At 36.9% G+C, this 72,089-nt stretch overlaps 1 long non-coding RNA gene across 1 annotated transcript; it reads left to right on the forward strand.

The window, feature by feature from the left end:
* Positions 1 to 826: 826 nt before the first annotated feature.
* LOC131920917 (uncharacterized) lies at positions 827 to 41,049 on the forward strand. The gene is made up of 2 exons (XR_009381798.1): positions 827 to 1,037; positions 40,717 to 41,049. It is a non-coding gene; the product is annotated as an uncharacterized LOC131920917 (long non-coding RNA).
* The last annotated feature ends 31,040 nt before the right edge of the window (positions 41,050 to 72,089 follow it).

Raw genomic sequence — 72,089 nt, forward strand, 5'->3', positions numbered from 1 at the left:
AACTTTCCAGTTACGGTTAAGGATTTGTAGTGATTCATTCATATTCTTTTTCCAGTTCTCTGGAATAAATTTCAGCACACCTGTGAGATGCCAAGCCATGTTATACTTATCCAATCTGAACACTTCCTTATACAATCTTTTTGTCATTCTTATTCTTATTACCATGAGCCTTGTTATAGTCTAACCCTTGAGCTGCTTCCTTTTTAATGCTTGTTGTACTAACTTTGAGCTCTCTGGAGAGGAGAATGTTCAGGGTCCTGGTTCATAGTTTTAGGTAGCAGATGGCTTTTTTATGATACCTGCCAAAGAAGTTTTAATTATGTGAACTTCTCATTATAGAATTCCATTGGGGGAGGGAGTATATTCTTTAAGGAACATTGGAACTCTTCATTTTAAAAATCCATTTTCTTAAAATTGGTATGAAGTGACATTTTTCTACCCCAAAGTATAACTTGTGTGAATATTCTCTAAAAGTATGTAAAAATATCATAACATATATAAAGGCATAGGTTCTACTTCATGGTTTTGATAAGTTTACAAGATATAGCTAAGTTCTAGAAACCTGGGCTCTGATATTTGCTTTTGCTTCATAGTAGCTGACTGGACATAACCAGGTTATTTTATTATCCTAAGCACTAGGTTGAATCATGATATTTTCATGATTGAAAATATTGGTATAGCTTTTATACTCATCAGATCCAATATAATTTTAGAAAATTAGTTGCATTTCCATCTATCTGTTGCTACAACCAAAGTTCTAGTTTTCATCTTTTACCACAACTTTTGGCTTTCTCTTTCTTCATCTCTAGGTTTGTGCTTATGCTGCTTTCAAAACACATTATCTTTTAAGTACCCAGCCAGTTTCCATCCATATGAATTTGTGTGGGGTGGGAATATGGAAAAAGAAATTTCCAGTTAATAGTAGAGAATTAAGATCTCTTCAATCAGTCTTTTCTTCAAGAGAATAGAACTAATTGTTATCAATGCCAAATACAAAATCAGTGTATTGAAATCAACCATGAGGAATTTCATGACAGGTATGTAAACTTTGAAAATTAATTTAAAATAAAAATACATTTCTAATAAATTACTAGCAATAATAATAAAGAGAGTCAGGGCAGAGCCTGACAAAGAAGTTTAGTGACTTGCTGACAACTGTAGAGTTAGAGACAGGGCAAGACAAGCAGAATCTTTTTACAATCCAGTTGTAGACATTAACATTCTGTCTCGGGAAACATAAGCACATCCAGAAACTGACTTCTAAATCCTGGAGCCACGGACATTCTTCCTAGATGTCTAGAATATTAAAGAATAGGGATGATGGCCAGCATATGCCCATCAGTGTTCTCAGCCCTGAATGCAGATGCATCTGACAGGCCTGCTATCCACTCATTCAACTGTGGCTAAAGGGGCTCATTTCTGACCTGCAGTCTGTTCCACACTGATTGAAAGTACAGTTTGTCTTCTCAGGGCCAGCAGGGCCACCCATGGAGCCTGTCACTCAGAAATCTGCAGAGGACAGCTACTTTGTCTTCAACTTGCATCATGTCTTTAATCAAATTTATCTTTTCACACTTGTGGGGAACTCAGAGTTGTCCCGTTTTCTTTAATGTCAGGATGGGATATCTGCCTTCTTTCTCTTTGGCCTTGAAACACCAGTTGCAGCTTTAAGTTCAAGAATGCTGGCACCTGGGCAAACATCCTCTCCATTGGCTGCATACTGACTGCTGAGTCACCTCTTTGTGCCATATTCAAAGGCTGTCGTTGCTTGACATACCATAGTAGTGTGTCCCTCACAGGCATATTTCATTCTAATTTTTCATATGTGCAGTTGGCAATGGTTGACTATGTATGACTTGCACATCGTTGATCCTTATATGATGAAGTTCATAAATGAACAACTAGTAAGGCACATAATTATCATCAGGCATGCTGTCCTTTTGTATTGATTTTATTCAAAGTGTTCATTTCTTATAAAATAGGCACTTTATCATTTTAAGAATCACTTTTATATATTTGACCACTCCAATTATTTTTTCCCAAGATTACCTTATGAGTTCAACAAAATGATTGTAAGAAGGGTATAACATGGTGCCTGGATGGAGTTGCTCTTGGTTCTTAATGAACTTGACTCAAGGGAGCAAGGGCCTCAGAAAACTCAAAGGCCACCAGAGGTACCCTTTTGCTGTGGTTTTAAGGTACTTGCCTTACAAATTTGAAGAATGAAATTCACGGGAGAATTTTATGACAGATTTTCTATTTGGGAGAAAGGTAGGTGGTGGTGGTGTGGGGCAGAGGTCCTGTTTAGCAGAAATGGTCCTGGGAAATTGGGTGCCTTAGAGGTGCTAATCTGCAGGCTTTTTTATGGGTAAGGCATGAGAATGTAGATGAGTTGCCTAGTCAAATTGGCCCAGCCAGGAGGTGTCCAGCAGCTTTCACTTACCTTCAGTTTATAGCTTCTAGGGAGAAGATAATATGGAAAAAGGAAGTAGAACTCTCTTTTGCCATTCATGGCCCCGAACAAAGACACTCTCTGAACAGGACTTTGAGTCCCCTGCCCTACTTGACTAGTTTATATATTTCTGAAGTAATTGAAACTTGAGAGTAGGACTAAGCTTTGAAGTGAATATATTGTTAATCTCTTATAAGGCTGCAATATGGAAGTGTGATAGATAAAGTTATATTCCAAGTTTAAACTACTGTGCCTAAGAGATCTATAAAACAAAAATGCCTTTAGCCTGTAAGCCCTACTTGCCCAAGGACAGATAACTTACTGGAATGCTGGGGGCTGCTCTTTATATAATATATCAACCCATGTGTTTTTGATTAGGTAAACAAGCTTGGTTGCCCCAACTACACAGGATGTGCCTGATCACACATATTCAGTAGGTACATAGGAAGCACATGAGGATATATGCTTGTCTCTGATTGACAAGGCAGGAAGTATGTAGCCTTGTGAGTTTTGCCTTTATAAACCCCTGACTAATGTAATTTGGCATCATACTCTGGGTATCCTGGGTATGGACTGTGGTGGTATTGTGTTCCCCAAAATATTGTGCACCCTAATAAACTTATCTGGGGTCAGAGACAGAACAGCCACAATATTAAACATGAGGATAGGCAGTGGTAGCACACACCTTTAATCCTAGCATTCCAGAGGCAGAAATCCATCTGTTCAAGGATACAGCCAAGCATGGTGGCTCACGCCTTTAATCCCAGGGAGTGGTGATAGAAAGCAGAAAGGTATATAAGGCATGAGGACCAGAAACTAGAAGCATTTGGCTGGTTAAGCATTTGGCTGGTTAAGCTTTCACGCTTTCGAGCAGCAGTTCAGCTGAGATTCATTCTGGATGAGGACTCAGAGGCATCCAGTCGGAGGAAACAGGACCAGCTGAGGAACTGGCGAGGCGAGGTGGCTGTGGCTTGTTCTATCTCTCTGACCTTCCAGTGTTCACCCCAATACTTGGCCTCAGGTTTGATTTTATTAATAAGAACTTTTAAGATTCTTGCTACAATGGACCTGGCCAGTGTCTGTGGTTTTGGCCAGTATTTAATAAAATTTGCTTTAGATTTGGCTAAAAACTTGTGGAATTATTATTCTTGCCCAGTGAGATTAACAGAAAAAGCAGAATTAATGTCTAGTATGCTGTTAGCTTTAAAAGACTGCACTAAGTCATTGGATGTCCTTTAACTCTAACCTCATTTGGCTTTCTATTTACATAGAAGTTGTGAATGGGCAACATTGTGATTTTCCAATTTAAATCATCTTCTTCTCAGCCACACACACACTACTACAGATACTCAATAAATGGGAGCTGTTGGTGGTCTTAAGGACTTTTTAGGAAGGCATGAATCCTGTGATAAAATACTGTCCCTTCTCTTTGGAGTGCTTCTTTAAAGGAATTTCTGAAGTCTTTTGACCCTCCACCCCAAAGTGATCTCTACTGCTCCAGGAGGCAGGCAATTGATTAAGTACTTCCCATAGAGTGGAAGGCATGATTTGGAAGATGTTTTTCTCTGTTAAATAAGTGAAAGCTTTTCTAGATACCTGACTTGGAACTAAGAGAGAAGAAAGGTTTTAACAATCAAAGTGCTAAATTAAGAAGCTTGACTCCTAGCAATAGTGGAGAGGGTGACTGAACTGGTCTTCTCCTGTAACCCTGTCGGTGACTACCCTAATTGTCATCAGAGAACCTTCATCCAGTGACTGATGGAAGCAGAAGCAGAGATCCACAGCCAAGCACTGACTGAGCTCCAGGAGTCCAGGAGTGATTGTATGAGCAAGGTGAGGCAGGGTCAAGATCATGACAGGGGAAACCACAGACAACTGACCTGAACTAGTGAGAGCTCACAGACTCTGGACTGATAGCTAGGGGGCCTGCATGGAACTGACCTAGGTCCTCTGTGGGTGACAGTTAAGTAGCTTGGTCTGTTTGTGGGTCCCCTAGCACTGGGATCAGGACCTGTCCCTCGTGCATGAGCTGGCTTTTGGGAACCTATTCCCCATGCTGGGATACTTCTCCCAGCCTTGATACATGGGGAAGAGCTTGGTACCTCAACTTGATATGCCATGCTTGTTGACTCCCATGAAAGGCGGATGGGGCTGGGAGTGAGGGAAGAGAACGGGAAGAGAGGAGGGAGGGGAAACTGTGGTTGGTATGAAAATAAACAAATGAAATAAATTAATTAAAAAAGAGAAAATAAAGATCAAGTGCACTGGGGTGAAAAAAAAAGAAGTTTGGCTTTGGCAGTTTGCTGTCGGAGTTCTTTGTGAGAGGGTTTTGGCTAATAATTTCTCTGTATCCTTAGGAGTGGAAAATGATAAGGTAACTTCAAGAGGTGGAAAGGACTGTCTCATCCCACCAGTTCCCTTCAGAATGCTCATGAGCAGTGCTGAGTCGGGTCCGTTTTTTCTCCAGCTGGTGCTCAGAGGTCTACCATAGTCTTCTGTGGTCTTAACTGCATTTTCTGTGGAGGGATGGAGATTATGCTTCTGTTTCCTGTAGACTTTCCTGGGTACCATTACACATCCAGTAGTTAAAAGAAAACTCTTTTTCAAGTAGAAGAAGGAAGATTAACCACAGGGACATTAGGCAGCTTAGTCTTCATCTGTCTGTCTAAGCGTCCTTGGGAATTTGGGAACTTCCTATGGAGTAAATAGGAATGAGATCTTTGTGTATTCTTCATAATGGCCAGTACTACAGAAGTCATTTATTCTCTGACTAAATGTTAAATATATTCTAAGAGTATTTAAAAGTATTCATGTACTGAAGTCCTAAAATTCAGTTTGGGCATTGGGCCTAGTAATTTTACTTTTGGAAATCCATATAAAAAAATAATGAGATATTTGCAAAAGGATTTTTTTTTCTTTTAGAAAGTTTGCTTCAGCATTATTTGCAGTGATATAAATTCAGGGAAAAAATCAACTTTATAATAAAAGGATATTGGGTATATAAATTATAGTTTATAAATTCTTATTACTGAGAAAATATTTAATGGCATAGATCATATTCAAGGTGAATTTCAAAGTATAAAGTCAGATTAGAAACATAATACAATAACTCACTTTTATAAAGATAAATATGTGTGGGCTGAAGAGATGGTTCAGTGGCAAAGAGAGGTGGCTGTTCTATCATGAAGTCTAGAGTTTAGATCTCAGCACCCATGTCTGCAAACTCACAGATTCCTATAATTCCAACTGCAAGAGATCCAACAGAAAGTATCAGGTTGTTGGCAGACACCAATATACAAGAGCACACACACTCACACAGACACACAGTTACACACATAAATAATTTAAAGAAAAATTAAAATAGTTGTGCAAGTGTTGGATGGAAAGAAATCTAGAAACTTCAATTAGAAATTTTCAAGTGCTCATTTATGCTTTAGTAATTTGTAATTTTTATCTATTATTATCCATAATTTTAAGTGTTTTTGTAATGAAGATTGCATTTGTAATCAGAAATAAACATGATTAATCTTGTTTCAATACCACATAAATTAAAAATGAGAATGTTCACAGTCTCATCTGCTCTTATCCTCCCAGTTTCCAATAGCTCAGAAGTTTCAAGAAGGCTCTTTAAGTCTTACCACAAGTAAGAGGCTTCCTTGATGATTTAAAAAAAAAAAATGAAACAACTTCTACTTAGCTTTTGCATTGACTATAGATGTTAAATTTGCTGATTAATAGTTTTTATTTCATTTTATGAAGAGTCAGGAAGGACAGTGGTATTATTATTTAACAATAGTGGAAACATGAGACCACAAGCTCTTTAGTTGCTCATATTCACTGTAACTCACAAGGGTGAAGGAGTTTCAAATATTACTAATTTATGCTTTTCTCTCTTCTTCTCCAGCATGAAGTACCTTGAATTGCAATTCTATACACCTGGCTCACAATAATCTATCTATCTATCTATCTATCTATCTATCTATCTATCTATCTATCTACCTATGATCTGTCTGCCTGACAATCTATCATCTACCTATATCTATCTATATATTGCAAAGATCTCCAAATCAACTATATTACTAAATATAAGAATGTGTGTGGTGTGTGTGGGGGGGGTGGGTATGGGTGTGGGGATGTAGGGTGTTCTTAGGTGACATAAGACATTACAATCCTTAAAACACTCTTTATTTACACAAAAGTCATGTATGCAGGCCTCAATAATTTTCTAAACACAAATTGTACAACTAACATAATTTGCTTTCATAAATATTGGTGAATAAAAAAATTGCCTTTGCTGGGCAGTGGTGACACACGCCTTTAATCCCAGTACTTGGGAGGCAGAGACAGGTGGATCTCTGTGAGTTTGAGGCCAGCCTGGTCTACACAGCGAGTTCCAGGAAAGGCACAAAACTACACAAAGAAACCCTGTCTTGAAAAACTAAAAAAAAAAAATCCCTTATATATTTTTGTACAATTGTAACTACAGGTTATATAATGGGATCTGAAGAATATTTTATTAGATCTATAACACTCTAACTAAAAGCATAGCTTCATGCCACAGAATTTTGGCAATCATATGCCCACACCACCACCCCTCAGAATATGGAGTGTTCCCTGGTCATATGACCTTTCAGCTCAATGACTCTGTCTTGACCATTTGTGCTGGTATTTGTGCCCAGGACACAAGTCACATGGGACACAGTGGGGAGCTGACATCCAGAAAGCTCAAAGAATTACATAGCTGCTTTGGCACTCTGGCAAGGGTCTCTCAGCAAGGAGCTCATGATTGCTGACCATCACTATGAACATCCTGGTGATGGCTTGTTTGGTATTACTGTTATTATGATGTCTGTCAGCAGAAAGCATTTTTGTGGGGTTGTAACCTCCATGGGAATCTGTGCTAGGTAAACTCTGAGTATTATCTTTGTTTTCACTAATTCATGAATTTATAGGAAGATAATGTAGGGTAGCCATCATCTTTCATGGTCAGTGTTTGCTTATTAGAAATTAAAGTTCAATATACTGAGATTTTTATGCACTTAAACATTAGAAGAATATGTAATTTAAAATGATTTCATAGAGTTAATAAAGTTCAGTATTTGTGAGGACTTTGGGAAGTACAGAAACTGATGTCATGAGTTGTCCAAGGATATGAATGTATCAGAATTCATATATTAGTGTAGTCTGTAGAAGCATGTGTACTGTGATTAGACACTATCAAGGCTAACATTTAACATGCAAAAAAAAGAAGAAGCTAAGGCTCAGGGAGACAAAAGACCATCCTTAAGGCTACAACAGCAGAACGAGGTCCAGGGCTCATTAAAAAACAACAAAAACAAGAACAACAAATTCATGTATTTTCTTTTAAGATGACTCTAATGGCTGATACTCCTAGAGAATTTTTGATGCAGCTCTTGGAGATTTGGGGAAATACAAAAAATATGAATCATGTAAGATTAAAGATTTAAGTAGTTCAAAGTTGAGGTGATTATAGACCTGGTTTGAAAGTTTCTTTGTGGTGCCTTCAGCTATTGTTATTGGTACCCTAAAGTCATGCTTTCCTTCTAATTCTGCTCCAGACTGAAGAGTTTGCCCTTTCCCAAACTCCTGACCAGGAAGTATGTTTTTCTCATCTCCAAAGCAGAATGGAAGTGGTGTTAAAAACTTCCTCAGGCCTTTTTATTAATGCAGAGACTCCTCCACCATGGGTAAAGGCAGGTAGGCCAGACTCTGACAGTAGAATAGCTTATTGGAAATGCCTTTGGATGTGGAGGGATTGGCAGGGAACAAAGAATTAATGTAGCCTACTGTCCATAGTTCTGAAATGTCATTTAAAAACTCTGGTTTAAAAAGCTGCTTTGGTGCAATTTCTCTCAAGAAATCTGAATAAGATGATGAAATAATTTTACATATGAGAAAATATAAGCATAGAAAAGAGTGACTGAGAGAGGATATTACCTAGGTGTGATATCTCACTGCTTATAGTAGGGTAACCACAAGTTCTACTCTTTTGATGCAGATACCAAAGTTTTGCATCTGTAAAAATGGATTGTTTTTCTGCCAAGAAACTGGTCACATGTGATATCCTTATGCCTAAGTTCCAGGATCTCCCTTTCCTTGATGGTGAGACAGTCAACTTAAGTCTTACCCAGATAAATTGCCAGATCAACCATAAAGAAAAGACCCATAAATAAATTACCTGTGAGGATCATAAAGCAATCTAAGCCATTATCAGATGTTTGAGATTTGTGTGTAGTAGAATATTATTTTAAGGTCTGTTGCTTTTGTTTATTTTGCATTTGTTTAACTCTGTGAAACTGTGTTACTGTGCCTGTGTAAAACACCTGATGATCTAATAAAGAACTGAACAGTCAATAGCATGGCAGGAGAAAAGATAGTTGGGGCTGGCAGGCAGAACATACATATAGAAGAAGAAAATTGAGAAGAGAGAGCTAGCAGCTAGAGAAGGAGGAAGACTCCAGGGGCCAGCCACCCAGCTATACAGCAAGCCATGGAGTAAGAGTAAGATTTACAGAAGAGAATGGAAAAAGCCCAGACACAAAAGGTAGATGGGATAATTTAAGTTCTGGAAAGCTGGCAAGTAACAAACCAAGCTAAGGCCAGGCATTCATAATTAAGAATAAGCCTCCATGTGTGATTTATTTGGGAGCTGAGTGGTGGGTCCCCCAAAAGACCAAAAAGAGCAAAAACAAACAACAACATTTGTTTTGCACCATAGATGGAAATGACACAGGTAATTAAATGCTTTAGACTTGTGACAGGTTCCATGGAAGTTTCTGGAAACACAGATTTGAAAAAAATTGTTTTCTTGTACATTAGCTCATTTCCTTGACTTGTATGCATGGAGGTCAATTATTTCCAGGCAGGGGTTCATTTGATTCTCAGAATAACCCTGTGGTAATTGGTTAAATTGTTAATATTTGTTTCATTTTCTTTGTTGTTGTTGTTGTTTTGTTTTGAGTAACAAAAATGAAGAAAATAGAATTTCATAATGGTTATAAGACACATGACATTTGCCAGAGCTCAATCTAACATTTTCTAGACCTGATAATTCAGGTCTCTAGCAATTCAACACTGTAGGGTCATATGTGTGACAATGGAAGAATGAAAAACATTTGACCAGATTTCATGAAATAAAACTTTTCAACCTCTGGAGTAAGAACAAGATATATGTGGTGATAAATTGAGATAGAAGAGAAAGAGGTCTCAACAATTCTTGCTCATATAAACCCTCCTCTTTCTCGCCAATTGGACTCCCAGAGCTCCACCCGGGGCCTAGCCGTGGATCTCTGCATCCAGTTCCCTCAGTCATTGGATGGGGTTTCTAGAACAACAATTAGGGTGTTTGGCCATCCTATCACCAGAGTAGGTCAGTTTGGGCTGTCTCTCAACCATTGCCAGCAGTCTATTGTGGGGGCATCTTTGCTAATTTCTGTGGGCCTCTCTAACACTTTGCTTCTTCCTATTCTCATGTGGTCTTCATTTACCATGGTCTCCTATTCCTTGTTCTCCCACTCTGTTCTTGATCCAGCTGGGATCTCCTGCTCCCCCAAGCTCTCTTTCCCTCGACCCTCACCCTTCATTACCCCCACTCATGTCCAGGCTGTTCATGTAGATCTCATCCATTTCTCCGTCATTGGGCTATCCCTGTGTCTTTCTTGGGGTCCTAATAGCCAAACAAATGGAAACACATGAACTATGAACCAATGGCTGAGGGGCCCCCAACTGGATCAGGCCCTCTGAATAGGTGAGACTGTTGATTGGCTTGATCTGTTTGGGAGGCATCCAGGCAGTGGGACCTGGTCCTGTGCTCAGCGCATGAGTTGGCTGTTTGAAACCTGGGGCTTATGCAGGGACACTTGGCACAGCCTGGGAGGAGGGGACTGGACCTGTGTCTACCAGGTTGATCTCAATCCTCGGGGGAGTCTTTGCCCTGGAGGAGATGGGAATTGTGGATGGGCTGGGGGGAAGGTGAGGGGGGCGGGAGGGGGGAGAACAAGGGAATCCGTGGTTGATATATAGAATTAAATTATATTATAAAATAAAATAGAAAAAAGAAGAGAAAGAGGAACAGGTAGTAAAACCAAAGCTGAGCTTTGAAAGACAAGGTCAACAGGTGTAGCACGGAGTTCTAGGGAGACATGGTATAGCTATAACCTAGGGAGTGACCAGCTGTCACTGTGGTTTCATTATAGTATACATAGTGAGAATATGGAAAATGGGAGGTGAAGAGTTTTTTTAAAAAGTAGTTGAATAGCAGGCATTTGTTGTCATGAAAGATCCTTTTATTAAAGTGTTTAAATTGTATGACAAGGACTTTTGTAAAAAACCCATTATAATATGTCATATGGGCTGATGACATCAGTGTTGTGAAATTATCTTGATGGCCGTGTGTTTCCAATAAATTTTTTCCCTTAGTGATTAATACAGCCTTATGTTTCTTAGTTCTCCTCTGTTTGGTATGATAATATATTCTTCTACAAGTCACTTAAGGGAGAAAGGGTTCGTTCTGGCTGAAAATCCAAGGGCAAATTCCATCAGGACAAGGAAGTCAATACAGCAAGAGCTTTGAAGCAGCTGGTCATATCATATCCACAATCAGAAAGCAGAAACAGATAGATGTAAGCCAGCTTTCCCCATCATATATAGTTAGGATTTCCTGCCAAGGGAATAGTTTTGCCCAAAGTTAAAACTGATTTTCATACTTCAAACAATGAAATCAAGATCATTTGCCACAGGCCTGCTCAGAGTCCCATCTCCCAGGTGATTCTAGAGCCTATTAAGTTGATTGTCCTGAAATCTGCATGGGATGCTTTTGTGAAATGCATAAAAAAGAACCTGGGCACTTCATGTCATTCATTTTTCTACCAATGTGTCTTTGGACAAGTCACTATATTTTGAAGAAGCTATACTTCTTCTGTGGGAATTTCATAGCACTAATTCTTTAAAGTCCTTTTCATACAATATCTGTGAATAATTTAATTATCCTTTTCTCCATCAATGATAATAATATTTATACAGTCCATAAAGTCATTCTGCATGGTGTTGTCCCATTTATGGAATGATTTGATTCTCTACCATTTTTACTAAATCTCTTCCATTACAGCCAGATGACTAACATATTGCTTGTTTGTTTGGCAACTAGAGAGAAAAATATGTGATAGACCAGCCAGCATTGTATTTTCAAACAACCAAACTTAATCTATCCAGTAACTTACAGGAACTGCTAAATGCTCAAATCTGTGTGTGGGCTAACTGGTCTCCTGTGGAAATGTTAGATTTGAGGAGATTTAAAGGAGCTATAGTCTCATATGATATGCATTCTCTGTTTGTAAAGCAGATGGTAAACTTGAAGATGAAAGTTTTGCTGTGTCCTGCCTGGCCTGTGGTCAGGACAAATCTCTCACCCACCAATCACACAGCTGCTCAGTCCCAAACAAACTCACACAGGCTATTATTATTTTTAAACTATAGCCAGGGCAGGCTTCTTGCTATCTAGTTATTCTATCTTAAACTAACCCCTTCTATAAATCTATACTTTGCCATGTGGCTTATGACTTACCAGTATCTTTACATCTTGCTTCTCCTGTTGGTGGCTAGCAGTATCTCCCTGCTCTTTCTTCCCCTTTCTCTAGTTAGAATGTCCTGCCTAACCTTATTCTGCCTTACCATTGGCCAAACAGATTTATCAACCAATCAGAGCTACACATTTTCACAACATGCAGAACTACATCACCATCATAAATTTGTGGTCAACTTGTAATAGAATTATCCCCCAGGACTGGAAATATTTAGTTACAGCAGTCCTAGAAGCTGGGCCACAGTTGCAGTGGAGAACCTGGTGGAAAGAGGAAGCTAAGACTATAGAACAATGATGTAAGGTTAGAAGTATGGAAATTTCCAAAGATCAACTTTTTGGAGAAGGCAATTTTGCTGGTAAAAAAAGACAATCTTTATATGATGACCACATCCTAATTCTATATCAAATGGCAGCCCTCAGTGCTTGGGACAGAATTAAAGAAGTATGAAAGAAAATTGAATCATTTACAAAAATTATACAGGGCCCAAAAGAAACTTTCATGGATTTCTTACAAAGGCTGTTTTCAGCAGTAAATAGAATGATACTAAAATCAGACTCTAGACAGATAATAATTGAATCTCTGGATTTTGAAAATATCAATGCAGCATGCAAAAGGGTAATTAGGCCATTAAAGGCATGATCAGCACCCTTAGAGGAATGGATCAAAGATGCAATTAGTATTGAATCTCATGACCATTTTGGTACTTGGATAGGAGAAGTGATTTCCAATGTCTGAAGAAAAATAATAGTTTCAGATGTTTTAATTGTGGTAAACAAGGTTACCAAAAAGGGACTGTACACAGGATGTTCCTAGAAACAATGTTTCTTTAAGGAACAAAGGCAACAGAATACCCCTCCCTTTTGGCTAATGCAGAAGGTATGGTAAAGGCAAACATTGACCTAACCAATATAGATCAACAAGGGACAGACAAGGTAATTCTTTGCCTTTGCTGTTGGCAAGCTCCTTGAGGGACCTCTCACAGTCCCCCCATGGCAAATTCAGTTCAGTCCTTTCCTGCCATCATAGAAGAAACCTCTTCTCAGATCAAATAAATAACCAAATGCTAATTGTAATAAACCGTGCTGCTTGGGTTGATAGAACAGCTATAGCAGAGAGAACAGAAAATTCAGGAGAAAATATAAAGTGAATTGTTTGGCAAACTTCTATAAATGAACAAAGACCAAAATTAAAAATACAAATAAATGACATTCTCATGGAGGATCTTGTAGACACAGATGCAGATGTAACAATAATTGCACCAGAATCTTGGCATCCAAATTGGACTTTTCAGGAGGTAAATGTTCAGCTGTTAGGGATTGGAACATTATCTCAGGTGAAATAGAGCACAAGAAGGCTTAAATGTATAGAGTCAGAAGGACAGAGAGGAAACTTAAAGCCATACATGGCCATTATAGCTATGAATTTATGGGGCCATGATCTAGTGCCCATATTAATATTCCTCCAACCTCAGAAACAAACCATAAACTAACACATGTTTCTGAGAGAAATATTAGAAGATATTATAAAGAACAGCCATCTAGATTGTACAAGAACAGGGTACAACAGTTGTTGATCTTTCAAAGACACCAACAGCTCTACCTTTAAAATGGTTAAAAGACAAGCCAGTATGGGTTCAGCAGTGTCCTTTAACAACAGAGAAACTGCAGGCATTGCAAGAGCTGGTACAAGAGCAGTTAATTGCTCAGCATATTGAAGAATCAACCAGCCCTTGGAATTCTCCTATATTTGTTATTAAAAAAAAAATCTGGTAAGTGGAGAATAGTAAGAGCAATTAACTAAGAGCAACTAACAAGGTAATTCAGCCCATGGGATCTTTACAATCTGGAATTCCTTTGCCTACTCTGTTACCTAAAGGATGGCCTCTTATAGCCATCAATTTAAAAGACTGTTTCTTCTCAATACCCTTAAAAGAAAAGGAGAGAGAAAGATTTGCCTTTACGGTGCCTACTTTTAATCATTCCCAGCCAGTTAAGAGATATCAGTAGAGGATCCTCTCACAGGGAATATTAAGTAGCCCAACCCTGTGCCAATATTTTGTACAACAGCTATTGGAAGTAATATGTAAACAAATTCCTAAATCTATAATTTATCATTATATGGATGATATTTTACTAGCTGATTCAAATAAGAATGTTTGAAGATTTTACCTTATTGGGGATTATATATTGCTACTGAAAAGATACAAAGAGGAGATTCTATTAATTATTTAGATATAAAATAGGTCCATAAAAAATAGACCCCAAAAGGTGCAAATTAGGAGAGAATGATTATGGACTCTAAATGACTTACAAAAACTATTCAGACACATTTTCTATCTATAGAGTGTTGGGGTAAAAATGATAAACTGAGTAATTTGTTCAAAACCTTAGAGGCTGACAAGGACTTATTAGTCCAAGAGAATTGTCAGCTGAAGCTGAGAGAGAATTGGCTTTGATGAAAATACTGTATGCATATGTGAATCGTGTGGATCTGAAGCTTGATTTCATCTTGAATCTTAGCGAATACTCTCTAAGCATTCTCCCACAGGAATTTTAATGCAGAGGGAAGATATTATATTATAATGGATATTTCTAACAAATAAACAGAGTAAAAAATTAAAAACTTATGTGGAAAATATTTCTGAGTTTACTTTAAAAGGAAAATTGAGACTTCATCAATTAGCAGCAATAGACCCAGCAGAACTTGTAGTACCTTTAACTAATGATGACTTTGACAAATTATTGGCAGAAAGTGAACCTTGGTAAAGAGATTGTAATAATTTTTTGGAAGAGATTAACAAAAAATATCCCAAAAGTGATAGAATTCAACTTATAAGAGAGCTAACTGGATCCTGCCTCATATTGTATGGGAAACATTTATAACTGAAACTCCTACGTTTTCTACAGATGCAAACAAACAAGGAAAGGCATGCTATAAATCAAAAAATTTAAGTAAACTTGTTCAAAGTCTTTATAATTCAGTTCAAAGATTGGAATTATATGCTATTCATGAAGGAATCATGACCATACCTAACAGCATATTTGAAGTCTCCAAAAAGATGATAGGGTCCCACAACGACTATTCCATCAGGATGATGATAATACTACTAAGTTGACAAACACCACACGAAGATCAACTTTGGACTACAAACTAGTCAGGATAATTTCGAGATGGCTAGTTGAGGTGATCCAGCCTCAAAGATTACTTGAGTTAGAACTTGAGACAAGCCCAGTATCTTTGCATTATGCAGAGACTGGACAACAAATGTTATAGCTGCCTCTGCTAGGACTTGACAATTAACCCCAAATTTTTCTTTCCAGGATCCCCTAAAGTTGCCTTTGCCCCCAGACAGCAGGAAGTAATTTTAAGAACATGATGCCCACATTCTCAAGAGGTGGGGTGGGTAGTTTTGGTCTTTCTATGGGTTATGGATAATTGTCATTGTTTAGGATGGTTGGTTACAAGCTGTTAATTGTCAAAGATCAGAAAAAAAATTAAGCAAAGGAAATTATATTCAGGGTTCTTGTTTGAAAAAAAAAAGAGTATATAGATAAGAGGGAGACTATTAAATCTACTCTGAAAAGAAAAAAGAGAGAATATGGATATATGATGAGATTAAAAAGATAAAGTATTGAATCTATTTTTAAATATTTTACATTGGATTGGATTTTTTATATTATATACAAATTATGTATATTGATACAAATTTGAGATTGATTTTGGTAGAAAATACTGAACACATATTTCTAATGTTGTTCAAGGTATTGTACGTATACAGTCGTTTAACAATGTAATGCAATTTTCTAGTCTTTGAAAGTTATTATTATCAACAATATATATATTTAGGATATAAAGAAATGTAAGTTAGTAGTTAGTAATTACAATCTAACATGTATTCATATTAGGTATGTTTTTAACATCAAGTAGAGATATATTTTAGATATACAGGTCATCTTCAAACACTTCAGAGATCTACAGAATGTGACATTTAAGAAGTTTTAATAACATAGATTATTTTCTTATTTTTATGACTATGAGACATGTCTGCTCCTGGAAGCACCAATCTACTTCAGAGAAGATGAATGGCATTGAATAAACTCCATATGGAGTTTACTTTCTCTGTGGCAAAAGTTAGCCACTGGGCAGAAAAATGCCCTTGCATTAATTGCTGACAGTATGCTGTCCGAAATTAATAAGCAGGCCACAAAACAGAGGACTGCTGATGCTTTCCAAGACAAGGTAGGAAAGCTCTATAGAAAATTCTGCTTCACAAATAAGTTTTTCAGATATGCTAAGCCTGTAGGCTGAAGAATGGATGCCCCAGTGTTGCAGAGAAACTTTGGTTGACTCTCTAGGCAGCTGGCTGTTTCTGTCATAACTCACAGTTTTTGGAAGTCATTTGTTTGTACTTCCTGTTTAACTAGGTAATATTATTTCCTTCTCTGGTCTCTGAGGGAATTGAAGATTAGATAGTTATAGTTTTCCTTGTTAAGAAGTTCAGAAAGGAAAATCACTAGGAGGTGTAAATTGTATAAGTTTGAAAGATATAAAAGTTAGTTTTCGGTTGGTAATACAAGTTAGGACAGAAAGTGAATTAGGTACATTTTGGACTCACGAAACTAGGATAGATAATGGAATATTTTTGCTGAATTTGTCAAATGAAAATGGACTAGACATTGTTGATGTATTTATTGCCTCTATATATTGTATATAGTTATTGTATTTATTGTATATAGTTTTTCTTATTTTAGTTATAACTTTTTTTAAATTGTAGACAATAAAAGGGGAAATATGGTGATATTTTATTTGTACAACCCCATAAAGCTTTTCTGAAGGTCAGAGTAAAAAGTCAGTTACTATATTAAACATAGAAGTCAGGCAATGGTAGCACACACCTTTAATCCTAACATTTGGGAGGAAGAGCTCCATCCAGATCTCTGTGAGTTGAAGGCCACAATGGGAACAGAACCAGGCATGGTGGCATACGCCTTTAATCCCAGCACAAATCATGGAGGTCTGGATGTCTCTACAGACAGACAGGAAGTGATGTAGCTGGGTGGAGAGAGGAAGTAAGAGGGCAGAGACAGAAAGGCATATGCATAGGTATACAGGAAATAGATCTCTCTTTGGCTGAGAATTTCTAGTGGTAAGAATGTGGCTGGCTTCTTTCTGCTTCCCCGATCTCTCAGTTTTTACCCTAATATCTGGCTATGGGATTTTTATTAATAAGACCATTTAGCAATTCATCTTATATTTAACATATTATTACTCTCCCATTTTTATCTCACTTTCCACAAAATGAAACCATAGCAATTTATTAATTGAATTTGTAAATATGTTATGTCAAGTTAGGAACAGGGCTTCAGTGAGAATATGATTATTCTGATTTCCTCATCTGTGGTTCCCCATTTAGTCAATTCTACATCTTTGAACATGCATGGCTTAGACACATGTATCTAAGAACATGTGACTTCAGTTTCAGTATGCTTATATAATCTGTCGTTCAAAGACAACCATCTGTGGCAATGAATGGGGCAAAACTTATTCTAGACAATAGTTATAAATCAGATTTGTTCTATACAAACCAGACAGCATTGGTAGTCTATATCTCAGTGCAATTTAAGACTGTCTAGCAAGTAGCCCATAATGCAAATTAGAGTCTATCTCCAGATGATATTGCCTGCCTCACCATGAAGTCTGTGTCCTTCTGCTCTACTCCTAGTGGCGAGGGGTGGGGAGTTGAATCAATGTATGACAGGCAAGTGGCATTCAAAGACAACTCACAGAGGACAGCCTAGAACATTAGGAACTATCTATGCCTTTGAGGACTAGAGGCTGTGATCCCCTTGTGTCTTATCAGAAACTTCACTGATTTGTTTGACAATTGATTGGTTCATGCCATTCTACAAAATAAAGAACAGTTAATGTTAAATTCCAGGGAGAGCTACATGAACTTAAGTAACTCAAACACTGTTTCTATCCTGTAGTTATTCACAGCAGAATGCGGGCAAAAGAGTAATAAATTTTAACTGTAAGGATGAGTAAATGATATCTATAATGAACACAAAGGGAGGGAACAAGCAAGGAAGAAATGAACAAAGTAAACAGATCAAACAAAACTTACCTCTGATTCCCTGATAAAGACAATGAAGAATTCCCCCAGTGGAGGAGTGAGAACGAGAGCAACACAAATAGATTAAACAGTTTTTACCAGGTGAGCCAACAAGGCATAGTTGTGCACACTGCCTTTGTATCCAATAGATTATGACAAGATTACTTGAAAATCTAGGGACAATCATTGCTTTTGGTTTTGCTGTAAGGCAGATAAGTGATACAAGCAGACTTGTGTTTAAAATGTAATTCTGCTGGTTGTCTTGAGGGAAATCAAGTCCAGCTAATGTCTATGCCTGCTTGGTTCTTTAGCAAGCTAAGAACAATAACGAGGTGTATATTTCAATGTCTTAACCACATACAGATTAGATATTTGCTTTTTACATAACTCTAGCCCAACCATTTTTCTCTCATGCATGTTCCACTCTCTTTCATGTTCATATATTCATCTTACATATTTATTATAATTTTGGAATCCCATGAGAAATTACCTCCATTCCATGATGATTCAGCAATTTTGTTTCTTGCTTAGAAGCTTCCCTTGATATTTTTCCTTTTCATATGTTGTTTATATTCACAGTATATAAACTCCAATAATAAACTTCTCTATCTCTCCATGCACCTTTAAGTTGTTTTCCATTTTTCACTGTGGTCTTTGATCAGAATGGAGAGCTACCTGCGTTACAGTCTTTTGTCATTTACATTGAACACTGAGGCCTTCAGTGTCCTTAGAGAAGAGGTAGAAGTCTGGTTGGGGTTTTAAATATAATTGAGTCAAATTATATATTCTAATTGTACATGGTAGTTTTTAATGAAGGCGATATGTGAAGGGGTCATAAGGGTGCATGTAGTTGCAAAATCTTTCATGAGGTAATAGAGAAATGGTTGTTCATATCTTTAATTGCATTTTTAAAGGAGAAAAGTTGCTTCTAAAGGTACCAGAAAAAAGATAAAAGCTGAGAAATACAGGAAAATATGAGTCTCAAAATACATGTTCTAATTTTGAAAAATGACTTTTGAGGTAAGAGAATGATTTTTTTATAGATACATTATAGAGTAATTTATGTGCTTTATAGTAGACAAGTACATGTGGAGTACACACTATGTGCAGGGATATTATGGTGCATGTGTAGTCATGTTAATATGCTCTTGTATTCAGTGGCCATCCTTGGGCCTTGTTTGATTTTAGATATCCAATGATATGATGTGGTAGGCTTTTTGTTTGTTTGTTTGTTTGTTTTTTGTGAAAACATGATGTTTCTCTGCTTGACTCTTGCCTTGGCCTTTCTTTGATCCAAAGAGTATTAGGAACCCAAATGCAAGCCTACGTCTGACATGTGCTTTCTACTCCTGATGAATTCCTTTTACCACATTGTGAGGAAGTCTGGGACGACATTTCATGAAAGATACCTTATCTTTGTCTTGTTGCTCAAACCAGTTATCAGAATTATGAGGCCACCTAGGACCAAGAAGTAACAAGAAAATGTACCAATGAATAAATCTGAAATGATCAAAGAATTGTCTTCAAAGTTCAGACCAAATTCTCCACCTCTTCTCTATAGTCTATTGAGTTAATAATCAGCTATTTTTTTTTTAATCTTCTACATCTGAGGATGAGTTGCAGGTATGGAAAACTAGCACATGGAGTTCATTTGTCTCCACCTGTGATAAGACAAATTCTAAGATAGTTCTTAAGGTCTTCTGCTTTCCCACATGCTCTTTGTAATCTGAAGTGCACTATATATCATTCCCATTTTAGGCAAAGATTAAAGGGACTTTTCAATCATAGTTATAGTATCTATTCAGTCACTGAGTTTATTAAAGGGGAAATTGTCTTAATTGGTCCTGACCTAATGAAGTACATTCTTAAAAGATGTAAGAAGGATATGAGGCAGTTGTGTGTGTGGTGTAGATATTTATAATAAATAGCACACACACATACATATGTATGTACTTATATATAATATAAACTGTTTTTGTGGAGACTAAGGGATTGAGATAAAGTCTCATACAGCCCATAATGTCTTGGAATTTATTATAATGATCAGGATGACTTTGAACTCCTGATTCTTCTGTCTCTTCCTATTATATATTCTTCTTTTCGTCTTAAGAAGGTAATGTGCTGTGTTGTGAAGCTGATTCAAGTGCATACAATGGGAACAACTTCATCTTATAACTACTTTATTGTAATTGAAGCCACAGATTAAATACATCACAAAATTAGATAACGCTGGTCAGTCAAACACTTTTGTGGTCCTAATGTGTATAGTTCTCAGTGAACAGATATACAATTAGAATGGCCTTTCTGAAGCTATTGAGCTTTGCTTAGGGTTTTATACTTTCACTATCAATTATATTTTTATGGACTTAGTCACCTCAAAAATATGACAGAATTGAAATTAGTTTTATATCCTTTGTCACATCTCATATGTCCTTTTTTGAAAATTCCATTCTTTCTCACTAACTAATATTACCTTTTGTCTCCTTTCTAGATGTTGTACTGTACCTATACTTAAAGTTCCTCATATACATTATTGTCCCATATATACATTGTGTTCTAGGATCTGTATTTGAGGAAGAAGATGGATTGTGTTTTCTTTTCTGCATTTGAGTTACCTTGCTTAAAATTGTATATTCCAAGTCTAGCAATTTTCCAGTCAATTCATTTTTTATAGCTGAATAACATTCAATATTGTATATGTACCACATTTTCATTATCAGTACATCTATTTTTGATTGACATCTAGCTTGGTTCCATTTCCTCTTTCCCCAGAGGGGAACAATGTCTTAAGAGAGGTAAGAGCAGATTGTAGGTGACATCTAGCAAGAAATTGGGCATACTATGCTTCAATTGGAATTCTCTATCAGGAGCTTTAAAGAGGACTATGAGCTTTTAGATTCTAGAATCTAGAAGGTCACATTCCTTCCTATTCCCTGGCCCTCAACCCTGTAAGACCCCATCTAGACATAAAGCTCACCTGTGTTCAGACTCCTGAACTCATAGAACTATAGGACAATGTATATTGATTTAAGCTGAATTGTGGCAAATTTGTTATGGAACAAGAGAAATAAAAAAAGATACCAAGACACCACCCATGGACTTTAGCTATCACACTGAGTTCTAACTGTTCCACACTGCGATAATTAGTTTACAGATTGCTTTGCCCAGCTTTAAATTTTGGTAGAAGGGGGAAGGGCTCTTCTTTGTATTCAGAAGAGCTATTTTCTCTGTCTAGTCTCACAGAAAATGTAGTCCCCATCAATGTCATGTGAATATAAAGTGAAGAGGACGATTTTATCTGTAAGTGATGGCCTCTTCAAAACCCGATGTTCAATTGGAGTCAGAGGATCGGATTATATGGCCTCTTGAGGGAATTTCTTGCTCCCATAATGTTGTGGCTCAGAATAATATCATCTTTTCTTGGTCCTAGAAGTGCTGAAAGGCACTCAAAATTATAAGTCAAAGTGCGTGACTGATGGGCCTGCTAATGTTGGAAAGGAAATGACTTGTTCTCTATTATAACACAAACAAAAGCAGCATAACTTCCACTGAGGAAAACAAAGACAACAGGAAAACTGTCTCCTGATAAATAAATGGCATAATGAAGGCAGTGAAAGTCCCAGCTGGTTACAAACGCAGATACGGACCAGCCAGATCTCCATGTGGTGGAATGGATGCAGCGCTTTCTCTGACAGAACAATGACAAGAGATTTCAGTGAATATGCATTGATTTAGCAGGGCCTCGGACAAATCCATCTCTACTGAGTGGCATATACAAGTTCCCTGTCATTAAGTACAAATCAAAGCATTTAAAATGCATGCAAGAAAAAGTTTCTAATCCTGCAAGACTTAGCATCATGCAGAGAGCACGGTGGGGCATCGCATTTTTACAGTTTTGTCCAGAACCACTTTCTTGGATCTGTCTCTCTTCCCACTCCTTAATTTACACTGATTATCCCAACTTCTGACCTTTTCATATATATTTTTTAAGTTACAGCCTTTACTTACTTTCTTGAATATGAATTATATTCCTTCCAGTGTGAATGTGCTGCCTTTACTCTATCCTATGTTGAATACTACCTTCTGTGTGAATGCTACCTTCTGTTTGAGCAAGGCGTCCATGGAGTCAATCCCAGTGACTTGGACATGTTAAGAGATAAACTTAGTCATTATTACATTCTGTGAAACACCACACTCATTCTCTGTCATTCTGGTACTATGAAAGTTTTCTGTGTTGTAGAGAATGACGACTCTGAACAGAGACTTAAAACATGAAAGTTAATAATAATTTTCTTTGAAAATAAGGAAGGGTGGGTGAACTAAGAGGCTAAACTGATGAAAATTTAAAACAACCATGTTCTTTCATGACTATAAATTTGGATGCATCAGGATAAGATTGACAATAGTTTAAGTGTGGCAAAATAATGTTTATACATATATATATATATATATATATATATATATATATATATATATATATATTTTGATGATTATATAAACAGAATGATAATTTCCCTATACTCTGAAAAAAGGTTCATATGCCCAAAATTTTTTCTTCTATCATATCCACACACTGAAGTATAAGACAGTGTACACACTCTTAGGCACCCTAATATGGTACCTCATCAACACTCCATTTCAGTACTATGGAAGACTAAGGTACTGGCATGGACCACAGGTTGTCCATTTATTTATGTATGTATGTATGTATTTATTTATTTATTTATTCATTGGGGGGGTTGAGACAGGGTTTCTCTGTGTAGCTTTGTGCCTTTCCTGGAACTCACTCTGTAGACCAGGCTGGCCTCGAACTCACAGAGATCTGCCTGGCTCTGCCTCCGAGTGTCCATTTAGTTCTTAATGCCAAAAACTTAGTTATTTGATTTCATGTAGCTATAATGGAGTGCTATGAGTTAATGTGTTTCTTGCATAATTCAGATGTTGTTTATTATCACTCATGTGATGATAATAAAGTGTGATAAGGAAAGTATCACTTTGCTAAGAGATAAGCCTGTTTGTATTCCAATGAGAGAGAGAGAGGGAGAGAGAGAGAGAGAGAGAGAGAGAGAGAGAGAGAGAGAGAGAGAGAGAGAGAGTGGATTTGGGTGGGTGGCAAAGGGGGGACAAAGTGGGAGGAGTTGGGAGAGGGAAAACCCATAATCAGAATATACTGTATGAAAAAAACTATTTTTAATAAAAAAATAGAAGTGATGATAAGGGTTCTTCACTGTATAAATGCAATTAAGAAGATGCTTCATAGAGTGTGGATTCTCTGACTCTTCTGCCTTCTAGCATATAAAACCATGGTGCTCCTTTTTCTTGGAATGCACTTCCCTCATCTAAGTAGTGAACCTGCAGATTAAGTGACCGTTAACTTCTTCTCAAGTTCAACAACTCTGAAAACAAAATGGTGTTTATAACCTACTTTCTGTCAGCTGTTTGGTTATGGCAGCACAAAGAGAATAAGAGAGACAGAGACAGACTTTTGTACTTGACAGGAGGTGGAAAAATATACTGGCAGACATCTAGCCATTAGGATATGATCATCTCTATGATGGCTGTAATGGTGATAAGAATCATTCAACACCTGGGCAGTGCTGGTGTATGCCTTTAATCCCAGCACTCCAGAGGCAGAAGCAGACAGATTTCTATGAGTTCAAGGCCACCCTGGTCTACAGAGCTAGTTCCAGGACAGCCAAGACTATATAAAGAAACTCTGTCTTGAAAAAAAAAATCATTCAACAAACTTTAATTAGGTACCTATTGTGTTCTTGGACTGATTTTAGGTCCTCAGTCTTTACTAGTGAATAAATCAAAGATTTTTATCATCATATTAAATTATTAAAATATAATATTTAGAGTTATAAAATAACTAGAAAAATGATATCAAGAAATAGGAGACCAGAATCCATGTGAGAATCTAGTAACAGGGTGGAATGCTTAACAAGGAGATTTCATTATGCAAACTTTATCTTCATTTTCTCTTTAAACCCTTCCAGTAACAATGTGAAAAAGATTGTATGATTTATAAGAACACACACACACACACACACACACACACACACACACACACACACACATTTAGTGGGAGCATTTGAAACTAAATGCATATGTAAATCCTCAATTATTGTATGGGGGTTCCTGGAGATTATAAACAGTGTGTTAGAAATTAAGAAGCATGAAATTTTGAGGCAAAATGAGCTGAGCTAAAAATTTTGCTCCTCCAATTAGAGAGTAGGGCATTTCTCACCTCTCAGTTTATTCTCTCTGTTAAACAAGCTCCTCCATGGTGTCAACAGCATGTGTTAGAGAAGGTGTCTCCCATCAGTTCCTTGATATATTTGATATAAACTTTTATAAGCTGATCTACATAGAAGCACCTCCCAAGGGATAATCCTGACTCACAGAATATTAATAAATTTATTTTCTGGACTTTATTGTTGACTATGAAGTATATCTTTATTCTAACTTCACTTTCCCTCAAAATATCCTATATTCCTTATATCAGTAGATCTCAGACTTATAGAATGAGAATTGCCTGGAACCATTGTTAAAACAGTCAGCTCAGCGCCCCCTACATGTTTGATTCTATCCATCTGCTTGGGTTTCTTCTAAGAAGTTCTCAGATAATATTGATTCTTCTACTCTGATTCTCCAACTTTGAGGACCACTGCCTTCCACATTTGCTTTTCCTTCTTACTTTATTCCTCAATGTGTAACTCTGAAAATATTATGTATAATTTATTGTGTGCTAGTGTTCATCACATTGATGGGACCAAACCATGTCAATTTCTGATTATGATTGTCAAAAAGAAAATTCTCTTCCAATAACCATGATTTCACTATGACTGAGTAGTTAGTTATGTTTCTAGTAGCAGTCTGTCATGGTATCCCTTTTGTTGAGTGTGTCTTAAGTCCAATTAGAAAGCCATTGGTTACTACCAAAGTATGTATGCCACAACTGTACTCATTGGGTTATAGTGTCATGCTGGTCATTGATGTGATTCATCCATGTCATAACTGAGTAAAATTGTGAGTTGCCTCCCTTCATTCAAAGCTTGTATGATACTTCCTGATATCATGAAAACTAGGCTCCAAGGAAAAGGATTTCAGGTCAGTTCAAGTTCAGGGGCCTTGGGGCACTATTCCTGAAGTGAATGGTGTCTTCAGCAATAAAGACATACCTTACACCTCTGAGTTAGGGATAAACAAGGGCAACAGCAATAGGCCATGTGTTTTCAGTCACTTAGAGAGCTCTGACCCACCAACTCAGAAGAGGGCTTCTAATGTCTGATATTGTGGGGAAGTGAATGGTGTCTTCAGCAATAAAGACATACCTTACACCTCTGGGTTAGGGATAAACAAGGGCAACAGCATTAGGCCATGTGTTTTCAGTCACTTAGAGAGCTCTGACCCACAAACTCAGAAGAGGGCTTCTAATGTCTGATATTGTGGGGTTTGTTAGGTGGTCTTTGGCTCTAGCGGAAGCATCAGGGAATCTACAACTAATTTTCTGAACCAGCACAATCCATAACAACTGTCTACAAACATTTGTCCTTATGCTTAATTAAGTGTAGTTTCACCCCTAATCAAGGAAACCTCTCTGCAAATGATGGAGACCATTACAGAAAACCACAACCAAACATAATGCAGAGTTGAAGAGCCCAGTCACAGTGGATATGCCTGTAAAACACTCCCACATCCAAGGCACAGGGAACATTGCAGAATTCTGAGTGCTTGTGAGAAAACTCCAAGAAAATAAGACAAGAGTCTTGTGGCTTTAATTTCTTCAAAACATAGAATTGTTCTTAGAATGTGTTTTTCATCCTGCTAGGAGTAAGTTTTCTTCAGCTGTTGCTATTCGTATGCCTCTATGGAAAAACACGTTTTTGCCAGTGTGGCTTGTCTTTGTGATTGGATACTTTACCCAGGTGACTCTTCTTAACCCTCAGAATGTGAATTGTCTGATGCTATGAATAAAGTTGGCTATTGCATGAGGCTTTAGTTTGCCTCATTTGTAGGCCCAGTTCTATCATGGTCACACTGTCAACAAGAGTGGTAAACAGAAGCTGTACCTGTAAGGTCTCAATCATGGTCACCCAAATGAGAAGTGAACAAGGTGGACACCAATGAACATGTCAAGTCCGATGATAAAAAGACCAGGAGGCCTCAACCCTATCAGAAGAACTGCAGGCAATTGAGTAAAGCTGTGAGCAGGAAAGGTGGTTCTCTTCAGGGAATAGCATGCCAATTAGTTGTAAAGTGCCAAATGATCAACTCTGAAAACATATATTCAAGTAACATTATATGGACTGAACACATTATATTTTGGACTAAATATGTATATACAAAAACATATGCAATATTGTATATATGCAATAACAATGAATGAAAAGGAGACCATGAATTTAGAAAGCAGGGTAGAGTATATAGGAGGGTTTGAAGGGAGGGAAGGGGGACAAATGTAATTAAATTACAATTTCAAAAATAAAGAAACAAGAAAATTCCCCCTCACAAGGTTCAAATTTCAGTTATCATGGCACATTAACCACAAGTAATTGTAGAACAGATCAGCATCCATGCTTTTCAGACTGCAAATCATTCTATAACTAACAAATGTGCATAATGATGTCTGACCAATCATTTCACATCTTTCACATTTTTCTAGTGATTGTTCCTGTGCATATGGTTGGTCAGTTTACCTGAAGATGCAAAGAATGCAATTGTCTCGCCTCAGTGAATCTCATTAATGAAGGGGCTGTCTTGGTAGGCTGCCAGAACACAATTCCATAGCCTAAATGGCTTAAACCACAGTTGTTATTCTCAGAATTCTAGAAAGTCAGGCAAGTCCAAGGTCAAGATGCATGTGCATCAAATATCTGATCAGAGATTTCCTTCTTATTTGTGCATAGCCCTTTCTTATTGGATCCTCATGCTCATTACAGAGAAAAGGTCATTGTATCTTGAGTCCTTTCTTCTAAGGGCACAGATAGCACTCATGAAAGATTCGTGCATATGATCACATCACTTTCCAATGTCATTGCAATCTTCAAATTTCATTACCTTGAGTATTTAGGTTTCAGCATAGGGATTTGAAGAGACAGAAGCATTCCATTCTTAACATTTGCCATTTTACCTGAATACGTATCTGAAGGCCATAGCTGACCAACAAAGCAAAAGGTAGAGCCAAGAAATGAAGAGATGAGATCATTAGAAGCAAAAATTGAATCAAATGCAAAGGACAAAAGAAATGTCTGGATGCACAAAACTAAAGCAACTTTGAGGCCCAAGATAGGAAGCCAAAATTAAAAATTAGAGAAAAGGAAAAATATCACAAAGAAGGTGGTCATAGCAAAAAAATATTGCGAGAAAATTTGACAGAATCTTCATACTAAAGAAATTCAGAAAAAGTTTCAAGTCATTGAAAATACAAAAGATATGGTTTGGGAAGGGGATTCATCCTTAGGAAGCTGGGTAGCTATTTGCCAAGGCATAGAAAAGCTGTCCAATCCACATTTCAAGTTATACAACAAGAGGAAAATAATGTTCAAGCTAGTCATGATACAAAGAAATAAAACACTTTAACAGTCTTTCCAATGTTTTAAATTATAGGGTGATAAATATTAGGTTTGTTACATTTTTAATTTCCATATCTGTCTTTAATAGATAATAAAACATTTTAATGTTTTGATAAAAAAATTTCAAAGGTTACAAAACATAGTTAGTTTTGCCACCATTAAAATGCTCTTCTGCATGGCTACTAGCCCTGCAGTAAAGAATGAATCCTGCTTGAATCCACATCTTTCTTCCTAGATGTATTTTTAAAAAATGATCATGTTTAGTGTTTTTAAACTACTTGTAGCTAGATTACCTGGAGTATTTTTATTTTGTAATCACCATCTTTGTGAATAGCTCTATAAGGTTAGAATTTACTGCTGTGTTGTAATCCATGGCCTGATGCTCGTGGACTACAGGGATCCGGTTCTTACCCTGCGTCACTCCATTGTCCTCACCTTAAGTGGACAGTCTGTGAGTACACTTCTCACGGTGTCCTTCTTAGGTAGCTGCTAAATTAATCTCGAGAGCTACTATAACAAAGGGCTACAAAATGAGTGGTTTAAACTACAAACCACAGAAATTTGTCTCAGAGATCTAGAGGCTGTAAGTCTAAATGAAGGTGTCAGCACAGGAGTGCTTGTGAAATCTGTAAAGGAATCCTCCAATCTCTTTTCCTGATTTCTGGAAGCCCTTGGACATCTGCTGGTCACAGCACCAGTATTCCTTTTGCTGGCTTTGTTGTCACCCAAAGATCTTCCTATATGCCCCTGTATCTACACAGCTGTGTCCTCATGAGGCCAACAGCTGTACTGGGTCAGAAAACTGTCTTTTCCTATGAACTCACTTTAAATCATTATACCTGCACTGACCCTGATTTCCAATTAAGTCCCATACAATTCACCATTATTACTGATGTGCCATTAGAGCCAGATAAGATCCAACTATTTAGGTCATGTGAAGTACATTCTCCTTATTTTTATTGCTTCAATAGTATATTTGAAACATTAATTCTTAATCACAGAATGCTTGAAAAGAGTAAATAAACTTATTTTAACACACATGATTAAAGTTAAAGGTCTCTTTAAACAGTTTCCATGCATCACATACTACTCATGCATCTATACATAATATCCATCATTGAACACTTGTGTGATCCTAAATTGCTGATAAATGCTATTGCCTGTGTTTGCCATCTTTTTAGATTTGAATAATACACTCAAATATTTATTTACATTATGATTTTGTATCTTGAAAGTATGTAAGATATGTCCAAATACCAAATAAATGTTTAAAAGATTTTGTCAGGTAGTATATCTCTAAATGAAAGTCCATAAGCTACATAATTTATAAATTTTACATATTTTAATATACATATATGCATATCATGGTGACATTTTCTGAAAAATTAGTTCAAAATCTTAAATAATCAGTATCTTAATTTCCACAATTGAAATTTGACAAGAGAACCAACTACTTCAATGGCTATTTGAATGACTATTTTCTTTTGAATTTTAAGATAACATGACTATTAAACCAAGCAAGAACCATTTCATTTAGGTGAAGGTAAATACATTTCCTCAACTTTTGAGAGCAAGAAGCATTTTATAATTGTATGATCTTTGAATGGAAAGATCTGGTATGTTGAATTAATATTTTACTGCCTTTTTAAGACAGAGGATTTCTTTATACAAAGAAATTTCAGAGTTACTCACTGGGAAGTTTTAAAAACAAAGTGGCAGGAGAACAAGAAAGAGAAAAAATTATTAATGTCGCTAGAGAAAAGAACTAAAAATGGCTTTGTGTATATGCATACAATGATATTTGAACTAGATATCCCAAATTTTCACTGGGAAAAAAAGGCTTGCACAGAAGTTATAGTTGGTTGTTTTTACTCTTTAGCTCTTTTGGCTCTCTGCTTTTGGGGGGTCTGCCACCCAGCTCCCAAATAAATCACATGTAGTCTTATTCTTTCTTATGAATGCCCAGCCTTAGCTTGGCTTATTTCTAGTCAGCCTTTCTTAACTTATCCTATCTATCTTTTACCTTTGGGCTTCTATCTTTTCTTATTCTATAAACTTTTTCTTTACTTTTTACTCTGTGTCTTGCTGTGTAACTGGGTGGCTGGCCCCTATCTTACTCCTCTCCTCCTTTTCTTGTTCCTTGACCTTCTCTTCCCATATTTCTCCTCTGATTTACTCTCTCTGTATGCCAGCCCTGTCTATTCTTTGTCCTGACTAGCTATTGGCCATTTAGCTCTTTATTAGATCAATCAGGTGTATAAGACAGGAAAAGTAACACAGGTTCACATAGTTAAACAAATACAACATAAAAGAATGCAACACAACTTTGCATCATGAAACAAATGTTCCACAGCATAAACTAATGTAACATATCTTCAACTAATATTTTACAACAGAAGTAGTACTGAAGATTTAAGTTGGCTATATAGCTTAACATTGACAAACAAGACCACTCCTCTATGTCCTGTGGGGAGGAAAAAAAACAAGATAAAAATATTAATAAAAATGTAGAACAGTAAACTATATCAGAAAAAATTTAGATATTTGTTGAGAATTTAACTATCAATAGACTAGTATAACAAGTAAAAGTATGGAAAAGAATATATCATTCAAATGTCTACCCAAATTAAATAGCTGCATTAGTATTTCACAATATGGACTTAAAAACAAAAAAGCCTTATTTGAGGAAATAAGGAATGTTACATTAAGATTGCTGGTGCTAATTAAACTGCAATCACCATGAAAGCAAAGGTAGGCATTGGAGATATTGATTTCAATTCTTCTGGATACATATCCAGAAACGAGATTGCAAGACCTGTTTAGCTTAATTTTTAGATTTTAGACTAACTCACATGCTATTTATATGTCATCTGGTCCTCTCACCAATAGAAGGCAATGCAGTGTTCCAATTTTTTCTATTTCCCTGATGACATATGTCAGAAAATTTTTTACTTAATATCTACTGTATCATTTGTGAGGTCATATGTTTTTGTGGCTTTGATTTTGATCTATATATTCTCATTGTTTTCTCTAGTAATATAGCTACTTTTGTCATTTGTCTATTTTTGATAAAGAAATTTTACTATTGAGCTCCAAGATGGTTAATATGCCTAACAATGCACTATGGGTTTAAAACTCTTATGGAGATTTATGGTTTATGGTATGTTCTGCCATTCTGTAGATGGTTCTAGTAGTCTGGTGGTTATTTTTCTTTGCTCTAAGAAGATTCTGGTTTTGTTAATCTAACTTGTCTATTTTTACTTTTGTTGCCTCCACTTCTGGTGATAGGTGCAAAATACCATGTTCAAGTCCAGTTATGCTGTAGGTTTGTAATTACTTTGAAATTGGAAAGTATGAAGCCTCTAGCTTTGTTCTTTCTCAAAACTGCTTTAGCTATTCTGAATCTTTGTGGTTCCACATTGTTTTAAGATTTTTTTATTATTATTTTTCCTTCTTATTCAAATACCATAAAATGTCCCATTATATTTTGAAGATATTACATTGACTCTGTGGGTCACTTGGATGAATGGACAATTTTTAAACAATAATAAGCCCCCTATTCCATGCCTTCCCATTTTTAAAAATATTTTAATTGTTTTCATTTACACCTTGTAGTTATAAACATACAAGTATTTCACAGCAATTATTAATTTTTCTTTTTGAATAAACCAATTATAAGGGATTGAATTAATAATAGAATTCTCCCAAAATTGACTGGAGATGGCTTAGTGGCTGAAAGAACTAGAAATTCTTCCAGAGGAACTGAGCTTGATTTCTAGTACCTTACAACTGTCTGTAACTCCAGTTCCAGGGGCTCTGACTTCTTCTGACCTCTTCAGGCACCCAGCATATAAGTGGTGCACAGAAATACATGCATCCAAACTGTCCATACACTTAAAATTGAAAAAAACATCATCTAAACAAGAAAAATTCAGACCTGGTAATTTTATTTATGAATTATAGGAATCTCTTCCCCCATAAAGCCAAGCCTTGCTCTAACTTGTCCAAAAATTGAAAAGAAGGACAACTTCTAAAGTCACTTTACAACATCACTGCCCTGAAAATGCAAGTCAGACAGGGATAGTATAAGGGAGGGATCTATGGGGGTGTGTGGAGGGAGGAAAAAGAAGGGAGAAATGTTGTGATTAAATTACAATCTCAAAAAAAAATGGAAAATATTGATGGTGTTTACAACAGAAAAGTTTCTAATTCTGATAGAGTCAAATTTATCTTTCCTTTTAATTGTAGTTTTGATGCAACATTTAGATGTCTCTGAGAAAATTGGGGTTAAGGGATTTATTTATTATTTTCTTCTGTAAGTTTTATAAATCTTTTTTTTTTACATCTAGAAGCTAGTGTAGTCTAAATTTTAACCTGGGGAAACTAGAAATAGAAGAGCAAACTAAATTTAAAAATCAGTTTGCAAACAATAAAACTTAAAGTCAATATGAATGAAACAAAAACATTCAGAAATCCCATTATCATTGAAATCATGCTTTTTTGGGGTAATAAATCAATAAAAAGATAGAAGATTGATTGAGAAAAAATGAGATGGATATTAATGAGTGACCAGCATTAAGTATAGCATAGGAATTGAAGCAAGAATAAACTGATATGGCTAACCACTTACAAATTTAATACCTTTAATGAAACTTACTAATTTATTATCATTATTATTATTAGCAGTAGTAGCAGTGTTGTTGGTGGTGTAGTTGTTGTTAATTTATTTTATGTCTATGGATATTTTGCTTGCATGTTTGTGTGTGTGCCTGCTGCACAGAGAAGCCAAAAAGAGACATTGGATCCAACATAAATGGGAACTTCCTAAATTTGATTAGGAGTATCTAACAAAAATCAAAAACAAAAATAAAAGTATAATTATGCTTAACATGATAATTAATGGTAAGAAGATCTTCTATCTCTGCTAAGATTTGGAACCAAGCAACTCATACTGTCTACGTGCCTATCCACCAATATAATGCAAACCCTATCTACTAGAATGCATCCTTAAAAAGAAATCAGCCCTGGATATAGTGTGCATAAGTTGAAGGGCAGGCTGCATTATATAGAGAGTTTGAGACCAGCAAGCAACAGAGTAGGACTATCTGAAAACCCCTCAACATAAACTTCATAAACAGATGGTGTATAGATTTGAAGGCAAGGAATAAAACTGTGTATTTGCACCTGATATTATCTATGAAGAGAATCCCAAACAATCAAGAAACACACACAATTTCCCAGAACTAATAAGAAATTATTGTCAGCTTGTAGGTACAAAATTAAAATATAAAAGTCAATTGCTTTGTTATTTACCAGCAATAAAAGATTGGATTGTAATTAAAAACATAATGCCATTCAAATTAACATAAATTAAATGAGATGCTAGATAGAAATCTAACAACATATTACCAGCAACATATTACTATGAACACAAGAAACTAAAGGTAAAAGTACATTGTGTTTTCATATTAAGAATACCCATCAATTAGCATTAACAATAATATAAATGTCACCTGGTATTTTAGAATGTTTATGATTTCTTGTAAGAGAGATGAAATGAAGTATGATAACACAAAATAATTAGTTCAAAGCCACAATAAACACTGTGAGCTGAACATGGAAACTCTGGGAACCCATTTTTGCCTTTAGAAGCTATGCAACTAATATCAAGACCAAAGTTTGAGTTGAATATTTAGATACTAGATGCATAAATTCTTCCAGCCTTTATGCATAAAGGTGAGATTCAGCGATAAAGAGCAATACAAAGAAAAGGGGGAGTGGTTCCCTGGAGACCTGAGGGGTAGATAGCATGCAGTTGGGCAATAGTACGATGGAGAAGGATGGTCCAGGCAAACATCAATAATTAAGTAAAGGTCCAAAGATGAGTGAAAGTTCAGCACTGCCAGGGATGCTGGGGGTACTACGGATGTCCAGAGTGTAGAAGAATCTGGGGGAAATGAAGATGAGAGCTCAGAGAGAAGGCTCTGAGTGTAGAGGCTGCATCCACAATACTGCGGAGTCTGGATTTCATTAAATGTCTAAGCTGGTTCATGGGCCAATTAAACATGCAGTGTAGAAGCATCTGTCTGGGTGCTTTTGTGAAGGCTCTAATAGGTATGCTGCTGACAGTCTTAGTTTTGCCCTTTGCATTTTGCAGATGCTCATTCATTTTTGTTGAATTAAATATTTCATGGACAACTCTAGTAAACTCCTTTGCTTTTTAAAACTTACATCCTGCCTGCTTGCAACAAGGATCTGGGCCATGGTTCATAGAATACATTTGTGGAACTGTTTCTTCTCAAAACATCACTGGTTTTTAAGCCAGATGATTAGTAGAAAAATGAGTTAGTTACTCATCCCTAACTAACAATGATGGCTTCTAACTTATTGTGAGCTCTCTGAACCTATGGATGATATTCTGTAGATGGTCAATTAATTTTTGGTAGTGGGTAATAGTGGATTTTATCAATGATGTAGGTTGTGGATGTCTCCATGGAATGGAAATGGAAAATATTGACCTAAGTGTTGGGAGCCACACAGAGGGATACATGACAATGTTTTTCTCAGGTTGTAGACAAATTTCTACACAGTCTTACTAAATAAGAAACACAGAGCCAAATACAGAGGTAATAGCCAAAGAGATCAGAGAACTAGTGAAGAGGCATGGCTACCTTATCTTACTACCTTGCTGCTGTCCATTCCCCAGAGAGAGCTTCTTCCCATCTAACCTGTGATTTTATTGCCTTTCTGTTCTGCCTTCTCATTGGCTCTAAACCCAGCCACATGACTTCCTCGTCACTGCCTGTCTATACAGAGCTCTAGTTCTCTATGGTTGGTATTGGGATTAAAGGCTCCTGTCACCACGCTTGACTGTGTCCTTGATCACACAGAGACTCTGCCTGCCAGGGTACTCAGACTAAGGGTGTGGGCTACCACCCCCTGACTCTGTTTATGTGTGACCTCGATATGTGATCTCTGATCTCCAGGCAAACTTTATTTATTAACATACAAATAAAATCACATTTCAGCACAATTGAAATATCAGCACATCAAGTCAATTATGTCAAATGGAGGTCACACATCTACTAGCATCTATAAATGTATGCCTAAAGCACATGCCTTAAATTGAAGGTTGAACTAGTGTTATAAGCCCCACATAAGAAGTAGAGTGTGTGCATTCCTTACTACATAACAATTTTATTCTCCTTAAATCAACAGAACCTGTAAAAGAGTTCAAATGTTTATCTAACCCAAATCCAAACTCCAAGGAATTGTAAATTTTTCCATCACTGCTTCTATTCTTCCAAATGACTTAATTGCCTCTTCTTTCAGTATTCCATCTAAAGTAAATGAATGCCTTTGCATACCACAAATCAATGGGCCCTGGAACTTCCTACAGATAGATGAGCACATCTGTAGTTGAAAGCCAGGTTGCATGAGAAAAGCAAAATGTGTTCTCATGAGAAATGTTAAAGGGATCAATTCATAAGCGAAGAAAACATGCTATTCTCAGCAAGGAAACAATACGCTTTGCATCTGTTGCTGTGATTAATTATACACCACAACTCAGAGAATGCTTTTAAAGGGCCACAGTTGATCTTTTAAGACCCAGGTCTTCAACTGAATTGAAAGCTGAGGAAGAATGGTGCACTAGTTTTGAACAGCTTTATGTAACAAGACTATTGTATGAGAAATTATGGATAATAATGAAAATGCATAGTTTTCATATAACACATAAACTAAGTCATCTTGCCCAATCTTTTCAACTGACGCTGCTGATGAATTATAATTAAAACAATCAACTCCTTTGCTGAGAGTGTCCCTACTGATACTATAGTGTAAACTTGACCAAAATGGCTTCAGTAAGGTCTACCATATTCTACAAGGTTTAGACTCTTAAACAAAATAAGGCAGTCTCCAGTCTCCAGAGGGAGTGTAAAGAATTGGAGACTCACAACATTTTAGCCCTTAATCACTGTTTAATCTTCATAACTGCATTTAGTGACAAAAATAAATTAATAGACAGAAATAATATGCATAACCTTTCAAAGAAAAGGCCTTATGCAACAATATTTCTTCTCTCTTCCTAACAGTGTGTTCTTTCTTTTCCCCTGACTACTCATCCCATTTCCAGAAAATGAAACAGAAGTTCTTTAAAATACTACTATTTTTAGTGAAATAACTTGATAATCTATTAAATGAAGGCCACAATCTTCTGATCTGAAATGCCAAGGCTATCAGCTAGATCTTTTTGGTGACATGTTCCACTCACTGTGACCTCCTACCTGCTCTCTGCCATTTTTTTAAAAAAATTATTCTCTTTTGTACTATAATTTCAAGGCAAGTATGAGGACTCAGGACAAAGATTTCCTCTCTATCATCACAGAATCATTTGGCTAAGTATACAAAGTTAGACACTCATGCTTGAGATTATATAAATCATAGTCAATTTGATTTCAGTTCTTGACAGATGAGCCCTGCCTGTACACTGTGACATCTGGCAGTCAAAAGAAATGAAGCACCAGCTATGTCCATTCCTGTGTCGAAAATGCTTGGAGAAACTTCTGTCTTTTTCACATTGTTCAATCTCTGTCGCAACTGAATATACCCTAGAAGTGTCCCGGAATAGAACCTACAACAATTTCAGAATCAATGTCAATTTAACTACCTTACCAATATCTAGATAAGAAGAAATTATTTGAAAATCTTTAGGTTTGAGGGCCTACTGCCTAAGTACTATAAAAGCTTAAGGCTTCGTTTCTGATGGGCAAAATCTATCATGCTATAGAGTAAAGATTCTCCTAGCCACTGGTATAACTCAGTAGTAAATTATCTGCTTAGCATGTGTGTGAAGTTCTGTGTTCAGTTTTCAGTACTAAAGAAAGAAGAGAGATGGGAGAAGAAGGGGAGGAAGAGAAGAGACACATACAATTCATGGAATGCCTGAATTCACTATGCATCTACTACACCTGGAGAGCCAAATCTGGGACTACAGATAGAATCAACATTTCTCTCTATCACCTCATCACCCTTGACCTCAGTGCTGCCCCTTCCAGAGTGTCCTTTTACCCTCCTCCACACTCCAGAAAGCATCATGGCTCTGAAGATTGTTTTTTCAATTGACATCCTGTCAATGAGTTTGGGTCAGATGCCCATCTTTGCCACATTAACTCAAGAATGTTGTTTTCAACAACTAGACAGAGGCCTTTCCTTTTACTGAGAATCCATGTCAAATTCTGTTGCTTTAGTGAATATTGGTTGAAAGCACATTGTAACTGCATTGCAATAAAAACATGATCTGGTAAAAATGAGAGAAAGAATTAAGGGTGAGATTTCAGACCCAGCTGAGAAGTAAATGGAAATGAAGATAGGAGAAGAGGAATGGTGTTTTCGGAGCAGAGCACTCATCCTTCACAGCCTTGCTTTTATACTTTCTCCCTCTTTGAATTGCAAAGCTGAGAACAAGGGAGTATATCAAACGTGTTTTCCCAATTATAATACCTCAGAAAATGGGACAAAAATCATTTTAATATGAAAAAGGACCAAAGAGGATGTGAAGAAAATGAACAAGAAGCAGAGACTGAGAAATGCAGAGAAAGCCTATTTGCCACATTCTCTGGCAGCCTTTTCCCCCAAGATTTGGTAATGCAATTCGTTAGTCTGATGGGTTAAATATTCACCTTGGTAACAGGAACGAGGACTGTGCATTATATTGAGAAATTATACAACATATTTACCAAATGTAACGGCTGCCTCTATCATCATATTTGTAGAACATAATAAAATCTGTACTTGACTAACAGGTGTTTTACCTTAAAGTGCTTTTCTTACTGTATTATGAACCTGTGTTCTGACACCAGTTATTACTTATTTCTACAGCCTTTATTATAGGAGCAGTTAAAGAGTAACTTCCACTCTTAAAAAGGTTGATTTGTTTTACTCCGGGAGTGAGTCAGCTGTGGAGTGTTGAGACAGGCTGTAGTTAAAGGGCACCTGCCAGGTGACGATGGGATCTTTCATCCTTTGCATGATGCATTTCGCTTTGTTTTTCATCTTTCTGACTATTCAAGTGATTGGTTACAAAAGTGTTTGCCTATTTATAGTGTTCTTTATTTTGTACTGCTATTTTCCAACCCCCTCAATTCTACATATAGCTGAGACAGAAACAATGCCAATCTTTGAATGGGAGAATGAGATAGGGTCTGTACACCAGGGTTTTACTCATCATTATAGATTATGTATCTTCCATTTATATGATGAAATCTTAGGCTATATGAGTAAAATGTTTGTTGCTTGTTAAGACATTTCTCTTGTAAGGTCGCCCTTATCTGTTCAGAGAACTTGAGTTCATAGATGATGAGGTTTTTATTTTGGATGCTTCAGATATTTAAATATATTTTAGTTATTGAGGTTTCTTGTACTTAATGCAGTTTTCTCTTTTTTATTTTTTCTTGTTCTTTCATGGGAAAAGGGGGCAGGACTGAATGAAAATTAACATTACTGTTTAAATATCACAGACCATTTTCTCTGAGCCCAGTTACAATAACTAGTAATTATAAAAATTGCTTGCCTTCGGCTTCCGGCTAAGCCAATGCTAAACTTGTCCTTTTATTAGGTCTGTCAGACTGAGTTAATTATCTTTATGATAATAGATGTGCCTTACCTCCAACAAAACAAATACACTTATAATTAGCTTTTTAGTTAGAATTTTAATTTATTTATAAAGACTGTTTGTTTTATTTTGCTCTTCCAGTTATAAAAGGCAGAGTGTGGGGAGGGATCATTCCCCATTAATCAGGTTACCAGTCTGCTTATGGTTACATAAAGGCAGAGGAAGAAAAGGGACTCATTGTGTTAAACCATTCAGCCTTGAGTTGACTAGACCATCACTCCTCTTCAGAGTTACATCAATTCAACTGCAAGGCATTTTATTTTACTTTGCATAGATGCAAAAGCCCTTTTTATCTGCTTCCTCGATATGGCAGTGTTATGGGAGATGTTATATGAAGATACTAAAAAGTGTGAACTGGGGCTCTTTTGTATCACAGCAAAAGTGTATGGAAAGTTACAACACTTTATGTTGGTGCTGTGTCCCCACACTGCTGTTGCTTGTGTTCTTCTTTCATCTATACCCAGCATGTTTCAGCTAATGACACAAAATGCTGCAATGATGTCTAGGAAGAGTCTCCTGGGAGAGTAGAACGCATGGAGACATGGAGAAACTTATGCCTTGGTGGGATGCCAGGCAGAGCTGGCGGTTGGCATTGATTCCTCTGCTCACTGCCATTTGATTTGGGCAGATGCCCAAGCCTCAGTTTCCTTACCAGTAAAAGGAAAATAACTCCTGAGTTAGGAGGATCCATTGTTATGAGAGAATGGGCACTAAGGGCTGGCTGAGCTCCGTGTCTGCTCAGTGCAGAGAGCCTCTGTTTTCGTCAGGAGAGTCATGGAGAAATAGGGATATGCAAAGAATCTGAAATTAATATTATAATCTAATAATAATTTCTGGGATTCATTTTACATGGAAATATGCACTCTTCTAATTAGTGACAACAGACTTTCTCAATCATCTAAAATTTACTCCTGATTCAAGCCACATAGTGAAAGCACATGTAAAGAAAAGACTTTCCATTCTCGGCACAGTAAACTTCTGTGGGTCCAACCGCCCCTCAACATTACCACCATCAAGCATAACTCATTTTTTTCTGAACAAACTGAACTCTTCATTTTAGTCTGAAAAGTGCTATTGGCTTAAAATCCCCTTCCAGCTACTTTTGATCTGCCAAGTAAAGAAATTTTGGCTATGACAGCAAAGGTCTCCTTTGTTCAACGTGAGTACCAGAATGTTTACTAAGGGGTTGGATTTTCCCAGAGTGAGATTCAAGTTGATGACACACCATTAGCAATAAATGTTCTTTAAGTCCATCCCCAGTGAAAACAAGGAGCTCCATGCTGCCCTTGATGGATAGTGCTCTGCACTCTGGCCTTGGTCTCACATACACTAATGGAGGTCATGGTGAAATGTGAGAGATGCAGGCAAAGGCTCCCAAGGAGAATCCCAGTGCCAACCCAAGAAAAAGATCTGGGTACTGAATACTGGGATGACTTATTTCTGGGTATGCGTTTGGAGTTCAAACATCACCAGCTAAAATGTGCTAATATAAGAGCTAACCAAAGCCAAAGCTCTTTGCCATAGCAGTTCCATCACTTTTACAACAAACTTCTTATGTCATCCACATAAAAACTGTAGAAATTACTGTGGGGTTTTGTGGTGATACATTGTGTACCCTAATAAAGCTTGCTTGAGGATCAGAGGACAGAGCTAGCCACTAGATAAGGCACAGAGGCCAGACAGTGGGGGCACACACCCTTAATCCTATCATTTGGGAGGCCCAGATCCATCCATCTTGAATTCCAGTGTGAATTCAAGGCCACACTGGAAACAGAGCCAGGCAGTGGTAGCACATACATTTAGTCCCAGTACTGGGAAGCACAAATGCCTTTAATTCCAGGAAGTGATGGGTGAGGAAACAGGAACTAAAGCAATTCAGCTGATAACCTTTTGGGTGAGGACTCAGAAGATTACAGTCAGAGGATGCATGGAGTTGGTGAGGTAATAGGTGATGACTGTAGCTTGCTCTGATCTTCCAGCTTTTACCCTGATATCTGGCTCTGAGTTTTTTTTATTAAAAGCCTGTCTAAGATTGAACAACAGGTTTTCTTATGTACCTCTTGATAATTGTAATTTATTAAAATGTATCCATACCTTTGTGGAAATATGTTGATTTTTCTTTCAATCTGGGTCCTTCCTAGTCTATAAAACAGATCACAGATCCTCACTCTGTGATCCTCTAACTAATGTTGCAAATATGAGGCTTTGGGACACTTTTTTTGGTGACCTATGCATTCTCCCTGATCTTGCCAAGTAGTAAATTCACTCATTACTTACTTCCATAAATATTGTTTTCTAAGCCCACGGTTGATGCAAAGGACACAGCAGTGAGATGATGGATGCATCCCTTGTCCTCCCCATTATCTCTACCCTGACATGATTTGAGAATATTGAACCGTGACATAAAGACCGGCCTGGAGCAGCAGCACGATGGAGGATGGTGCACTTACACCAAACCCTGAGGAGAAACAGGATTTGTGTTTCAGAGAAGAGCGTTTAAGAGGAAATGTCATCAATTAGGTACTGAATAATCAGAATTTGGAATGTTGTTGGTATCTTTAGCATCTGTAAATTAAACTAACCTCAAAACAACATTAACTCTTCGGTAATAAAGAAAACAAAGATGGAGTTTAGCAGAGCAAATCAGATTTTTTTTACTGTTACAAAATACATACGAATTCATTGTGTTTTCATTCAGAAGACACTAATTGGGAAACTTCTCTACATCAGGTAAATTAGTCCTGGGGTATAACTAGTGAGCTCACAGACTTTCTGTGATTGGAACCTAGCATAACTTTTATTATGTCTATGTGAAAGGTGAAGTAATATAGAATGAGGTATTCAATGAGGTAAACATGTCTGAACATATTAACCTGCCCCGCTTTCTCCATTCAAGCCAACTAACTGGGATCCCAGCACCCTGCATGCTAATTCAAAATGACTCACACCTAGATAAACCATAGGCTTATGAAGAACCAACTGTTTTCTTTCTTAAATTTTCATTTATTTATTTGCTTTTTATTGTAACTATCCATTAAATCAGCAGATTGATAAAATTTGAATAAAAGTGAATTATATGGCTTGGGAGATGGCTCAGTAAAGCTGAGCTGGAATACACGTCACCCACATGATAAAAACTACTGCTATCTGTAAACCCCAGTGCTAACGGGTGATGAGAAGTCAGGTGGATTCTATCGCTTTTCTGCAGAGTCAGTCTAGTTTAATAAGTGAGCTCTTGAGTCAGTGAGAGACCTTATCTCCAAAAAATTGGGGAAAACAATAGAGGAAGGCAGCCAAAGTTTACTCATAATCCCCACAGACACATAGGTGAATAGACACAAACGCATAAACATGCACATACTATAGAGGTATGCACACACACAGGTGAACATACACATATGCACACACTTGCATAACACACACACACACACACACACACACACACACACACACACACACCACAAACATAGATTTTTCCAAACTGGTAGACATACTTAGTGACAATCAGGAATCAAGATGAGTTCCCAAAGTGTTAGTTTTGAAACAGCACATGTTCAGGAAGTGTCTACCTGAAAATGTAGGACTCATGTACAGAAGCTCAAAAGAGAAAACATATGTAATAAAGAGAAAATGCCCTTTGAACATTGGTTTTGGCCGCAACACTGGGTGGCTAAGAATAGGAAGACACAGTGCAGACCACAGAGCATTTGAAATATGGAAGCCATCTGTGAAGTAATTTTAATGGATACCCTAAAAAATAAAAAGTAAAAATTTAGAGTCTCAGATTCACAAGAAATTAAAAGATTCTTCATTTATCCCTCATGATGAATTCCTAAGCCAAATATTTTGGTAAAAGGGATTTGTTTTCACTGCTTCTATGAAGACTAAGTTAATAAACTATGGATGAATGTAAAGAGGGCAATTTTACCCGCCTTTTCTTTCTCCTGGGTAAATCATTTTGGAGCTTTTTCTTTCTGGTACTCTGCTCTGGTGAGCCAATATGATCTCCAAACTAGTATTCCATTTTCATTTTTTTTGGTTGATTGGTAGTGCAACATACAAATAGAACTCGTAGTATGATTATACACTTATATTGACACTTATTCTTCTCCATTTTTAAAAAGTAATGGTGCAGAGAGAACCCCCCCCAATACTATTAGGCTATTGTGACATGCCTGCAAATTGCAGTTCCTTTATTTCTCTTCCACATTTCCTTAGCTGTTGCTTCCACAAACTAGGACACAATCTGGTTTGTACATCTAGTTCCGTCACTGGTGCCTCCCAGAAATTCACTAGCTGGGGATGGCAAGTGGCCTCGTGTGCTTAGGAAAAGTCTGTATCACTTAAGTCATGATTTCTGCCATCTCCTCCAAACCAGTTGTAGTGTCATTTCCCAGGCTCCTCATTCTTAGGCACTATTTCTTCCTAAAGGGTGCCACTCAATTGCCAGTGTGGTTTTATAGGAAAACTTGAGGGACATGTCTGGAAACCTCCATAAATATAAGCTGGACATCCTACAGGACTGAATAAAATTCTATACATTTTATTAAAGGTACATGGGCATATGGGAATCTATTCAGAGTTCCTTGGTATCTCAGCAACAGCCAGAATTGACAACAGTGAATTTAGGACTCAGTTTCATTGTCTGCTTCTTGAACTTCATGGAAGAATGCTAAGATAAAGGAATAAATAGGTTCAAGCAAAAGCCTACACAGAACACAGAATTCCTGTCTAGAAATGTATGGTTGCATGAATGAGCAAAACTTCTGTGCTTGGTTCTCTTTTTATGGACGAATGGTGGCATAGAATTACGCATACCAAGACAATGTGTTTATCAATGAATTGGGCAGAAAGGGAACCCTAAACAAAAGGGATGTCATAGTCTCCCAAAGAGAGATTTTTAATTTTGTGGTCTTTGTGTGTGTTTTTTTCTGAAAAGCTAATTGTTATCAAGCTAGGATATGGCTCAAATACAATCTAATTTTCTATATAAACACAATACAAAATTTTATGTGAGTTTTCTTCAATTTTTTGAACCTTGAAGATGAATTCAAGCATAATTCTCATAAGTACCTGATATATAATGCTAACATAGACTTTTACCTAATAAATATTTCTACTTAAATATTATTCAGTTAGAAGAACAAAGAAGTTTTATAAAATGATTTCCCAAAGTGATACACCAAGTCAATCTGTTGACTTTTTGTCAACAGGTAAGGAACCCAGTTGCTTATTTCTCTCAATCATCTACAGATGGTCAGTTTTAATGTTTGTAAAAGATGTCCCTATCTGAAAGGTTATCTTCAACTCAAACTAGACATCAATACAACCATTAAACATTTCTTAAGTATCTCCTGGGTGCAACACAAAAAAATGTACATTTCCAACTTATACTCTATGGAGCTTACATTCTAGAATACTTTGGAGGAGATAGTGAAATAGAGAGCAATGAAGTCATTCTCTCAATTTTCAACAAATAAGTAATTATCTATTTAATTCAGGAAATCATTGTATAAAATGTACTAGATGGCATTTAAATGCTATTAGGTAAATATTTAATTAGAACCCCAAACTGTACGGTTAGTATGCAAAAATTAGTATGACAGTATATACAACAGCACGCGTAGGCATATGTCTTCATGTACCTTCACTTGAACTAGATGTCCTTAGGAATAATGCAGAAATATCAAATGGCCATTACAAATTGGGTAGATCATGACAGTTTCTTTTTTTTCTCCCCCTCCTTTCTTCCTTCCTTGTCTTCCTTCTCTCTCTTTTGTCTTTCCTCTACTTCCTTGTTTTCTCTGTCTTTCGCTGCTCTTTCTCATTCTATTTCTTATTTGATAGGCTATCTTACCAAACTTTCTTCTGACTTCTCCATTTTGTTTAATATGTTTAGAATCTTGGCTATAGTAAAAATTGACCCCAAACATGTATGCTTGCTTTCTACAAATACATTGCCTATAGTGTATTGTGTATGCTGAAAGCTAAAACATACATAGTTGTAAAACATCATGGCACAATGATGCCTGGACATAGTTTTATGAGGTGTGGATTAGATAACAAATTGATTGCTATTTATTGAATTGGGTAGAAGTTTGGCTAAATTAACTACTCTATCAAATAGTCCCCCATTAACTACTGTAACAAACAGTCCCATAAAAGCATAGTAGCTAAAAACAAAAAGAAGTATTATTCTTACTGGTGTAAAGAGTCTGAGGCCACTTCAGATACGAAGTACTTGGGATGGGTGGTGGACTGGGATTCTCTGCCTGGCAATGCTGGTCATCATTCACATAGGTCTTTCTAGTCAGAAGAGTGGGGATGAGCTTGGATTGCACGGCTCAAGTGCAAACCCTACTTGCTGTGTATTGTTCTCTTATCACAGGACCACACCTAGCCACAAGAACTTGGATGTGGAGAAAAATGAAATAGGCTTGGGATTCATCAGGCAATGACTGCCATGTGAAACATCAGAAATGTCTTCTTAGAACCCAGATGTTAGACTACAGTAGTCACTAATCAAACACTGAAATTTAGTGTGACATGCTTACAAAAGCATAAAATTTGCAAATTAGTATGTATACATACAAAAATATTCACACATATGTAAAAGCAGCCTTGTAATTTCCAAATTTACTACACTGAGGTCAATGGCACTTGAATATTTATGGAACACTAGCTCTCACATTGTGTATGTCTCATAAGGAAATACTTGCATTCAGAGTGATGAGTCTGTGCCTGTGGACAATATAGTACATTTGCATTAGAAATAACTCCAAAGAAGACTTTTAAAGTTTCTTATGCCATTATCAACCCCAAAGAAGTGCAGGTCCAGACCAATTAGTTTATGGCTTGAAATTGTTTATTATTAATAAGTCATTGAGGGGAATCACACGATACCAGTCATTTCTCCACATGTCTTTGTCATTATCAGGCACAAAACTGAAGAACTGACTAGGAACAAAAACACAACAAGCTTGGAAAATGGTCTAAATTGGTCCCACATGATACAATTATTTCATGCCTCAGTAAACATCTAAGCCTGTCTACGGGTGACAGGTCCAATGGGATATTATGCTGGTCACAGAATCTGAGGCCTTAACCAAGAACATACTAGCCCCGCACACTTTGAATGATGGTGGGATCTGGGCCATCTATAGACCTGTTGCTGGAAGCAAGGAAAACTCTGAGATTCTTCTGATTGGAAGAGGAAGAAAGGTAACATTTCAAGTTTCTCTCTAGCAGTTCTTCAGGCTAGACCTGCAGAGATCTGACAAGCTGAATTTACTAAATACTTTTAGATTGTATGCATAACAAGGAACATTTGCCCCGAATGTATCTTTTGAATTTATTGAAATTAACTTGGATAATAAGAAACACATCAAAATGTTGTATCGAGCTTCCAGTTCAGTGCTCTGTAGGACTACTTCAGTGACTCAATTAATTTTACATGAAAAATTTATACATTCTTAAAGTAGAACTACATGTATTTTGATCAGGTTAAAAGCTGTTTTAATATTGAACCTGCTCCCACAAAGTGATAGTATGTGTGTGTAGTGTTAATGCCATTGAAATGAACAGATTTAGTACAAGCAATAATAATGATGATATGCCAGTTTAGAGAGTTCTGGGTTCAGCAAGTTATCTCAGGTGATAGAAGTTTTGATTTTATCAATTGTGTGAATTGTAATTCTCTTAGAGAAAACTATCCAATGGGTGTTAGGTCAGCTTTCTGTATGTCCCTGGGTGTGAACAGCACAGAAGAGGATATAAGTTGATGTGGAAAGAGTGTATACCCCTAAATCACTGTCATTTCCCTTGCTCCAATTTTTCCTTTTTGTCTTAGTGAAATTTATATTTTGAGGCAAACTTTGCCTGCCATGAGCCCTCTCTTACTTTTGCATAAAGATCCAAGGACACTTGATCTACTAGAAGGGTGCCATCTGTATACTTCTTTGCTTCTAAATATAAAAATATAATATACTGCAGTCTGAAGGAGAATCCCTTGCCATGGGAGTTTAAGAAAGTATAAGATCCAAGACACATCTGTCCTTCCCTCCATGACACAAAACTGAAAATAGGGACAAGGACCACTAGCTAAATATAACAAGATATTAGCTTTGCTAATGGCTGATCAGGTGCCCAATTGTCCCCCTAGTACAGGGTTCCTGGTAAAGTACATCAAAGAACATAGATTACAACTCAAGAGCCTACTGGAAACATTTTATTTTCATTTCAATATAAAGCCTGCAGGGAAAGCTGGGTCAGCAAAACAGACTCCAATTATACAAAGGCAGCCTGCCTCACACATGGTTACTCAAGAGTGAGGGAGAAAAGAGGGAGGAGCAGCTTAGGTCTCCTTGAGGGCACTTATCTCAAGGGAGCAGAGGACAGACAAACAAGGTTCCCTGCCCTGTATAAGCACATCCAAGAAAGCAGGAGCCAAAAGCCCTGATGGATAGGTGTTCACTGGCACCAGCCTCCACTGCTGACAGGAGAGTCTCTTGGCATTTAGTTTCCCACAAGGAAAAATTCACTCCACACCACCCATAAGGGAATATAACAGGATGCAAGTACTGAAGTGTAGTATGGGAGATACTAGAGTGATTGCATCTTTCTGCACTTGTGTTTAGGTATTGCTGTGGTGTTCTGAGACTTCAAATTTACTTAAATTATTTTTTTGGTACTGTTAATAGAGAGGGGAAAAAAATCTGGTTTGGTGCGAAGCAAAATGTGATGGAAGACCATGGGATAGGTCAGTTCCTGGAGCTATTGAAGGTTTACAGTTAAGATGGTTTGTTTGGACAGGATTGGACTAATGTTGTCTCCAAAGGTTACACATGCCTGGCACAGTGTGCTTTTGTGGCAGCGTGCATGGAGGCGGAGGTGTGGCAGGGGGCGGGAGGGTAGGAGGTTGGGGGTTCAGGACGAGTTGGGGGGAGTGATGCTGTCGGTACCCTGCCTACAATTCAGCCTCTGGGGTCTTTATCTCCACACTGGCCTTGCTTTCCCCAGTTTGTGAAAAGAGATTTGAAATGAAGCTGAAGGTTCCGTATGGTTACCTGGCTGATGGGGAGGAAGCGGTTAGCAGAACAGAAAGCCCCAAATTCTGCCACCAGGGAGATCAATTCTCTGAGGAGAACTTTATCATTTTGCTTATTCAATAAACAGTTATTAAGAGTCACATAGCGATCCTCTGGGGTCTGCAGGTACCAGCTTGTGAGGCAGTGTGATAAAACGTAAAGGCTGACACTTTAGTGGTTCCCTTGGTACTAACGCTGAGAAGGAATTCACAAGTGAGCTTTGGAAAACTTCTGCCTGATTGAGGTAGACAGCAAGTGTCAACAATACGTTCATATTTACTTTTAATTTCACTATTGAAGTGTCACAAAGATGATGAAGATTCAAGGAAATATATGTTTAATATATATAATATATACATACATACATACACACAACACACACACACACACACACACACACACACACACACACACATATATATATATATATATATATATATATATATGCATCAGAAAGTGAAGCAAGGGATAACTCAAGGAGATAAAGCTCTTGCCTCCAAGCTTGAGAGCATGAGTTCAATTCCAAACACCCACATTGAAAAATAAGAGAACCAGCTTCTACAAGTTTTCCTTTCATACACACACACACACACACACACACACACACAAATAAATAATACATAAAAATGTAATAACAGTTTTTAATCTCAGAAACATCCATCCAAGTTTTAGAAATGCTGTCTCTACTAGAGGTTCTACGATCCAAACATACTGGTTTCCAAGCCCGGCCCTAGAATTCATGATGAGTTTTAGTTTAGAGAAATTATGTGACTTAATGTGGTCCTAGTAACAGTGAGAACAACATGGCTTATCAATGCAGTTCTTACTGTGCAGAGGGTGTGATTTATATAGCAAGTTACACAGCATGTGTGACATGGTGTTGTCCATGCACAGACTGCTGATCAGTGTGGGCTCCTTTGATTCTGTACTCCTCCTCTTCCTCTCCCATTACTGTATGACAAATTAGCCAAAGGGGTACAATGGTGAATTAGGAAGATCTCAACAATACACACAGAACACAGAGAGACCACACTTCGATAAGGATAACAGTTCAAAATGGAACAAAGAGGAAGATAATGTAGAGAGATAGAGAGGTGAGGCTTTCTTCATGGCCTCCATGTGCCCCCACCATAACTCCTAAAAGAAATTCTCAAAAGTTTTGTCTGAAGAAATAGTGAATATTCAGCTAATGTTTGTAGTGATGATGAGGGTGAGGACGACAGTAAAGATGATGAGAACAGTGATGGAGAGAGTTTGTGTTCATCTCTTGTTGCTATGCTGTAGGAGCTCAATTTGCATATATTACTTGATCCCCACAACACTCTTGTGATGTAGAAATATAATTTCCATGCTGCAGAAAATCTTGAGTTTATAATAACATGGGGGAAAGCTGAGACTTGACCCAGTTTCCTCTGACTTAAAAATCACTATAATGTGTACTTTCCATAAATTAATGAAGTGGTGATTAGGTTTTTTGTGAATTTCAACAGGCTTTTGTGGGTATATTGAACCCGTTTGCCTGGTTCATCTCATTTATCAGCTTCCTGGCTTTAGCACCACAAGTGGGCTTTTGGGAGAGAAAACTGAAAGACAGCACCCCCTCTGCTCTCCATAAAGTGAGCACTTGCCACTCTCTCTAGTCATGTGACTCATACCCAAGGCACTGTAACATTACCTGCATATAATAGTGTGTGCTCAGATATAGGTAAGTATGTGACTCAACACAGCACAGACAAATCCAGGAAGGTCCAGTCTCAGAAATTATATCCACAAGATTATGAAAGGTACTATCCTTTCCTGCTGAACTCACGCCTGAGAGACTATAAAATGAGAGCTACTGCGTCTTCCTTCTAAACAAGGACAAGGACCAGCTCAGAGACCAAAATAGTTAAAAAGTCATTTCAACCATCATTTCTAGACTATAATTTCAGTTTTGTAAACCAATGGATTCATTCTTTGCTTATGTCAGTCTGAGACGTTTATTATATTCATAACCATAAGACTCATAAATAATGAAGTATGCTTGCTTAGATGCCTAGTCACAATATCTCAAAAATAACACATATATTATATAAGCACATGTCATAATACACACAAAATGTTCTATGTGTGACATACTGAGTGTATAAAATGTAACAAACCCTGCTGTATCTCTGGTTTAAGGAGTAAAACCTCAGTGAAGTGATAATAGCCCTCCATGGGATCCCCCAGTCTTTTTCTACAGATAACTTTGACGTAAATAAATAATATAAAATATATAAATAAATAATAATAATGCTTCCTGATTTTAAAAATAGTTAATATATGTCATTATTCTTCAAACATGAATCTTTCAAGGGTCATTATAACATCTTAACTTAAGGGCTATGACCTGTGTGGAACCAATGAACTGACTGTGGGAGTTGCCATGATTTTTCACAATCATCAAAAGCTTTTGAGCATGTAGTCATCAAGAATTAATTAGAAATTAAATGTGAAACGTATTCTGGGTCTGTGTGGCAATGCTCGCCCAAGGCCTGTTGTGCATACCTTCACCACAGCCTTGGTTCTGAATATACAGTGAGTGTACCTTGTCCTGGGCTTCCTGTCATTCCAGCCAGGCTGCACCTTCTGAAATACCTCTCTTCAGAGCTGAGACTATTGCATGACATGAGCTACAGCGTTTCTGCTGTGAATACAAATGTGTCTGCTCTTATAGAGATGTGATGGTTTAATTATGGAAAACAGGCTTTTAGTATTTTCCTGCCTCCATTCCTCAGCATGTATCAAATTAACATATCTTTGGATTGTATTGTGTTAGAATGTTTGATTTTAAAAATTGCTATTTGAGCCACTGACTTGACATTCATAAGACAATTGCTAAATTTATTTTGGCATGGGATTAGGACAGAATTTCTAATGATTTCTGAAATGGCCCAAAGCATGCATCTGCTATTTCAAATTTCACCTTCATGTATAGCAGGTTCTAAGCACTGATGATTATAAAGTTAAATATCAATCAACTCTGAAAAAACCTGAGGATGCTGTATCCCTACAGTGTCAAATAGTCAGCCAAAGTTTACAAGCACATCCCCCTCGTTACTACACAGATTTGTTTTTGTCTCCAATGAACATTTAAATATTAATTGTAATACAGAATTGTTTTAAAGTGAAATTATTTATTATTATTGTTAGTTATCAGTAAATGTTTTATTTATAGACCAGTTTACTTTATCAATACACCCAGGTGTGTGTAAAATTTCTTGGATGAAAGGGTTGACGATTTGGAAAAGTTTAAGAAGCCTCCTTAACTTACTTTCACAACTGTATTGCTTGAATAAAGCACACTTTATTTAATGACCCTTGGGAATGCCTCTGGCTGTGAACTCTTAAACATAGGCTTTACGAGCATCCTAAACATGTCTATCCAGCAGATGACTGAGATTATATACACTGAAGGAAGTACTGTAGAGCCATAATAGGTACATCTTCAACACTACTAAATTATATCAAAATTTTATTCCAATATTCTTTGTACTTGTGTTGCTTCCAAAAATAGACAAGTTCTCAATTACATTCGTCATACCTAACCTACTTAAAATACTGTGCAAAATTTAATTTCTTTTATTTATAAAATAATATTAATGTGATTTTTACTCTAATTTCTATACTTATTAATTTTGTATGTATTTACCATACACAGTTCATGTTTTACTGCATATTTGAGTGTTTTGCCCATTTTTCTATGTTGGTTAGTTATGACTTTTGATTTCTGACTTTTTATGACATAATGTGGACCTCTGCCCTTTTTTAATCTATTAGTTTCTTTCTGTGTTCTGTGCCCTTTTGCTATGATACTATCTGATTATCAGAATCTGAAAACATTTAATCATACTTTTATTTGTTAATTCTTTTATTTTCTTTCTTTTTATTAGTTCTTTGAGAATTTGCACCATATTTTGACTGTATTAACTCCCGAGCCCCTGTCAGATCCACCCTCTTTTCCTTCCACCCTCCCCACCCACCTCTAACACCCAATTTGTGCTGAGCACATGTTCTTGGGTTTGTGGCCTTCAACTGGAGTGTGGTCAGTTTAGAAGGGACAATACTCTTAAGGAAAACTGACTCTCCTCCCAGATGCTACCAAATGCCAGTAGTCCCTTAGCTAGGGATGGGACTTCTTGTCCGTGTTCTCTCTCCATGCTGGGAATCAGTTTGCTTTGTGCTTGTACAGGCCTTGTTCATGCTAGCATAATCACTGTGAGTTCATATGTACTGTTGTCACGCTGTATCTGGAAGACATTGTTTTCTTTGTAGTCGCACACTGTGTCTGGCTCATACACTCTTTCTGTCCCTGCTTCCTCAATGATCCCCATGCTTTGGAAGGAAGAGGGGTGAAATAGGGGTCCCTTTCAGGACTGAGAAGTCTGCAGTCTCTTATTCTTTGCCCCTTGACCAGTCATGAATCTCTCACCATCTACTGAAAACAGAAGTTTCTCAGATGAAGATTCAGAGTGCAGTAACCTATAATATAGGTAACAATAAATTACTAGGAGTCAATTAATTGCTATCTCCATTTAGCAAAATAATAGTGATAGGCTCTCCCCCGGAGTTTATGACCTTTGGACACAGATTCGTAGCCTTACAGTGGCACCAGAGATAGGTTTCATCTTGTGTACTGAGACTTATGTACACCCAGTAAAAAGTGGTTGGTTTCTCCTGTCACATTCACCAATGGATATTGTCTTGCTGAGCTAGTCATTATTATAGCCCAAAAGGTTCACAGCTGTGTAAGACTGATGATTACTTTTACCATTTGATAACCTGTATAGCACCTTCCAGCACTATGAAAGCTATAGGAATGATGCATCCAGGTCAGTGCTAACCAAGTATGTGGTGTCTTCAGCACTAGGGTCTTGCCATCATGTTTTATAGGGCAACAAGAGAAGTGTTCAATAACCAGTAATGTTTGGTTATCTATGGGACAAAACTTTCCAACAACTCCAGAGACAGCTAACTCATTCCTGGGAGTAGGATTTTATTTATTTGCCTATGGTATCTACTATGCGCATCGTTGCCCTTCTATAGGGTAATTCCATTTTAACTCCTTTTTATATATGTTTACTTACAAATTATAAAATCTGTCTATTCAATAAATCCATGAGTATATAAATCTACATTTCATTCAAAAATGTCAATCTTTGACTTACAAAGTATTTCTTAAGCATGAAGAACATGTGCGGTAAAGATGCAATTTTATACTATTCCATGTAAATAAGCACCTTCTCCAGCAGTACTTGTTTAAAAGACCTCTCAATTTGAAATATTACCTCTACAATAAACCAAGTTTACATGCGTGTATCAATTCATTGAACACACTATTCTGTTCTGTTGGTAACCTTGTCCAAACTTGTGCCTACACTATTGTCTTAGCTTTTACTTTTATAAAAATCTGTGTATGTGTGTGTTTGGTGTGTTCGTATATGTATGTATGTGTGTATTTCACTCAAATTAGTTTTTAAGACATTTCTAATCTTTTCTTGTTTTTATCCATATTAATTTTATAACCTATTCATCTAATTACTTTAAAAAATCCTGTTGGAATTCCTATTGAGTTTATACATTTATTTAGGAAAGGTGAGATTTTAAAACATTGAGACATTGTACTTATTAAGAGTATTTCTCTCCACCTTTGTTCCATTTTATTTTATGCACAATAGTAGAGTTTAAAGATCATGAAGTTCTTTAATTATGTAGCATGTGTTTTAAATCTTGTTTGAAAACCACATATATGTGATTTTTATCAAGGAAATATGAATGAGTTTTAGGCAGTGCATATACTAAAATATTGTGATAATTGAAAAAAATAACCTTTAGTGGATTCATTTAACTGTACTACATGAAACTGATTGATTATTTAGTGTGTGCTGATACTTCCATGTTCATGAAATTTTATTTTTTTCCTCCTCCAACTTGTTTGCACTTCTGTATGTGTGTGTGTGTGTGTGTGTGTGTGTGTGTATTTTCAAATTTAGATTCTGCATATGGAAGAAAGTACGTGATATTTGTCTTTATGAGTTGGACTTATTCTCTTTAAAAGAATGGTTTTCAGTTCCATTTATTAGGCTGAAAATGTCATAATTTCATTCTGCTTCACAGCAGAGTAAAATTCTACTGTACATATGAATTTTTTTGTTCATTTATATGTTGATGGGCAGCAAGTCTAGTTCCATATCTTAGCTATTGTGAATACTGCAGCAGTAAACGTGAGTGTTCAAGTATCTTTGAGACATGCACACATTTCTTATTTAATTTGGCATATTAGTTTGATTTGTATTACTATTATAAAATACCCAATACAAGTTGTTAATAAAGAGAAAGGTTTATTTCGGCTTTGGTTCTGGAGATTTAAATTGGAAATCAGGTGGCCTTACAAATTGGGCCACTGCTGAGTACAGCACATTTTGATGGGAGTGTCAAGTGATGGGACAGGGTCCCACCATACCCTGCAAATACATGCACCAATAACCTAGATACCTCCCATGCTGCTCCCCATTAAAGATCTTCAGCACTTCACACTACAGCCATATCACTGAACAAACCCTTTGCATATGGATCTTTGGAGAAAATGCTGCCAATATTAAAATCACAGCATATTATGAGTTACTTGAGCAGCTTTGCACTTAAAGGAAAAGATCTGTTAACCCCCAAGGTATTACTTACTTTGTCAATGTATGTTTTAGATATTTTTATACCTGTATCCATGGACAAGATGTTCATGTTCTGTTCCTCCTCCTGCTTTTCCTTCAATATGGGGTTTTTATTATAATACAAGTTTGACCTCATAGAATTGCATGATTAATTTTCCACCCCTCTCTTTGTTTTCATGTTTTAGAAACATCAGTGATACTAGAATACTGCATTTTACACTAGTTGCTTGAACTTTCTAATATATTTTTGGGCACTTGTATGATACTCACTTAGAAGATCTTAAACAAATGGTGCATTTGTATGATTAGAAACAGACTATCAATTCTCCCTATTTCCCCAATATGATTTCATTGAGTTCGCCTTTGCTAAGAGATTATCAATTTAACCTCAAACTTCACATTTATTGGCATAAAGGGATTCATCAGGTGCTTTTAAATCTGAATTGCATCTTTCCCTACACTCTCGTTTTAGATTCCAGCAATGCTGTGTTCGTATTTTTATCTCCCTTCCTTTTCTAATCAGTCCTTTTGCAACATCGCCTGCTTTATCCCCCTTTTCAAAAAATGTAAATCAACTCTGTGAGTCCTCATAATAGTAGCTCATATTTATTCAATTCATTTAATTTTTGCTGAGTTTATTCTGTGGCTCTTTATCTAATTTCTAGTAAACATTCAGATTTTTTTTCTCTTGTGTAAGATGAATATTTCAGTTAACATGTTTCTTATGGGAGAACACTTTAATTGTAATCTTAATTTGTTGATGGGTAATATTTTAGTTGTCACTTAGTCATTTATAAAGTTATATTTCCATATTGATTTTTCCTTTTGCCTCTGGAAACATATAGCAACCATCTTATAATTTTATCAAACTGTTAAAGGTAAATTTCATGTATTACATATGTCTTAATTAATCATAAGACATGCCTTCCTTCCTTCCTTCTTTCCTTCCTTGCTTCCTTCCTTCCTTCCTTCCTTCCTTCCTTTTTTCTTTCCTTTCTTTCTCTCTTTTTTGTTTCATTTTTTGAGACAGGGTTTCACTGTGTAATAGCCTTCTCTGTCCTGGAACTCACTCTGTAGACCAGACTGGCCTCAAACTCATAGAGATCTGATTGCGAGTGCTAGGATTCGGCAAGACGTGCCTTTTTACAGTAATGATAAAAATGGATTGAAGCCATGCTTGATAGTCTTGTGGACAAATTCTTGACAAAAATCTGGCTCTTCCATTGCTGGATTCAAGATTCTATATATGGTCAAGTACATGCAACTAGCTGAATGACACTGTTTTTTTGGGGTTTTTTTTTTTTTTTTTTTTTTTTTTTTTTTTTTTTTGCACATGAGTTAACAATTATTGAGTGTTGTGTGTTAATCTGCTGTAATGTGATACCACTTTCTTAACTGGCCCTGTAAGTACTGTAAATGTTTATTTGTATTATAACATTATAAGTTTTTTTTTTATAACTCTTGAATTGCCATGTACTTCCATTAAGTTGCAAGTTTTGCTCTTATGGAGGCATACTATTTATTTCTAGTGGTATCTTCTCTTTTTATGTCTGCTTTCCTTTATAACAGTATAACTACATTGTATTTTAGTTGGTAAATGCCTGGAAACTTTTCAGTAATTTTGTACTTAAGCTTTCTGTTTTAACTTGATTTAAGTCAGTGTTTTATAAGCAGCCTATAACTGGATAGTGTTTTATTTTTCTAGCATGACAGCTTTTAATTACCAAGACTAGTCTATATAGAGGGCTTATTAACATACTGGGATGTTTTTATAATCTTTTTTTGTGTGTGTGGTTCTTCTGTCCTTCTTTTAGGTTTCTTAGCTTATCTAAGAAAAGGGTTCTTACTCCATTTATCCTTCTTAATATTTGCAGATTGCCTAAGATACTTGAAATTTACTACTGACTTCTGGCAATAACAACATATTTAGCAAGTTAATCCCTAATGTAAGAATATGAGACAAGTTTTAAATAACATCACCCACAGATTCACCTTTGTGTAGAAGTTGAATTCCTTTATCTACCCCAGCCTATTATACTCTTACTACCATCTAGTGTCATTACATTTGTTTTGGATTTATTCTTTTCATTATTGTTTCCTTCATAAAACTCCTTGGAATGGTTTTCATTTTCAAAAATGGTGCTTACAAAGTCTTTTTGCAATTTCCTGTTCATTATCATTTCTCACTATGTTGCTATTATTTTGCTTGAGTTTTGACAAACTACCTAGGTTTGCATTTCTAAGTCAACAACTGTGTTTTTTGACCATTTTAATTTTATTTTACTTAATTGTGTACATTCTACATGCTCTCTTTGTTCTTGAAACTCAATGTAATATCCAGGCAGTCTATTTGGAGTTGGGAGTTTTGCTCTGTTTTGATTTTGGCCATGTTCAGATATTGTCTCACATTAGGAAGGTTCACTAAAGGATAACTAGGCTTAGACTTTCAACTCTCCTCCCAATTTGAAGTCATTGAATTTGCTTATTTGTCATTTCAGAAAAACAAACAAACAAACAAACAAACTAAAAACAACCTATGCCATTATTAGATGAAATATTTCTACTTTATCCTTTATTAGTCCTTTCTTTGGGAAGTCTGGTCATCTCTATTCTAGGCATTTTCCTCCATTCTCAACATATCTCAAATTCTGTTCACATGACCATATTGTAGTCTGTGTAATTTTACAAAGCTATCTTTGATTAAATAAATTTCTTTTTAGTCAATTCAAGTCTGTTCTCTAGTATTTAATAATTTTACTAGTATTTAAGTTTAAAGTATAATTGTATTCATGCAAAATTTATTTGACCCTTATAAAGATACCTAGTTATTTTAATAGTATTGTGGTTTTTTATAGATTAAAATTCTTTTTATGTGTATATGTGTACTTGTGTAAAAGTTCAGTGCCCACAGAGGCCAGAGTTTGTCAGATCCCATTAAGTTAAAATTGCAGTCTGTTGTAACCTCCCTTACATGAGTTCTGGGATCCAAACTTGAGTCTTCTGCACAATCAGTAAATTGTAAATCTTTTAAAAAAAATCAGGAAATCAGTAAGTGCTCTTCACCAGTAAAGCTATATCCCAAGCACGAACAAGACTTTTAATTTATTTATTTATTCTTATATGCATTTTTGTTCACCTTAAAATTGTCTACTCATATTTCTTGGGTCTTTATTTTATTTTATTTTTTGAATTTCATTTGGCTTTTCTCCTCGGGGAACCATCAAACCAAATCACTAAGGATGAATTTTCAGCAAATTAAAAATTTACTCTTGGTGATGATCTTGATATTTTGTAATGAAAATGTCTATTGAGGACTTGTTTCCTTTCTGTAATAATGATGTTGGGCATATGATACTTGTCAGTCAATCGGTGCTCATGTTCTCAGTATCATGCTTATATCAAGAGAGAAAACTAGCACAAATTGCCAAACTAGAACAATAGAACAAATTCACAGGGCAATTTTACAAATTCCTATTAACTGTATTGCAAAGAAATAGAAATACCAAGAAAACAACCAAATTGTGTGAAATTTCCAATTTTTATTTGAGAATGCCATTGGTTTATTGGAATTCTGGACCCTTTCACTATAGACTTCAATGGAAGACCTGGGAGTGCTGGCAAGCCTTGTCACAAGCTATAGAAAGGGTGCTGATTCCATGCTGGGGAACTAAGCCCTGAAAACACATTCTGTGTGAAGGGAGACTATATTACTCTCCTTAAAAGCAAATGGATACCTGCTTTCTCCATCAAAATAGCTTTCCATCCTAATGAAACAACAACATGGATATCAAGATTAACCTGAATTTTATGCCCATTAGATCAATATATAAATATGAGGGCAAAAAAAAATCTCCTGCTTCTGTGGGATGAGAATGAAGCATGTTTTACAGTAATGCCAATAAGATGATCAAAAGAAAAAACTGCTGAGAGATTTTATTTAAAAGCTCTGTCCTAAATGGGGTGTGCTTAAGATACCAAGTATTAAGATGTACTGCAGTTACAATATAATCTTGTTGGTATGAGAGTTAGTTAACAAGGGTCTTTTACTCCCAAAGATACTGTCTCTTTTCATGCATGCTGTACACCCAAGGGCATAGCTAAAATAAAGCTTCTATCATCTGGGAGGCAAACAAAACCTCTGCATGCATTTTAGAAAGGACTAAGTAAGCATCCCATTCTAAGAGATGGATGGCTAAAACGTCAAGGTTATGGTGGCCTTCCCTCCAGGAATGGAGTAAAGTCAGTCTTCTTTCACTGTGTTCTGTGGATATTATATTATCCATTCTTTGGGTGCATGGACAGTGGTGAATGTTGCTTTTGAGCCCTGGAATTGATGCTACATCCCAATGTATGCCACCTTCCTTCCTTCTCACTTTTCTTTTTTTCTATCTATTTCTCAATTTAATCAAAAGCTTGGGAGTTTGACCACAGTAAATGTCAATTCAAAAAATCTAAATCCAAATGATCCATTTCTCAGAGGGAAAATAGCTAAATCTATTATAGTAGTATTAAAAATCAAATTTTCTCAAGCACCACAATAATAGAAAGAATAAATGAGTAGATTCCATGAAAAATATGCATATACTTAATTAATTGATGATAGAGTTACTGAATATAGATGGTTGATCTAAGAAAGGTCTTAGGTGATACCCTGAGTTGATTTTTTCCCCCCTTCTTTTATCTTTTCTGTGTCTGGAGTTCAAGGTTAAACACTTTTTGTCATTCTAAACATGACCTTTATTTTAATTCTCCAAGTGTGGTCAGACTTTCTGTGCTAAACTGCCTTACTGTCTCTTGCTGAGAAGTTAATCATTGGCCATATTCGGAGCCCCTACATTTGGACTTTTCGAGATCTTTTTATAGTCTCCCTTTTTCAGAATCCTTTCATCTTTGAATGGTCCACTCCTGTTTGGTATGACTTAAAATTAAAATCAAAGAACAATTTTGGTGTTTGTTTGTTTGTTTGTTTTGTTTTTTCAAGACTGGGTTTCTCTGCATAGCTCTGGCTGCCCTAGAACTTGCTCTGTCAATGAGACTGGCCTCAAACTCACAGAGATCTGCCTGGCTCTGCCTCAGAGTGCTGGGATTAAAGGCTTAGGGACTGCATCTTGATATGCCATGTTTTGTTGATATCCGCAGGAGGCTTTTCATTTTCTGAATAGAAATGGAGGAGAAGATTGGGGGGCAGGGGCAGAGAGAAGGTGGAGAGAGAGACTAGGAGGAGAGAGGGGACACTGGGATGTAAAATAAGTAATTTTTTTAAAAAGGAAGAAGAAGGAAAAAAGTGGAAGAACAAACTAAGTAGCAGCTGGAATACTCAGACATCCAGAGTATTTTTTTCTTCCCTAGAAAGAGGAACATTACCCCACAGATGTGGTGTAGTGTTTACCATTATCTAAATCTGCATTCTCATTATCCTGCTAATTTGTATTATGTGAAATTCTGCAAGAAGGGAAACTCTATGAAAACTGAGCATTTCTGTCACCTCCCTAGTCCCCCAGTCTTTTTTTTTTTTCATTTTAAGAAATATTATTCCAATAGTAGGGCCAATCACAGGCCTTGTGACTAAAGATCATCGCCGAATAAATGGATGGGTAAGCAGACATGGAGGAGGGTAATGAACTGATTTTAAATAACTCCTTGAACTTCAAGAGACCAGGTAGTGCTACTAAATGGTATGGCCAAAGGAAGATAGCAAACACTTTTGCAGATGGCTGAAGCAGTATTATTTGAGAATTAGTGAGTGCGTATGTTTTAAATGTTGACAATACTTTCACTTTTCTGCAAAATACACAAATAATTATATGGAAATTGAAAGGTGACTGCATTTCCTCTAATGAGCTTAGGCACCATGGATATGTTGTATGGAAATGATAAATACAATCAATAGGCAGCTTTCTCAAGTCTTGTCAGTCCTGTTTGATTGACTGTCATTCAGACCAAGTCTCTGAGTAGAAAGTAGAAAAAAAAATCTGAAGAGTAAAGAGCCAAGAATAATGGGACACACAAACATACATGATACCTTTAATCTGCATTTTCACTTGTCCTTGTCATGATCAAGTTGGGAGCTATATATGCCTTAATGCTTCAAATACAATAATTATTATAGCCATATTAATTACTAGGGTAACATGTTAGCATATAAATTACCTTTTATTTCTCTAAGTTTCTTTTATATATTGAGTAAAGGTACCAGATTAAGGTAGTTTACAACTTTGGATCTTATAAATTCTTTTGTTAGGGTTATATTTTCCTGATGTTTTATATGTTAAAGCCTTCTAAAAGAAAGGGAAAACGTAGAATTCATGTAACTCAAGGGAATTCAATAACACAATGACTGTGGATATTTACACAGTAGTTAGGTGATAATTTAAAAAATATATGATGGTATAAAACAATAATGATAAAAAGAAGTGAAAAGTCCAAAAGGAGTTCAACAAATAAGCAGTGGTGTTCAGACAGTGTAGAGAGATAAGAACAATCTACGGGGATCTGTCTTGGTTTAGAGAGGATGAAATACAACTCAAAACCATTAAACTAATCAGGAGTGCTTAATACATTTTATAAAAAGTTGAAAAATTTCAGAAAGCTAAAAACTGACATACAGAAAAATCAAAATAAGATAGTTGATTTATCTTAAAGTAAACTGTGGATATATGAATAAATTTTGTTTTGCTTGTTTTTCTTTTTGTTTTATGGTGTTGCTGGAGAATTTCTCTCCAGCTCCCGCCACCAAGTCCCGCCAGTCCCAGAGCCCACTTATAAAATAAACACACAGACTCTTACATTATTTAAACTGCTTGGCCATTAGCTCAGGCCTGTTATTGTCTAGCTCTTACTCTTATATTTAGCCCATTTCTATTAATCTTTACTTTGCCACATGGCTCATGGCTTACTGGTACCTTACATCTTCCTTGTCCTGATGGCGGCTGGCAGTGTCTCCCCCTCAGCCTTCCACTTCCCAGAATTCTTTTCCTTGTCCCGCCTATACTTCCTGCCTAGCCAATGGCCAATCAGTGATTTATTTACTGACCAATCAGCAACACACTTGACATACAGACCATCCCACAGCACTTCCCCTTTTCTTTTCTTAAAAAGGAAGGTTTTAACTTTAACATAGTAAAATTACATATAACAAAACAATTATCAAGCAAGCATTACAGTTACAATATTAAAGAAGAGATCCTATCTATCTTATATTTGTAAGTTTAAGGTTTTATATCTAACTTATCTTTTATTATAACTAAGGAAAATTGTAAGTATCTAGTCTTTAACCACATCAAAGACCTCAGAAGGATATACTACTACCTGAGAAATGGAGAAGGATATAAGCAACTTTTAGGAGTCTTGTAGGGTAGACAGAGACAGCTGAGCCTGGACAGTCATGCAAAGTTTTCTTGTAAAGTTGGGGCATCTGTCTTCAGCCCACAGGCCTAGAGTCTCTTATTCACTTTTTTCTGTGTCTTGTAGAATGTCTGGCAGTTTTCTCTGCAAAGCAGGAACCTGAAGGACCGTTTTGTCAAGCAAAGTTCAGTGGTCACCTTTCTATGGGTCCTGCATGTCCAGTTGATCAAGCAGTCCAGGCAAGAACAGTTTCTTGCCCAAATGGCTATTTTTGTCAAGGTGAAGATAAACTCCATATGGAGTGTCTTCGATGCCCATCCTCCTCTCTGAAGTAAATCGGTGCTGTCAGGAGCAGACATGTCTCACTGTCCAAAAAGTCTAAACTTTTAAAACATTTTAAATGCCATATTCTGTAGGTCTTTGAAGTGTTTGAAGACTACCTATCTATCTGAAATATATCTATGTATACCTAGAAGACTTAACTAACATGGCTACAAATATTATCATAGATGACTAACTATTAATCTATTTTTTAATTATCCATTACAATTTTAAATGAGTTACATAAACATAATACCTCAAACAAGAATAGAAATATATATACAGTATAACAAAATTAAGTTTAAATTTGTATCAATAAACTAAAATCTATGGCAATGTAAAACATTTTAAACAAGTTGTTACTCTTTAAAAGTAGGTTCATTAATCTACCCTTTCATCCTATCATATCTAAACTATCCCCCTTTTTGTTTTAGAAAGAGATTGTATTTATAATCAACCTGATTTAAATAAAAATATTGTTTTTTCTCTGTCCCACACCAGAGGGCTCTTCTGATTTGGGACAGAAGAATCTCTTAACCATTTTTTTTTTTAGCAATATGTCTGGGTTTAGAGGGGGAGTGAGCCAATTCCATCTCTAAAGCCAGCTTGGTATATTTGGGAATTTGGGCGTAGCTTCTCTTACTACTTCCTGCTGGAGGGGGGCGCTGTATCTTATGGGGACACGAAGAAAATTTTAGGATCATGGAGTAGTCCATGAGGCTGTATCGTCTGAGCCAGTTGCCTTGGAACCATTCTGGACGTTGAGTCATCTGGGCCATGGTGTCATTGGAGACCTTTCAGGGGGTCTTGGCTGGTCAAACCTGATGTATCTTAATCTGGAACAAATCCATAGTCTCTGGCTTTCTGTGGAAACAAAAGCAGAGACACTTTTCCAAAGCAACATATCCTTATATCCAAATTTTGAAGTCAAGGTACCTTTAAAATATACATTTTGGCATAACTCAACAGCTTTTATCATCAAATGTTTTTCTGCAGTTAAAAATCCCAAAGACAACACAATCCAGATTCTCTGTGTAATATCCATTTTTACGTGGCTTATTTTTTATACTACCTTTACTGTCTCTTTAATGACTTTATTTTTTAAAACTATGTATTTGTTTCTATAACTCTATATATCACTTTTTTTGTCTCTTTCAAGCCTACGTATCTTTTACATACATTGTAAACTATTACATCTGAATCTGTCTTATTGTGAATCTCTTGCCTTAAACTGCAGCAGCTGTGGCTGCTGGCTCCGCCCACCTCAGCTTCCCAACATGGCTACCTTTACCGCCAGCTCTGGGAGCTATCGTGGGTCTATGCTTTTATCCAAGCAGCGTGTAGCCCAGAAACTTCTTTTTTTTTGTTTTGTACTAGCAAAGGCTAAATCCACCACATAGCTTAATGTGTTACTTGCAGAGGCCTCATTCCCACCATACTGCAGGTCAAGAGCGGACACTAGGAACCCGCCAGTAGCTCAAACCGGCAGCTGCCGCTTATTTGAGAGAGACAATTAGGAAGCTGTTTTTAGGTCCGTTTTAGAATCTTTTTTCTAAGTTTTTAGGTGGAAACTCTTGCCACCACGTTGGACGCCATTTGTAGCTGGAGAATTTCTCTCCAGCTCCCGCCACCAAGTCCCGCCAGTCCCAGAGCCCACTTATAAAATAAACACACAGACTCTTACATTATTTAAACTGCTTGGCCATTAGCTCAGGCCTGTTATTGTCTAGCTCTTACTCTTATATTTAGCCCATTTCTATTAATCTTTACTTTGCCACATGGCTCATGGCTTACTGGTACCTTACATCTTCCTTGTCCTGATGGCGGCTGGCAGTGTCTCCCCCTCAGCCTTCCACTTCCCAGAATTCTTTTCCTTGTCCCGCCTATACTTCCTGCCTAGCCAATGGCCAATCAGTGATTTATTTACTGACCAATCAGCAACACACTTGACATACAGACCATCCCACAGCATTATGGAACAGAATTTCTCTCTGTAGCAGCCCTGGCTATCCTAGAACTCACACTGTAGACCAGGCTGACCTTGAACTCACAGAGATCTGCCTGCCTCTGCCTCCCAAGTGCTGGGATTAAATGTGTGCACCACTACCACCTGACTTAAATAAATTTATATTTCTTTAATTAAATTAATGAAGAAAGAGATAAAAAAATTCCTATAATAAATTTTAAAGAAAAAGAAAATATAAATAACATTGCTGGAATTAATTGGTAGAAAGATATTAAAGTCATGTTATTTTTTAACTGATTTATTTATTTTTTTATTTAAAAGTTTTTTTTTCATTTCACAATTTCTCTCCCTCCCCTCCTCCTACTCATCCCAACCTTTTCCTCATCCCACCTCCCATCCACTCTCAGAGAGAGTAAGGCCTCCCATGGGAAGTCAACAAAATCTGGCATATCAAGTTGAGGCAGGACCAAGGCCCCCACACCTCCTTCACATCAAGGCTGAGCAAGGCATCCCACCATAGGGAATGGGCTCCAAAAAGCCAGTTCATGCAAGTTCATGAGCTCCCACTAGCTCGAGTCAGCAGACTCTGTGGGTTTCCCCATCATGCTCTTGACTCTGCTTGCTCACATAATCCCTCATCTCTCTCTTCAGCTAGACTCCTGGAGCTCAGCTCAGTGCTTAGCTATGGATCTCTGCATCTGCTTCCATCAGTTACTGGATGAAGCTTCTATGATGACAATTAGGGTAGTCATCAATCTGATTACAGGGGAAGGCCAGTTCAGGCACCCTCTTCACTATTGCTTGAAGTCTTAGCTGGGGTCATCCTTGTGGATTCTTGGCAATTCCCTAGCATCAAGTTTCTCACTAACTCCATAATGGCTCCTTCTATCAAGATATCTCTTTCAGTGCTCTCCCTCTCTGTCCCTCCCCCAACTCAACCTTGTACCTTTTGCTCCCCACCCCTCCACCCCCCATTCCCCCCACCCCAGCACCCTGCATTTCAAATTACCCAGGAGATCTTATCTATTTCCCCTTCCTAGGAGGATCCATGCATGTCTCTCTTAGAGTCCTCCTTGTCTGAGGTTGTGGATTGTAGCCTGGTTATCTTTGCTTTATGCCTAATATGTACTTATGAGTGAGCACATATTGTGTTTGTATTTCTGGGTCTGGGTTACCATACACAGGATGGCTTTTTCTAGTTTCATCCATTTGCCTGCAAATTTCGTGATGTCACTGTTTTTACCTCTGAGTAATACTCTGCTGTGTAAACGTACCACATTTTCTTTATCCATTCTTCTGTTGAGGGGCATCTAGGTTGTTTTCTATTTCTGGCTACTAAGAATAATGCTGCTAGGGACATAGTTGAGCAAATGTCCTTATGGTATATTTGTGCATCTTTTGGGTATATGCCCAAGAGTGGTATTGCTGGGTCTTGTAGATTGGTTCCCAATTTTCTGACAAACCACCATACTGATTTCCAAAGTGGCTATACCAGTTTGCACTCCCAACAGCAAAGGAGTGTTCCCTTTACTCCACATCCTCTCCAGTATAACCTATCATCAGTGTTTTTTATCTTAGCCATTCTGACAGGTGTAAGATGGTATCTTAGAGTTGTTTTGATTTGCATTTCCATGATAGCTAAGAATGTTGAGCAATTCCTTAAATGTCTTTCAGTCATTTCAGTCTTCTGTTGAGAATTATTTGTATAGATTTGTACCCCATTTCTTCCAATTTTTGTTTATCTTTTCCTGCATTTCTTTAAGAGAATTTTATATTTCCTCTTTAAGGGCCTTTATCATCTTCATAAAGTTATTTTAAAGGTCATTTTCTTCTGCTTCATCTGTGTTGGGATGTTCAGGTCTTGCTGTTGTAGAATCACTAGGTTCTGTTGATGCCATATTGCTCTTTATGTTGGTGAGTGTACTCTTACACTGCCACCTACCAATCTGGGTTTTCGGTAATTATAGATACAGGTGTAGATTCTTCCTTCAATCAGTGCAGGTGAGGGTTGTGACTTCAGGACCCTCTGATGCTGCTGGGGCTGATGTTGGAGCAGCCTTGCTGCAGGAAACTTGCCTGCTGATCAGCCGCTGGGGCTGCGATGGGTGGGGAAAAGGCACATGAAGTGTTTTGGGGCCTAGAGCCTAGAGGGCAGGGTTGTCCAACCTGGAGAGCAGCCATTCACCTCTTCCTCCAGTCAGTGCAGGTAGGGGCTATGCCTCCAGGGCCCTCTGAAGCAGCTAGGGATGGTGTTGGAATGGCCTGGCCACAGGAGATTTGTCTGTTGACAAGCAACTGGGGCTGTGATGGCTCGGGGAGGGGGGCAGGAAGTACCCCCTGACCTAGGGCCTAGAGAGTGGGGTTGTCCAGCTGGGAGAGCTAAAGCCATACTATTTTTTATTGAGAATTTCATACATGCCTATAATCTAGTTTCATCAAATCCATCCCCATAACCCCTTCCCCACCCACTTTTCTCTCTCAACATCATGTGCTATTCTCTCTCTCTCTCTCTCTCTCTCTCTCTCTCTCTCTCTCTCTTTCTCTCTCCCACTCACTTTCTCTTCCCCCCTCTCTCATTCTCCCTCTGAATCCACATACTTCTAGTGTGTTCATGAGTGAAAGATTATCCATTGTCTCTATTGTACCAGTGGTCATATGGTGCCAGGCCAGTCATTATTGTAGTTCCCAGGGTTCACAGTTGGGTAAGATTGCTGAATTCTTTTCTCCCCAAGTACAGTAAACAGAAATTTCCACCACTCTAAAAGCTAGCCAATAAGAATGAAGCTTCCAGGTCAGAAGTAGCTAACTTTGATGTATTCTCACATACACATAATGGTTTTTTGTTTGTTTTATCATAACCTTCCTCTTCTACCACTATTCCCTCCAGCTTGATTTCTTCCTCTTTTCCAATGATTTCTTCTTTACTTTGTGTCTTTTTAAAAAAGGAACCTTGGTTTTAAATGAGAAAAATGTACACTATTCTTCTTGGAAGTGTGGTTTATTGTGCTTATCATGATAATCTCTGGTTCTATTCAATTTACTACAAATGACATAGTTTTGTTTTTATTTAGAGTGTATATATATATATATATATATATATATATATATATATATATAATATGTCCCTAACTTGTCTCTTGTGAGTAGTGCTGCATGAACCTGGATATGCAGGTCCCTATTTTGTATCCTGACATTGATAGCTCTGGTTATATGCCCATGAGTAATACGGCAGGAAGATAGTGCTATTTTTATTTTTTGTGGAAACTCCATACAGATATTTGTGGTTCCTGAGGTCATTTACATCCCATCAACATCAGTACCTGCCATTCTTAGATGTGGAACTCTCTAATGGATTTTGCTGAATTTTTAATAAAATGCCAGTTCTTCTGTTACAAGTCATTTTCTTAGCTCATGAGTAATTTCATAACTGTCACCTGCACTCTAGAATTCCCTGACACTATATGTTCTAAGTCAACTGAGATTTTTGCTCCTTGTGAAGCTTGTTAACTTGATTGCATTTGGAATCAACTAAGAGACACATGCCTCTCAGTGGATCTGTAATATCATGTTTAGGAAGCCCCTCTTTGGCCTTTCAATGTGAACTTAGCAATGATAGCTCTCTAGGACTCCTCCCAGGCTTCCATGTCAGAATAGCTCTACTAAGATGTCTAGCTTCATGAACTGGGAGTCTACTAAGCAGTTAGACTTTTCTATGTACAGACAGCCATTGCTGGAGTAGCCCATATTGTGTGAGACAATATAATAATTACCCATTGTAATATATATTCATTCTAGTTGTACTGTTCCTCTAGACAACCTTAATATATTCCCCTAAACTGATCTTCACACTTCTCCCTGCCTAAAATCATCATTCTCTTGGACCCCATATCTCCTGGCTTCGTCTCTGTTATTTGCATCTAAGGATGAAGATCACTTTTTTGGAGTTTTTCTATGTGCATATCTGAAGTGTTCTGCCAGCGTGCACCCTCAGGTTGCCTTAGATATTTTCATTTACAAAAGCCATATATAACTAACTGCTCACAAACATATCATTTTTCACCACATGACCTGTTAAATAGATACTTCCACTCTTAGTTTTAGCAACACTGCATGTCTAAGGAATGTAGAGGTTCACATATAGTTGACAGATAAAGGCAAACCTAGAAGACAAGTATGGTTTTAGACTATAAGTTTATTCTTAAAAGAGGTAATGTGGTATATAGCTCAAGATTTCAGTGTGTGTGTATATATATATGCTATGACTATGGAAAACAGTTGGCAGTTGTCTATCAGACACAACATTAAAAATCACATATTCTAATATTATGTTTGCCCTACATGGTGTCTTCTCCCAACTGCTTGGTATCTTGAAACCTGACCGTGTCACAGAACATTTTTGTTTTTCAGTTTGCATTGGAGAGAGAAGACGGGAGTGGCAATCATTCTAGCCTGGAGATACAACAGTCCCCTATGTGCTGTCCTTACACCCTTCCCTCACCACTATAAACAGTCTTTTTATTAAACCTTGCTCAAATTAGTTCAAATGTGCCATTTGTTTCTTGCTGGGACACTGACTAATGCACATGTATTTCCTCTGAGCATTTTCAAATGTCAAGAGTACCTATTTCATTTTGTTTCCACTACAGTTATTAGTTGAGTGTCTATATGTGTTGGGTACTGTGATAGACCATGGGGACAACGTGGTGAGCAAAATAGAAGAAAACCACTGCCACTGTGAAGCTTACATTCTAGTTGACTATGACAATGATTAAAAAAAAAAAAAGCAAAAATCACATAATAAAATGGTTAACAGAGAGGAAATCTGGAATTTGAGGTGGAGATCATCGTGTCTCCACTAAGAAATGGACATTTAAACAAAAACTTGAAAGATATAAGAAGCCAGCTGTGACTATTTCTGGAAAAAGTGTATGTAGTCAAAAAAAGTAGAAATTTCGGTGGTCAAAGATAAATGTAGTCAAAAGAGGTCAAGATGATGGCAGAGTTTGAATTAAGCAGGAGAAGTAAAGAGGATTGACCTACAGGACATGAGGAACCACTATCAAATGGGAGATTGTATTTGGAGTAAAGGAAAATAGGACATTGGAGAATTCGAGGTTTTGTCATAGTGTAATATAGGTCTTAAATTTGCCTTGTATTTATTTTGTAGCCTGTGTGTTGTTGCATGTAGTTTGTCTATGTTGCATGAGTGCACACAGTGATATAAAGCAAACTTACTTAGGGCTTCACAGGAATGGTCCAGGCAAATCAAAATGAATTCCCTGACACTAGATGTTCTAAGTCAACTGAGATTTTTTGCTCCTTGTGATGCTTGTTAACTTGATTGCATTTGGAATCAACTAAGAGACTCATAGCCGTCAGTTGGTCATATTCTGGAAGCCATTCTTTGGCCTTTCAATGTGAACTGAGCAATGATAGCTCTCTAGGACTCCTCCCAGGCTTCCATGCCAGAACAGGTCTACTAAGATGTCTAGCTTCATGAACTGAGATGCTACCAAGGAGTTAGACTTGTATACAGACAGCCATTGCTGGACTAGCCCATATTGTGTGAGTCAATATAATAATTATACTTTCTCCTATCATTTCTTTGAATGAATCATTTCTTCTCCAACTATCTCTCCCTAGTCTCCTGTGCTTTATCTCTTCCTGGTATTTTGACAATATATTTCTTCCCTTTCCTTCCTTCTCTCCCTTCTTTTATCCATCATTCCTTCCCTCTTTTTACTTAAACAACAACAACATCTTGAGTAATGTCTAGGGCCATGAAAATGTGCTCAAGAAACACAGGTTAAATAAACTTAAATTTGAACCTATTTGAAGAAAACCACACAACCCATTATGTTCCGTGTAAACTATAAACTACAAGAAACATAATAATAACTCAAATCATTAAGATCATAAACAAATTTAAGCAATCCATAAGAGTTATTTGCTTCTACTAGCCACGAGACAGTCATAGGTACAGTAATTCTGTGATACTTATGAACAACATAGATGAAATAACAATTTGATAAGCTAATGGTAAGTTTCCAACAATAGTACTGTACACAGTGAAAACAATGCTAAGCCTAAACAAACAGCAAAAGCATAAAGAACAGAAAGTATGTAACTTATTTCAGTATGTGTCCAAACTTGGTCTTCCATGTGTTTAAAGTTGCTGTTGTGAAAATGGTCCAAAGTACAAAACAGATTAAAACCCCTGACCCAGAGTGTCCTCTGCTGGGGGTAGTGGGCTATCCTAATAATTAATAGCTGTGCTTCTAACTAGGCACAAGACCATATTAAAGCACTGTAAAGTGTTTTGATAATCTTAAATGAAGATGTAAAGCAAATGGATAATATGCTATTATCATCAGTTTGAAGGGTATGGTTTCAGAAATTACAGCATTTTTTTCCAAGTCGTCTTGGCTGAGATAGAGGTCCTCTCTGTCCTCTTTTGTCAAGTTAGACTTGATAGATATTTCCAACTATTCATTAAATAATATCTAAATCATAAAGCAATAACCATCATATGACTCTCACATAACTATCTGTTTCTAAAAGAATTATAGCGCGGATGGCTTTTAATGGCCATTTACAATGCCAGAATACTCTTAGGTGATCTCCGGTGGAATCAGTCCAAATTGGTTACCCAGTGGAATTGATCTTTAGTTAAAGGTCAAATTCAATTTTACCTTCAAAATTGAGAAGACTTGGGTGTGAAGGTGGCCTCTTAATAATAATTTTCAGTGGAAATTTCACTCTATAATCATTTTAAAAATCTTGAAGTTGAAAAGGGAATAATACCAGTCCTAGGACACTCTCAGCTTCAACAGGATTGACAGACTGACATGAGGACAATCAGGCTCATAGTGGAATCATTATGGTTCACTCTATATAAAGCTCTTTAAGGAAAGTATCTGTGGACTACAGGAAACAAGATTTGCTAATTAAAAAAAAAAAGATTTAGTTTCCAAATGCAGTAAAGCCTACGGACTAGAAAGATAAGTAGTTAGCAAGTTGTTCAACTTTTTGCATTTCTTTTGCTACACTATTGGTCTTGGGATGCTCAAATGTCTCATTCAATGAGATGATGATACTCTCTATTCTGCAGAACTGTTATGAAGACAGAAATAATAGAGACACCATGAGAGGACACAGAAACTCAAATGCCAGTTCAGCCATCATTGTAACTACTTTTGATATCTACAAGATAAATACTACCCTAATACAAAAAAAGGAACTACAATTTTCCTTTCCTTGGGGAGAAGCATAATTAAAATCTTTGGGGCTGGTGAGATGGCTTAGCAGCAAAAAGCACTTGCTGCATTTATAAAAGACCCAGATTCAGTTCCCAGCACCATGTGATGGATTACACCTGCCAATTACTCAGTTTCAGGGGATCCAGTACCCTCATCTCACCTCTGGGTACTGGGTACACCAAGTACATTAAATACATCCAGGCAAACACACCTACACATAAACAAAAAAGAAATATGTCTTTGAAACTTAGAAGAACCAAATTTGCTGTTCTATTATCCAGTTCAGAGCTGCAAATTAAGATGTGTCTCAATATACTTCCACAACCAATTGAGTCAAATCTGTTCAGGAGATGAAAAGTCCATGAATCACCCAAAGAGAAAGAAAAACTAGCCGACAGATTGACCTGAGAGATAATAGATATTGTAGTTGCCAAAGAGAGGCCAGTATTTCCCAAAGAATTGCTTATGTTGAAGTTAAAGCCATGGCCTGCAATTAAGAACATGGTTTCCAACAAGGCTGGTACTAAGGGCACATTATAAATTATATCCCCTCATGGTCATCTGTCACAACAGCTAGCTCTTTCCCTTATAGAATTCATCACAATTTACAATTATTCTTGTGCATCTGTACCATTTTCTGCCTATTAACACACAAATTAAATGTCTATAATACTGAAACTAAGTTTTGAGCCTGTAGCACAATACCTGCCATACAAAAAAGTACTTGGTAGACATTATATCTATGAGTAAGTGGACGGGTGTGTTTATGAGCAAATAACAATACTAGTACTCATAAACAGTCTCATTTGACATATTTTGCTTCAGAAAATATAATACAACAAACTGTACCTTTGTTGACATGTCAATGGCTTGGACACATCATAGTTAAGTCAATGGAATACTGTGGTCATAAGAATATACAACTTCCAGTAACACTGTAGCTTGAACACCAAGGATAACCAAAAACTTTGGTTCATCTTATTTCTGAGACATAATAGACATCAAGGC

The sequence above is a fragment of the Peromyscus eremicus genome, chromosome 10 (assembly GCF_949786415.1).
Source record: "Peromyscus eremicus chromosome 10, PerEre_H2_v1, whole genome shotgun sequence".
NCBI lineage: Eukaryota > Metazoa > Chordata > Mammalia > Rodentia > Cricetidae > Peromyscus > Peromyscus eremicus.